The 72089-nt window shown below is 36.9% G+C and overlaps 5 protein-coding genes and 1 long non-coding RNA gene across 6 annotated transcripts; 4 read left to right on the top strand and 2 right to left on the bottom strand.

Moving 5' to 3' along the window:
- The first annotated feature begins 25168 nt into the window (after window positions 1–25168).
- Window positions 25169–26045, top strand: LOC150029606 (uncharacterized). Its single transcript, XR_016520844.1, has 3 exons — window positions 25169–25327; window positions 25427–25511; window positions 25798–26045. It is a non-coding gene; the product is annotated as an uncharacterized LOC150029606 (long non-coding RNA).
- Window positions 26046–27145: 1100 nt separating this feature from the next.
- On the bottom strand, window positions 27146–29346 carry LOC137813974 (uncharacterized). The gene is made up of 3 exons (XM_068616481.2): window positions 28879–29346; window positions 27895–28159; window positions 27146–27578 (listed from the first exon to the last, which is right to left on the bottom strand). Exons 1-3 carry the CDS (start codon window positions 29114–29116, stop codon window positions 27344–27346), a joined length of 738 nt encoding a protein of 245 aa, XP_068472582.1. The 5' UTR covers window positions 29117–29346; the 3' UTR covers window positions 27146–27343.
- A 1113-nt stretch (window positions 29347–30459) lies between these two features.
- LYC (lycopene cyclase) lies at window positions 30460–32428 on the top strand. The gene has a single exon (XM_068616480.1). It carries the CDS (start codon window positions 30799–30801, stop codon window positions 32320–32322), a length of 1524 nt encoding a protein of 507 aa, XP_068472581.1. The 5' UTR covers window positions 30460–30798; the 3' UTR covers window positions 32323–32428.
- A 1159-nt stretch (window positions 32429–33587) lies between these two features.
- Window positions 33588–37193, bottom strand: P5CR (pyrroline-5- carboxylate (P5C) reductase). The gene is made up of 7 exons (XM_068616479.1): window positions 36835–37193; window positions 36704–36752; window positions 36535–36626; window positions 35989–36061; window positions 35186–35306; window positions 34691–34796; window positions 33588–33941 (listed from the first exon to the last, which is right to left on the bottom strand). The coding sequence occupies exons 1-7, from the start codon at window positions 37033–37035 to the stop codon at window positions 33759–33761; spliced, it is 825 nt and encodes a 274-aa protein (XP_068472580.1). The 5' UTR covers window positions 37036–37193; the 3' UTR covers window positions 33588–33758.
- An 18108-nt stretch (window positions 37194–55301) lies between these two features.
- On the top strand, window positions 55302–56621 carry LOC137815928 (uncharacterized). Its single transcript, XM_068619036.1, has 4 exons — window positions 55302–55314; window positions 55423–55498; window positions 55588–55872; window positions 56189–56621. Exons 1-4 carry the CDS (start codon window positions 55302–55304, stop codon window positions 56421–56423), a joined length of 609 nt encoding a protein of 202 aa, XP_068475137.1. The 3' UTR covers window positions 56424–56621.
- A 970-nt stretch (window positions 56622–57591) lies between these two features.
- LOC137815927 (uncharacterized) lies at window positions 57592–58464 on the top strand. Its single transcript, XM_068619034.2, has 3 exons — window positions 57592–57657; window positions 57903–57976; window positions 58248–58464. Exons 1-3 carry the CDS (start codon window positions 57592–57594, stop codon window positions 58342–58344), a joined length of 237 nt encoding a protein of 78 aa, XP_068475135.1. The 3' UTR covers window positions 58345–58464.
- Window positions 58465–72089: the final 13625 nt, after the last annotated feature.

Genomic DNA, 72089 nt, shown 5'->3' with positions numbered 1-72089 from the left:
CTGGCCCAGGCGACTCCACCTACCACCGGAGGAGCCCCCGTTCCCCCTCCAGACTTCAAAAAACTCTACCCCTGGGCCAACTCGACCCTGTTGAGGGAAACGTCTTCCGTGAACACTGCTGGGGCAGTTTTGCGACTGACTAAGGGGGATGAACCTAACCAAACGTTTCACAAGGAGCACGATGAGAAGATGATAGTGCTACCTTGCCCCCCCGATCTGCCCGTTTGTGCTGATGATAAGGCGAGTGCTGACGGGCCCTTCTGCTTCGTTTACACAACACTATTCAAGAAGGTGAAACTGAAGTTTCCCTATACTCGATTCGAGAGGGAACTCCTCACCGAGCTCAACATTGCCGCCGCCCAGCTTCACCCCAACAGTTGGCGTTTGTGCGAGCATTTCAAGTGATGTGCGACCACCTGGGGCTGCCCGCATCCGTAGACGTGTTTTTGTTTCTCTTCGAAGCCAAGCACCCGGGAGACTGCCTATGGGTTAGCTTAAATGGGATCGCTGGGAGGTCGATCTTCTCCATCTTCCAGCAGTCCTATAAAGATTGGAAAGGGAAGTTCGTCCAAGTGCGCCCCAATGACAAGGACGCCTCCCTACTCGACGACTTCCCCTTGTACTGGGTGGACAAGGGGAAGAAAGAGTCCAAGAGCTGCTTCAGGAGACCCAGAAGTCCTGACAGCATGGGTGCATTGGATAGAGACCTCTGTCTCTTTTGGAAGAGTGTGGCGGAGGCCAACATCACCTTCCTTACCACCACCCTGATTTGCTTCGAATTCTACGAGGACCAGCTCGAAATTCGAATAGGTTAGAACATTTAACCTGTTGTTTCAATACTGCTTTGCCAACTGTTTCTGGGCGTCTTGTGCGTTGCGCGCAAGACTTTGGTTTTATTTTTCTGCACTCTTTATCCGCTTTGCTGTTTCATACTGCCTTGTGCATTGACTTTTTTCTCTGAACTAACTCCTGTATTTTCGCTTTATGCAGATAACATGTTGGGCCAAGGCAAGCTCGCGGAATTGAGGGCGCTCGCCCGAACCCACGGGTTGGCGACGGGCTCTCAAACAGTGCCCAACTCGGTGGTGGAGAAAGCCATCGCCCACGGACGATCGCCACCTAAGGGCCCGACTCCCTCTGATGTCCAACCCGCCACCCAACGTAAAAAACTCGTCCTCAGAAGGCCCAAGAGGAAAGCTCCTCAAGTGATCCACGAAGAGGAAGAGGAGGACGACGAGGCCACTGAAGATGGCCTTGTCACGAAGAGGAAGAGGGTGGCACCTTCTTCACCACCTGCATCACCCCCTCTTCCTACGTCAACGCCACCATCCACGCCTGCTCCTCCTCCATCATCGCCGCCCCCACAAGCTCCTGTTTCACCAGTCCAAGCGATCCCGCTGGCCACTGCACCTCCACTGGCCACTGCGCCCCCACAAGCGGTTGAGGCCCAAGAACCAAATTTCATGGAGGACCCCCCGAGCGCCTCCACACCATTCGTATCAGCTGGAGGGGGTCCCCCTTCAAATGCCTCAGTTGCAGAGGTTGCTCCAATTGGGGATGAGGTTGCTCATACCTCTCCGATTCTGATCACTGAATCCCCGATGTCGTCGCCACGCCGAGAAGTGCCTACTGAAGAACCTGCTAAGGAAGGTGGCGACGAGAACCAACAACAGGCTCCCGCAGCAAACCTCCCTCTCGAGGTTACACGGATGTGGGAGCCTCTATCTGCTAAGCTGAAGACGATAGCAGATGACATCCCCGCCGTCATAACCAGAGCCGTGGAGGGCTCCACCAGGAAACTCCAGGACGACCTCTTCAACCTCAGAACTGAAAACAGCACCATGAGGGTCGAGGTGGAGAAGTTGTCCTTCAACCTGACGCTCGCAGAAATTGAACACTCCCGAGTGGAGGACGCAATGAGCACCGAGCTCAGGCTGGCACGCAAGGAGGCCACTGACCTCCGCCACAAGGTGCAACAACTTGCTCAAGAAAAGATCGAACTGGAGAGCAAGATTGTGCCTTACCGGGTCAGGGTGGCTGACCTGGAGGCTCTCATAAAGGCCGACGCCGTCAAGGTGAAGAAGCTAGAGCAAAGGTCAGCCGAGCGGGAGAAACTCCTTGGACAGGTGGAAAAGGCGAGGGACGACGCCATAGCTGATCTCGCCGAGGCCAACAAAGAGAAGGGAAAGATAGCTGCTGAATTGGGCCAAGTGCAAGCGGAATCCAAGGAGGTTGTTGAAGACCTTCTCCAAGCTCAAGAAACCAACGAACAACTCAAAAAGCAACTTGAAGAGCTGGAGCAACAGAATAAGGGGCTGAAAGAACAAGCTGAAGAACTCGAGAAACAGATTGAAGGGCTCAAGAAGCAAATTGAAGATCTCAATCTGAGTTCCGCCCAAATTCTGGCTGTCGGATTCGAGGCTGCACGGGAACAGTTCGCCTGCTTGTTCCCTGATCTGGATCTCAGCATGGTGTCGCTGAATAATGAAGTGGTGGATGGAAAAGTGGTGCCCGCCGAAGACTGATCAATCTAATCCATCTACTACTTTTACACTTTCCCTTGTATATCCCTTGTAACAAACTTTATGTCCTTTCGTACATATGTTTTGAACTGATATTCACTGTTAATGACAAAGTCTATGTTTTTCCTCTTATAACTTCTTCACCTGCTTTAACTTTTCTTGCGTACTTTACTTCAAAGAAGAGACTTAGCGAAACTGCAGGCACGATCTTTGACTTAACTGCTTAAAACCACTTCAACTTCAAGCAACAATCACTTTGACAACTCGTAATCTTAAGGCAATTAACCTTATCGTAAAAATATTCCTCAAGCAACAAACTTTGACTCAGCTACTGGCTTAAACACTGCTTCAGCCGATCTGCTCCATCAAAACGGGTCTTTTAACTTTCTCGCCACTGTTTGAACTTTTCCTGGTCGCCAGAGACTCTTGGCGATCAGCTTCTTTCTGGCTTCACGCCTTGGCCATTGTTCTTTGATTTGGGGGTAGAGGCGCCTTTCGGATCCTCCTCTACCTTCCTGAACTTCAGGACCACAGGCCGGGTGGCTAGGCGCTCTCTTCGAACCTCCTTTAGCCACCTTCCAAACTTCGTCCACCCTTAACACCATACCTGAACTCGTTCGAGACGAGAAGGATTTTATCTTGCCTTAACTTGCTCATCGGCGAGAAGGTCTTTTAACTCGCCTGAATTCGCTCATAGGCGAGAAGGTCTTTTACTCGCCTGAACTCGCTCATAGGCGAGAAGGTCTTTTACTTGCCTGAACTCGCTCATAGGCGAGAAGGTCTTTTACTTGCCTGAACTCGCTCATAGGCGAGAAGGTCTTTTACTTGCCTCTACATTGCCCCAGGGGTTACATCTTCTCGCCCCCAGAAACACTGAGGACTTTTTACTGGTGCCTCTACATTGCCCCAGGGGTTACATCTTCTCGCCCCCAGAAACACTGAGGACTTTTCACTGGTGCCTCTACATTGCCCCAGGGGTTACATCTTCTCGCTCCCAGAAACACTGAGGACTTTTCACTCTTCCTTGCCTGCACTCGCTCAACGACGAGGAGGTCTTTAACTTGCCTCAGGACGCGCGAGGGCGTTGAGGTCTTTTAACTGGTGCCTCCGATCGTCGAAAAACGATGAGGACTTAAAAACTTTAACTGATGCCTCCAATCGCCGAAAAACGATGAGGACTTAAAAACTTTAACTGATGCCTCCAATCGCCGAAAAACGATGAGGACTTAAAAAACTTTAACTGATGCCTCCAATCGCCGAAAAACGATGAGGACTTAAAAAACTTTAACTGATGCCTCCAATCGCCGAAAAACGATGAGGACTTAAAACTTTTTAGAAAGCATGCAATATATCTTTAACTCGCCTTGAGTCGCATATAAGTGACAATGTCTTTCTTCAAAACTTTCTAAAAACAACAGGCACGCAATCTAAAACAACTTGTACTTTGAAAACTCTTCTTTTATTGGGTGGCCTCGTTAAAAACCCTCCTTAGGGAAAAAAGAGTGCCCCCTTCAAACTGTTTTAACAGAGACATTGTAATGTAACTCGTGTTTATCTTTACTTACAAAGTTCTCAACTGTAATACAACTTCAAGTGCGTGGCGTTCCAAGTGCGAGGAATCTCCCCTCCTTCCAATGTCTCTAAGCGGTAGGCGCCGTTCCCGAGTGCCTCGATTATTCTGAACGGTCCAGTCCACTTGGGCGACAGTTTATTCTCCATCTCGTACTGGTGGGCCTTTCTCATCACCAGGTCGCCTTCTCTAAACTGCCTTGGCATCACCCTCGAGTTGTACCTTCGTTCAACCCTTCTCTTCACCACTTCAGCCTTCAATCTCGCCTCTTCCCTGACCTCCTCCAGTAGATCCAGGTTCAGCCTTCTCTCTTCATTCGAGTCTTCCTCTACGAAGTTCTGGAATCTCGGCGAGCTCTCCTGAATCTCTACTGGAATCATCGCATCACACCCATAGACCAAGCTGAACGGGGTCTCGTGGGTTCCTGACTGCTCGGTGGTGTGGTATGCCCAGACTATACGGGGCACTTCCTCAGCCCAGCTTCCCTTGGCTTTCTCTAGCCTTCTCTTCAATCCTCTCAGCAACACCCGATTAGCCGACTCCACCTGGCCATTTGTCTGAGGGTGCTCGACGGATGTAAACACTTGTTGAATTCCCACCCCTTCGCAAAGCTTCTTCAAAAAATGGCTTGCAAACTGAGTCCCATTGTCCGACACCAGGCGCTTAGGCACTCCAAACCGGCACACAATGTTTTTCCACACGAAACCTTCGATCTTGTGTGCGGTGATCTGGGCCACTGGTTGTGCTTCGATCCACTTGGTGAAATATTCAATCGCCACCACCAAGTACTTTATCTGCCTGATCGCCAGCGGGAAAGGCCCCAGGATGTCGATTCCCCAGGTATGAAACGGCCAAGGGCTATAGATCAACTTCAACTCCTCGGGAGGCGCCTTATGCCAATCGGCGTGCTGCTGGCATTGTTTGCAGCATTGGGCATACTTCTTGCAATCTTCTCTCATCGATGGCCAGTAGTAACCTGCACGGAGAGTCCTCGCGGCCAGAGCTCGACCCCCGACGTGGCTTCCGCATATACCTTCGTGGAGCTCTGCCATGATTCTCGTGCACTTCTCGCCATGTACACATTCCAGGAGTGGGTGAGTGAACCCAAACCTGTACAGATCGCCATCAATCAACGTGTACTTGCTAGAATTTTTCTTTACCTTCCTAGCCTCTGTCGGATCCAGTGGGAGAAGGCCATCTGCCAGGCACCGCTTGTACTGTGTTATCCAGGTGTCTGGCTCATGGATAGCGCAAACCTGCGTCATGTTCACCTTCTCACCTCGACATGCTCTAATTCTCGGCGATCTCAGCGTTTCTTGCGTCAGAGACTTATGACTTCTCGCTGCTTTCTCCGTCGACTTGCTTATCTGAAGAACCAAGTGATCTGCTACAAATGCTCTTGGCGTCCTCAGAGTTTCTTGAATCACCGTCCTCTGTCTACCCCCCTTGCCTGAGTTGGCGAGCTTGGCTAGCAAGTCAGCTCGGGCATTCTGCTCTCTGGGCACATGCACTACTTCAAAGGAGGCAAAGGAACTCTTCAACTCCTGCACATACTCCAAGTAAGCCGCCATTTGTGGATCTTTAGCCTGGAACTCGCCTGTTACTTGCCCCGTGACTAGCAGCAAGTCACTCTTAGCCATCAGTACCCTGGCTCCCATCTCTTTGGCCAGCAAAATCCCGGCGATCAGCGCTTCATATTCTGCTTGATTGTTACTGGCTTTGAAGGCAAACCTCAGAGATTGTTCGATCAGCACGCCGTTGGGTCCTTCCAAAATGACTCCAGCACCGCTACCCTGCTGGTTCGACGATCCATCCACCGAGATTACCCAACGGAAATCATCCCCTTCAACTCGCGTTGCCTCAGATGAGAGCTCGACCACGAAATCTGCAAAGATTTGCCCCTTGATCGGGCCTCGGGGCTCATATTTAATATCAAACTCTGACAATTCCACTGCCCACTTCACCATCCTTCCCGCAACGTCAGGCTTCTTCAGGACCTTCTCGATGGGCAGGTCAGTCATCACCAGTATTGTGAAGCTATGGAAGTAGTGGCGCAACCTCCTCGCCGCAAATACCACAGCCAACACAGCCTTTTCTAGGGCCTGATATCTTGTCTCGGGGCCCTGCAACACCTTACTCACAAAATAAATAGGCTTCTGAGCTTGATCTTGATCCTGGGCGAGCACCGCACTCACCGCCCTCTCAGTTACAGCAAAATACAACCTGAGAGGGGTTCCCACCAGCGGTTTGCACAGAACCGGCGGGCTCGCCAGATACTCCTTCAGCTTGACGAAAGCTTCCTCGCACTCTTTCGTCCAAACAAACTTATTATTGCGCCTCAGGCACTGAAAATAGGGATGGCCCTTTTCTCCGCTAGCTGACACGAAGCGAGACAGGGCTGCCATCCGACCTGTTAGCTGCTGGACTTCTTTCACCGTAGCTGGGCTCCTCATCGCCAAGATGGCGGCACACTTATCAGGGTTGGCCTCTATGCCTCTTTCAGTCAAGAGGAAACCCAAAAACTTTCCCGCCTCCACGCCGAAAATGCATTTCTCTGGATTAAGCTTTAATCTGAACTTGGCGATCGTCGTGAACAATTCTTCCAAGTCTGCAACGTGCTTGCTCTTTTCCGGCGAGGTCACGACCATGTCATCGACGTACGCTTGCACGTTCCTTCCCAGCATTGGTGCAAGTACACGATCCATCAGCCTCTGGTACGTGGCCCCGGCGTTCTTCAGCCCAAACGGCATCACCTTATAGCAATAGCACGATCTCTCCGTCATGATGGCTGTCTTCTCTTCATCCATGGGATGCATCTTGATCTGATTATATCCCGAGAAGGCATCCAGGAAACTCAGCAACTTACACCCTGCAGCACTATCGACCAGGGCGTCTATGCTTGGTAAAGGATACGAATCCTTTGGGCAAGCTTTGTTCAGGTCGGTGAAATCGACGCACATGCGCCATTTCCCGTTACTCTTCTTCACCAGCACGACATTTGCTAGCCATTCAGGGTACTGGACTTCCCTGATGTGGCCTGCAGCGAGGAGTTTCTGTGTTTCGTCCCTGATCGCCTGCCTCCTCTCCTCGTTGAACTTTCTTCTTCTTTGTCGCACTGGTCTCACCAAATTATCCATCGCCAGATGATGGCACAAGAAGTCGGGGTCGATCCCGGGCATGTCCGAAGCGGACCATGCAAATGCGTCCAGATGCCGCTCAATCACCTTGGCAATCTGGTCCTGGAGCTCAACCTCCAGGGATCTTCCCAGCTTGAAGATCTTTCCCCCGATTTCCCTCTCGAGCCACTGCTCGACGGGTTTTGGTCTGGTTTCTCTGGCGATCACCGCCCTGGCGATTCCCAGTTCTCTCGCTTCCTCAGGGCGATTCCTTGCCTCTTCCTCTTCCAGACCGGCATTCCCATCCCCTAGCTCAGCATCCACCATCTCCACGTCCCTTCCGGTGGTCTCTTATGTTACCGTCGATCTGGGCTTCACACCAGGAGGCGAGGTGGTTGTTACGTAACTCACCGACCTCTTGTTTTTCAGGCTATTCTCATAGCACTTCTTTGCTTCCTTCTGATCGGATTTGATGGTGATAACCACCCCTTCCATGGACGGCAACTTCACCTTCATGTGCCGGGTCGATGGTATGGCACCTATCCTGTTGAGGGTGGGCCTCCCCAACAGGATGTTGTATGCTGAAGGAGCGTTTACAACGAGGTACTTGATTTTCTCCGTTCTTGAACCCGCCACATCTGTAAACGTTGTCCTCAGTTCTATGTACCCCCTGACCTCCACTTGGTCACCAGCGAACCCATACAAACACCCTCCATAGGGCCTCAGCTGGTCAAGGGGCAGCTCTAGCTGCGTGAAAGTCGGCCAAAACATCACATCTGCCGAGCTTCCTTGGTCCACCAGCACCCTGTGGACCTTTCTTCCTGCTGTTATCAGCGAAATTACTATGGGATCGTTGTCATGAGGCACAACATCCCGGAGATCTTGCTTGGTGAATGTGATATCCACTTCCGGCGAGTGGTCTTCAAACATATCCACCGTCATCACAGACCTTGCATACTTCTTCCTCTGTGATGCGGTGCATCCACCTCCTGAGAAACCCCCTGCAATGGTATGGATTTCTCCGTGTGTGGGCATCTCGTGCTGCTGAGCTTCAGCACCTGCTGGTTGGGAGCTCGACGCGCCCCCCGTCCTTCTGTCCAGCAAATAATCATTTAGGAACCCGCTCTTTACCAAATCGTCGAGCTGGTATCCTAATGCTAAGCACGAGTCCACTGTATGGCCAAAGCCCTGGTGAAACTCACACCAGGCGTCTGGTTTTGGTCCCAGCACCTTGTCGCCCACCTTTTTTGGCGCTTTCAACCTCGCGGATATATTGGGAATGGCGATCAGATCCGCCAATCCCATGACAAACTTGTGCTTAGGCGGGCGATTGTATTCCCGGCGTGCTGGTTGCTGGCGTCCTTGGCCCCTACCCTTGTTCTTCCTTGGATCATAAGGATGGCGAGTCCTCTGATCCCTCCTGGCCGCCGCTGTCTCCAGCACCCTCTGCGGCTGGATCCTCGTCTGGGCGCGTGGCCTGGCAGAAGCCACGCTTCCCCTCTTCTCGGCGACTTCGCTCTCGTCGGTGATGTGGGCCACCGCAAGTCGCCTAACCTCAGCAAACGTGGCGGGGTGTGCCCTGATCAACGCCTCGCAGAATGGTCCCGGCAACACGCCCTTCTTGAATGCATAGACCAGCATTTCCTCATCCTTGGCCGGCGATCTGACCATCTGCGCCCCAAAGCGATTCAAGTAGTCTCTGAGGGACTCTCCCTGATATTGCCTTATATCGAACAGATCATAAGACACCCTGGGCGGCGCCTTATTCACAATGTACTGCTCGACGAAAATCTTCGAGAACTGTTGAGAACTGGTTATGTGACCGTTAGGCAGGCTCACAAACCATTCCAGCGCCGTTCCCTGGAGCGTGCTCACGAACATCTTGCAGTACACGGCGTTTGATCCCCCTGACAGCATCATCTGCGTATGGAACGTGGTGAGATGAGCCTCAGGATCCTCCACGCCGGTGAAAACAGCCTTAACAGGGACCACACTCGCAGGGATAGGCGTGTCAGTAATCGCCTGAACAAAAGGCATAGGAAAAACACGAGGTGGCGACGACGGCGCAACCTCTTCAGCAGAAGAACGCCCTTGCTGCTCCTGAAGAGCTTGACGCAGCTCCTCAGTCACCTTGCTGAGCTCCTCATTCCTGGCGCGAGAGGCGACCAGGTCCTCATGCATTCTCGCCTGTTCTATGCGCGAGGCTTCCACAGTTGCCTGCAACGAACGCATCATCTCTGCCATTTGTGCCATGGTCATGGCGGCGGCGCCTTCAGCAGCGACGGGCGCAACTGGACTTGAACGATTGCTTCTCATTTTTCTCATGAAACTCAGCGAATCACAGAATGCAGCGAACGACACTTACTTCAGCTACGATCGACTCAGCGATCAATCGGAAAAACTGTGCGAAACTCCGCAAGAAAACTCAAAAACACCGCAAACCTTCCAACAAACTTACAACTCCACCAGAAACCACCGCTTTTCTCGCGGATAACCAGACGATCGAAAGAACTCAACTCCACTGAACAAATCACGCGTAAACAGCAGGAAAACCTCACTTCACCGATCGACAACCCAAACAAACGGTATAAAACACGAATCCACCGAACAAATCTCAAACAAACAGCGAACGATGGTTGCACCAGCACACAACCACGCAGAAAACTTCGAAAACCTCCAAGAACTCACGCTGTGGATGGGAGCAAGTTTTACACGGTCCCACGGTGGGCGCCTGATGATCCTGCCTGTTGACCAGAACGCTGGAAACTGCCTCGTCAAAGGATCGACGTGTGCACCGCTTCAAGCTTCCGTTCTTCTTCGAGATCCACCTCAAGAACCTGCAAAAGAACAGAGCGGCGCCGCTGCGGCCGATCGCACTCCAACGCCCAAGTCAGTGACAGCACCACCAAATACTAAGAGCAAGAACACTCAAGAAATCTCAAGGAACCGTGCAATGTTCTCTCTCACAGTAAGCTCTAGAACTCGCAAGCGTAAAGAGTGTAATCTGAACGTGCGTACCTCAGAAAGTTTGTTGAGAACTCTTATATACCTGGTCACTTTCTCTCTCCTGGCAGTTACAGACCTGGACACGTGGCTCGCATCCGGTCGTACACGTGCCACCATCTGGAGCCTCCTTGACTTGGGCGCTGCTTCTGACTCTCCTTTTGGCTAAGTTACTTATGCATGGTTCTGCCCAGTGCATAGCTAACTTGAGAGTGCGATCTCTACTGGAACGGGCAAGTTAGGGTGCTCTCGTACACCTTCCCTGTGGTCTCGCCGGCCGCCTTCGTAATCTGCACCACCTTCACCTTCAGCGATGTGCTTTGTTCTGGCGATCTCCAATCACTTGGTCGCCTGAGTTCACATCTGGCGACTTCTTCTTCAACTGGGCGATCGCCTGGTATGTTGAAGATCGGAGCACGCCAACTTAATAACTGGCGATTACACGAACCACCCGACTTCCTTCCCTTCTGCCACTCTGGCGCCTTATCCACACGCCTACTCTGTAGCTTGGTGCCACGTCATCACTTCCGACTTCCAGGGCGGTACAGTCACTATCAAACCTGATCACCCAAATCATCATCGAAGACATAAATAGGAAGGAGTGCACTGCTGCAAAGGCCAAAACTTTGTCTGCCAAAGCAAATGTGGTAGAAGACAAACCAACTCCAAAAAGGTACGAGAAAAAATTTGATCATAAAAAGAAATATAATAAATTCTCTCGTCCCAATGGAACTAACCCCACTTTCAAGAAAAAGGGTAATTGCTTTGTCTGTGAAAAGCCAGGTCATCATGCACCTCAGTGCAGACATAGGGTCAAAGATGACTATCCTCCTAAAGCCAGGTCATCTGACAAGATTGTTATGACAAAATACAATGTTTTTGTGGGAAAGGGATATTGTGATCAAGGCTTTTTTGTATTGAACATTTATGAAATTATGAATGAATCTGAATCTTCTGCTTATATTGGTGACTCGTATGATATATGACATGGTAGATTAGGACATGTGAATTCTTTGTATGTTATGAAATTGCAACGACTAGGATTAATCAACATGCATGACAAACAAAATAGTAAATGTGATGTATGCGTAGAATCTAAAATAACAAAGAAAACATGTTACTCTGTAGAACGTCAAACTGAAATTCTTGGTTTAATTCATATTGACCTTCCTGATTTAAAACAAACCATGTCTAGAGGTGGTAAAAATTATTTTGTAACTTTTATAGATGATTTTTCTAGATACACCAAAGTGTATTTAATTAAACATAAGGATGAAGCGTTTGACATGTTCTTAACTTATAAAGCGGAAGTAGAAAATCAATTGGATAAGAAAATTAAAAGAATTATATCAGATAGAGGTGGTGAATATGTTTTATTTAATGATTATTATGAAAAAGAAGGTATTATTCATGAAGTAACCCCACCGTATTCACCTGAGTCTAATGGAGTAGCTGAAAGGAAAAATAGGACTCTTAAAGAAATGATGAATGTCATGCTTATTAGTTCTAATACTCCTGATAATTTATTGGGTGAATCTCTGCTTACTGCGTATTTTTTGCAAAATAGGATACAACATAGGAAAACTGGTAAAACACCCTATGAGTGAGGATGTTAGGAGAAGTAAAAGACAGAGAAAGGAAACATCTTTTGGAGATGACTTTTATACTTATCTAGTTGAGAATGATCCAATAAGTTTTTTTGAAGCTATCAGTGCTCCTGATGCTAAACATTGGGATAAGACCATTAAAATTGATCTTGATTCAATTAAGAAAAATAATACGTGGACCTTAGTTGTAAGTGGATCTTTAAGAAGAAGTACCATCCTGATGGATCCATAGAGAAATATAAGGCAAGATTAGTTGCTAAAGGTTTTACTAAAAAACATAACATAGATTACTTTGATACTTTTGCACCTGTTACTAGGATTTCCTCTATCAGTGTGTTGCTAGCCTTAGCATCTATCCATAAGTAGGTAATTCACCAAATGTATGTTAAAATAGCTTTTTTGAATGGTGAATTAGAAGAGGAAATTTATATGACTCAACCTAAAGGATGTGTAGTTCCAGGTCAAAAGGAAAAAGTATGCAAACTTTTAAAATCTTTGTATGGTTTGAAACAAACACCAAAACAATGGCATGAAAAACTTGATAATGTTTTACTTTGTGAAGGTTTTTCTACCAATGATGTTGATAAATGTGTGTATTCTAGATCTGAAAATGGTGAATATGTCATTATATGTTTGTATATGGATGACATTAATTTTTGGTACATGCAATGATATAGTTTTTCAAACAAAATTGTTTCTTGGATCTAAGTTTGAGATGAAAGACATGGGTGAAGCAAGTGTGATTCTAGGAGTTAAAATCATAAGGAAGGGAGATAGTATATTACTATCCCAAGAAAAATACACTGAGAAACTTCTTAAGAAGTGGTTACTATGACTTTAAGTCAGTGAGTACCCCTTATGATGCTAACTCTAAATTAAAGAAGAACATCAGAGAATCTATTTAAAAAAACTCAGTATGCCCAGATAATTGGGAGCTTATTGCATTTAATGAGCTTGATAGACTAGATATTTCTTATGCAGTAGGTAGACTGAGTAGATACCCTCAATGTCCTAGTCAGGATCATTGGGATGCACTTGCGAGACTCATAAAATATTTGAGAGGTTCAATGGATTATGCCATTGAATATAGTGGATTTCCCGCTGTGCTAGAAGGGTACAGTGATGCTAACTGGATCTCTGATTCAGATGAGACAAAATCCACTAGTGGTTATGTATTTACACTTGGGGGTGGTGCAGTTACATGGAGGTCAGCCAGACAAACTATTATTGCAAGATTAACAATGGAATTTGAGTTTGTTTCTCTAGAAATGGTTGGTAGTGAAGCTAAGTGGTTGAAAAACTTCTTAGCAAACATTCCTTTAGGAATGAAACCAACCCCATCAATATCAATGCATTGTGATTGTCAATCGGCAATAGCTATAGCTATAAATAAAAGCTACAATGGAAAGAATAAACATATAAATTGAGACATAATTTGGTGAAACAGCTGTTAAAGAGTGGAACGATTTCTATTGATTATGTCAAGTCAGAACGAAATTTGGCAGATCCTCTGACAAAACCCCTAGGTTGAAAAATGATTTTAGAAACATCATGAGGAATGGGACTTATACCACTTGCAAACAAACAAGTGATGGAAACCCAACCTTTGTGATTGAAGATCCCATGAATAAGGTTCATATGGGTAAAAACAAGTCACTTGTTAGTCCTGCTAGCACTAATATTGATTTTAAATCAATATTGTCCATTCCTTTGGTGTGTGTGAAAGTGCTAGATACTGCATTATCGAGAGGATAAACTTTGTGGTTAAAATTCTGAGGTAAAAGAGTTTTAACAATTTACAAAGTTTTAATGATTTTCATATCCCTTATGGGTGGTGTATGATTTGCAGCATACACTTGATGAAATCACCTATATGAGTGTCAACTGGGGCCACTTGCATGAGATCTTGGCAAGATCTCTATAGCACTCATGAATACCGGGCACGCGCATGGCCTAGTAGTGCAACACATCGATAACAACAAGTAATATGGGGGTGTATTGTGATTGATAAACCTCTAACACAACTAAGTGTCTTGGTTCATATAGCTTGCTATACCAACTACACTATGTGTTACGTTCATCAATCTAAGATTGGTTGGTATAGATTGTTATACCAGATCTGATGCATTACATCTTAGATGAACCCAATTTTTTTTTCTTTGTTTATCTTTATCTTTTGCAATATGTGGGGGATTGTTGTAAAACATAAAGTAGATATTGCAAAGAAACAGAAAGTAGATATTGCAAACCCACGGTGTTTGGTCTTGCGGAAGCTTTTGGAGAAAGTTGATTGAAGATGTCAAATGCAGTTATGAACGTACAACAACAAAATAAATTAGGTGCAATAGCAAATTGAAATCAGTTATGGGGATGGAAAAAATCTTTGATTCCTCTCCCTATGTAAAGAGGGGTTCCATCCTCTTCAAGATCACATCTCTCTCATTCACTCTCTTCATCTTCTTCACCCACCATAGTCAAGCTTCTTATTTCTCCTCTCATTTTTTCCACTTTCTCTCTCCTCATTTACTTTATTTTATTTTAATTTTATATTGGGTTCCATTGGGTATTACTCTTTTAAGAGTAACTTGCTAGTTTTGATCCTCAAAAATTACTGGGAAGATTTTGTTGTATCCTGGGGGACTTGCGCAATACACCGCGGATAATTCCTTACGGACAGTGATTACTCACGCCTCGGGAAATCAATTTTGTTCGTGTTTTAAAGCCCTACACATTTCATCAATCTTCTCAAAGTACAAAGGTTTTATCGAAAGTGAAAAGGTAGATGTTCTCCATCATCTTTTAAGTAGAAGTTCACTACACCAAAAAATAGATTTAGCTGTAAAAGAAAAAAGTGAGGGTCATAATGTGGACACTAAATAACATCAACCAAACCTTCGCTATTAAAAAAAATATAAAACGTTAGAAAGCGTAGGTTATACTCACGTAAACTTAAAAAAAATTAAAAAAATGGGTTGCGTTGGTCAAACGTCACTCCTGAAAATACAAATAATAATAAAAATTTAAAAATTTGAAGGTTAAGCCCACACTATCCATTTTAAAATTAATTTTAAATAATAATAAAATTGTGAAGGTTGAACCTAGACAAATAATTAATTTTTATTTATTTCAAAACTGCTCAGGTATGTGGAGAAAAAAGGGTGCGTGGAAAACGTTCGTACTCCACACAGTGTGTGGTGCGAGCTTGAGCAGTGCGTGAGAACCTTCAATAGCGATGGAGTAGTCAAGAGCGTGCGAATGTGAGAACGCGACCGTGGGAATGTGCGACCGTGAAACCGTGACCGTGAGTTTCACATTTCCTTCATTTTTCAGTCTCAATCCTTGGTTTTGCCCAATTTCTTTCTTTATGTGTATATTGTGTAATTTTATTTTACCCTAGGTTTGTAATTCACCATGGTAGAAACAACTTAATCCTTGGACCGAGAATTTTGGGTTCTAGAGGCTACGGAGGATTTTGTATAGGAAGAGGTTTGGTGTGGACTGTGAGGTCCACTCTTTGGGTGGAGCAAAAACCAGTGGCAAGGCTTTGAAACTAGTATGGAGCTTTGGTGAATTAGACACGTTGCAGCAATTAAAAAGAAGGCTTCCTAATATTTCGGCTGCTGCAGAATTGCTATTGCTTAGGGAACTGAAGGAGAAAGTGAGTGTTGTGGTTTAGGAGGTGTGATTGTGCAGGGGCTTAGTTGTAGGGGCTTAGAAGACAAGGTAGAGGCTGGTGTAGGTATTAGAGGGGTAGTATTTATTAAGCTGGTTTTTTTATGAGAGGATTATGGTGCCAACTTGATGGATATGTGAAGTTTTTTATATGTTGCCAATATTCTCTTTATAGGGGGTGCAAAGTTGCTTTTATATGCTACCATATTCTAGTGTTTTCTGATTGTAGTTCAGTAGCATCGATGATATTATTAGTTTTAATTTCTAATTCTGCCCCAACATTAATTATATTAACTGTAAGTTTATTCTTGAAGGCTTTAGTGGGAGCATATGGCAAAACAAAGGGTTCTATGAATGAGTTATTGAATAACAAAGAAGCCTTGGCATTTTCCCAAACAAGCAGAGGGATATCAGAAGGCCTGGAATGGTTGATGGAAGGATGTTGCAGTGTTTACCAAGGCAATAACTATCTTGGTGCAGTTGCTGCTTATGCTGGGTAATGAGTAGGGAGGTTATGGATGGACCAGAGTGTTGAACGGAACATTGGCTGGAGTTGTGAACTTGGACTATGGAGTTATGCACCTTGTAGGGGTTGGTATAGGTGGAACTTGTTGAAGGCCTGTGTTAAAGGTTAAATTGGTGCAGGTGCTGGTTTTGGCTGGGTGGTTAGGTTAGTGGCACTGGTTAGATTGGTGGAGGATGGCTCGTGAGAAGAGGTTGTGGAGGTAGGAAGCTGATAAGGTGATGTTGTTGTATGGTGTGGGCAACTAGATGGACCAGAATGCTAGTTCAGGAAGTTGCAGGGTCTTGCTGGTTAAGGGATTGAGGTTGGTTAAGAGACATAGAAGATTGAGGAATAACATATGCCTGGAGCCTATATTCATGCTACTAGTGGTATAGTACAAAGGAAAACTAAAAATCAAGTTCATTTGCGTGGTGGACCAGTTGGTTTATGATGGCAAATTCATGGAGCTCTTCTCAGAATCATGTGAAAAATGGTGCGGAAGCTATGGTTGTAAATGTGCAAGATCCTCCTAGGAGCTATGGTGATCTTGAAGGTGCATGATGTGTATGGAAGTAGGGAGGTTCGGCCAGCCCTATGGTAGGTGATGAAGGTGAAGATTAGATCCTAGAAACTAGGGAAAAGCAAAGTATGGCACAAAGTTGGCAGCATAACTTTACTCTCATTAATCTTCCAAATACATGAGCCAAGCCCTCTTATTTATAGTGTTTAGAGGGCTGGAAATTCAAAAGAAAGTGGAGGGAAATTGAAATGAGAAGCATTTGAATTTGGAGCCAATTCCTAGTCACAAGGGAAGTGTGACTTGGTTTCTATTTTTGGCACCTCCTAAATCTATACCTACACCTTCTTTTGTGTCACATGGAAGGTGTGACTTAGCTTTATACATTTGCACCTCTTATATTTATATCTACACCTCCCTTTATGGTCTACTAAAAATACTCAAAAGTAATTACAAAAGAAAGACATCCAATGATGCTTAGTTTGCCCATATCTTCTATTTGTTGGGCTTGAGTTGAAGCTTGAACTTGTATTTGGGCTTGGGCTTGGGCTTTTTCTATCATGGGCTTGGGCCTCTTCCATCATCTTACCATCAAGTTGATTACTCTTTTGTTGATTGTTGGTGTTAAGTAGATAACCAGTAGGTGCTATGTCTATTTTTTGGGTCCAGTACAGGTGGTATCTGTCTCATATCAGTTACAGCTATAACAATTCTTAGGGGTTTATGTTTTTGGTATTTATTGGTTTTGCTTTACCACAGGTCCGCAGCTAGTGTAGCTCCTGGTGTAGTATTGACTGATTATAATGCATATGGGTGGTTTACATGCCTTGCCTTTAGAAGGTCTTGACAAACGCTCACGGTTTAAGTGTGCCTAGAAGATGATCTTTTTTGGTCCGAATTTTATGTGGATTTTTTGAACACTTCTGCAAGTCTAACATTGATGCAATGTAGTGGTATGAAGGGTGCACGGTCTGCTGTTTGTTAGGAAAAGCTTTTTGGAGTTTATATTGTTAGAATGTATGGCTTTAAACTAGAGGGGGTGAATGATTTAAAGAGGGTTTTCGAAAACTTTTAAGTCTAGATTGAAATTACTTAAAGAAATACTTGATTAAGAAATCAGTTTGCCAAAACACAAAGCAAATAAGCACAACACTAGAAAAACAATCGGTTGTTTCACAGAAACAATCAGTTGTTTATACCAGTTCACAAATATAAAATTGAAATAAAGAGTTTAAGGATAGAGAGAATGCACACAGAGGTTTATACTGGTTCACTCTTAACCAAGAGCTACATCCAGTCTTCCCAGAAACCACTGGGGAATCCACTAAGCAATCAACCCTAGATTACTTACAACACCACCAAAGAAGTAACCTTGATCCCCTCAAGACACACACTTCCTTTGGATCAGCACAACACCACTAAGAATGTTGATCTTGACGACCTCAAGAACACACAACACTTCTCAGCTATACACACAGAGTTTCTTTCAAAGGTACAAAAGATTACACTTGTTACAGAACAGATCTGAAATCAATACAATATGAAAATCCTATATCACACTCTCTTTGATCCAAGCAATCTTAAAGCAATCTTTAACTCTTTCAAAAGCAAAATCAGTGAAAAACTCAAATCTATTTTTATTTGATTAAAACTTAGTTGTTTGTTACAAAATTTGAACAAACTATTTATTGCATTCAAAGCTTGTTCAAAGCATTTAAAACTGGAGCGTATTCAATTATAAAATCATCTAAAGCTCAGTCAAAGCACAAAACAGTTTTCTGTTATGGTCCCAAAACAAACAATCGGTTGTTTTCACAAATCAATCAGTTGTTTTGGTTTGACAGCAAGTCAACCATCAAAAACAATTTTCAACCTTTCTAAAAACACCTAAGTATAAAACAATCGGTTGTTTCGACAAAACAACAAGTTGTTTTTCACTTAGTTTGAAAAACATTTTTCAATTAAAAGGTTTGAGAATGCTGATGCTTTGGATTCAATCAAGAGTGGATTTACACATAAATTCTACTCCAGATCCTATCTAAAGACAGCTGAGCAACAACAAGCACATCCAGCCTTTCATCAACTTTCAAAGGGTTTGGATTCTTCAAAGCTTGAACACACTTGATTCAACAATCTCCCCCTATTTGATGAAGACAAATCCCTGGTTGCTTGTGTTGGATTTGATTGAATCTGAAGTAGTACCTGCAAAAATAGCATATATACAATCCAATGCTTCCTACAACAGCAAGTTAGATTTTCACATTTTGAAAGCAAATTTCCAGACAAACAATCAGTTGTTTACACGATACAATCGGTTGTTTCTATCAGCAGAAGCAGAAAATATCAGAGATTTCAGCAGTTTTAAACAGTTCCAGAGAAAGATACACAAGAACCAATCAATTCTCCCCCTATTTATCTTCACAAATAGACTCTAACAGGTATTTAAAACAGATTTAGGAAAGATTATGAAGGTCAAGGATACCTAACTCATTTCTTAGAAAGAAGAACCTCTCTTTTGGTAATGGTTTTGTGAAGATATCAGCTTCCTTGCAACTCTCAATTCAAATTTCTTGAGAATCTCTTTACAATACTTTGATTGGCATAGAAAGATTCCATCCTTTGTTTGCTTAACCTGCAATCCAAGAAAGAAAGACAATTCTCCCATCATAGACATTTCAAACTCATCTTTCATAGCAGCCACAAATTCTTCACACAAACTATCTTGTGTAGCACCAAAGATAATGTCATCAACATAGATTTGCACAAGGATAATTTCAGAATTTGACTTTTTGATGAAGGGAGTCTTGTCAATCATTCCCCTTTCATAGCCATGAGACAGCAAGAAGTTGCTAAGCCTTTCATACCACTGCTTTGGAGCTTGCTTCAGCCCATACAACGCCTTTTTCAGCTTGAAAACATGATTAGGATGTTGATGATCTTCAAAGCCCGGTGGTTGATCCACATACACTTCCTCATTGATGTAGCCATTCAAAAAGGCATTCTTGACATCCATTTGGAAAAGTTTAAAACCACTTATACATGAAAAAGCCAGCAGTAACCTCACAACCTCCAATCTTGCAACAGGAGCAAAGGTTTCACAATAATCAATGCCCTCCTCTTGATTGTAGCCTTTGGCAACTAGCCTTGCTTTGTTCCTTGTGATCACACCATCCTCATCCAGTTTGTTTCTGAATACCCACTTCGAACCTATGATGTTCATCTCAGCTGCTTTAGGGACAAGAAACCATACCTCATTCCTTGCAAACTGATTCAGCTCTTCATACATAGCTTCAACCCATTTTTCATCATTGAGAGCTTCATTAATTGACTTTGGTTCAATTTGAGAGACAAAAGCAGTGTGCCTGCAGAAGTTTGAGATGAAGCTACGTGTTGAGACACCTTCCTTTATCTGCCCAATGATGTTTTCCACTGATAGATCTCTAGGAATCCTCCATTCTTTGGGAAACTCACTCTGTTGCAGAATTTCAATCGGGTTTTTCTGCACTGATGTCCAGCTTCTCCAAACTGATGTTCTGCTCATCTTCTTCAGCACTGGTCTTCGGGATTTGAATGCTTTTGTGATCTACCTCATCAAAGACAACATAAACAGACTCTTCTACAGTCATTAGCCTCTTGTTGTAGATTCTGTATGTATGACTTGTTAAAGAATACCCTATGAAGATACCAAGATCAGCTTTTTCATCAAACTTCCCTAGGTTTTCCTTTCCATTGTTGAGAACAAAATAGCTGCAACCGAAAACTCTGAGATGATTGATGTTTGGCTTCCTTCCATTGAAGAGTTCATAAGGAGTCTTCTTCAGAATTGGCCTAATTAGCACTCTATTCATCACATAACAAGAAGTGCTAATTGCATCAGCCCAAAAATACTTAGGAAGAGAAAATTCACTTAGCATTGTTCTAGCTAGCTCTTCAAGGGACTTGTTCTTCCTCTCCACCACACCATTCTGTTGTGGAGTTCTTGGAGCAGAAAAATTATGCAGAATCCCCATCTTTTCACAGAACTTGCTGAACTTTTCATTTTGGAATTCACCTCCATGATCACTTCTTATTGAACCTATGTTGTTGTTCTTTGTGTTTTGCAAGCTTCTTGAATGCAGAAAAGGCATCACTTTTTGATTCCAAGAAGAGAGTCCAAGTGAACCTAGAAAAATCATCCACAATAACAAGAGAATAATAATTTCCACCAAGGCTCATGGTTCTTGAAGGTCCAAAAAGATCCATGTGAAGTAGCTCAAGAGGTTTTAAAGAAGAAACAACATTTTTTTATTTTAAAATAATTTTTCACTTGTTTCCCCTTTTGGCAAGCTTCACAAACATGATCCTTCTCAAACTTGAGCTTTGGTAGCCCAATCACAAGATCTCTTGAAATTAACTTGTTCAAGTGATTCATGTGAATGTGGGCAATTCTTCTATGCCAAAGCCAAGACTCATCTTGCTTGGATAGAAGACAACTAATTGAACATGGTGAAGAGATATCTAGAAGATAAACATTATTGATTCTCTTACCTATCAACATTACCTCTTTAGTGTTGGGGAGACAGATTTCACATGTGTTTGTTTTGAAGATAACCTGAAATCCCTTGTCACACAATTGACTAATGCTCAGCAGATTGTGCTTTAATCCTTCTACATAGAGAACATCATGGATGACCAAGATATCTTTATCTCCTATGGATCCTCTCCCAAGAATCCTCCCCTTGTTGTTGTCCCCATAGGTAACGTGCCCTTCTTGCTTAAAGGAGATGCTTAGAAACTTTGATTTGTCCCCAGTCATGTGCTTGGAGCATCCACTATCCAAGTACCATTGTTGCATGCTCTCCTCCAAGTTTTCCTACAAAGAAGATTTCAAGTACAAAGATTTGGTCCCCTTATGATTGTGGGTCCATTTGGTTTACATTCATCATTTGAACCTTTACTACACTTAGGAATCCACTTCATAATGCCCCTAGGAACAACATATTTTTTGATTTTACAGAATCTGACAGAATGATCTCTTTCCATGCAATAGAAGCACGTAACAACCGGTTGTTTCGATGGTCCAATCAGTTGTTTTTCTGGCAGTTTTGAAAATGACTTTGAAAATCTATCTTGCTTGTTCTGTGGGTTAAAACCCAATCCAGCTTTTCCAAAAACAGAGTTTTGAGATGCCAAGACATTCTCAAAGTTGGATTGACCTTTAGAAAGCTTGTCCACAGTTTTAACAAGATAATGAACTTTCTTTTCAAGATTTTCGCAATTTTCACAAATAAGAGTATCACACTTGGAAGAGGAGTTTTCGTAAACAATTTCAAGGTTTTTGAAAATCTGTTTTTGAATTTTCCAATTCCTCTTCTAGTGTTTTGACTCTGTTTTCAAGCCAGCTATTCATTCTCTTTAACCGGTTGTTCAAGAGGGCCAATTAGTGGCTTCTTCATGTGTTTCTTGAAAGGCTTGAAGCAATTGACTGTAATTTTCAAAGTTTGAGGAGTTAGAGGAACTTACACTACTTGAGTCATCTTCCTTTTTGGCCATGAAGCAGAGGTTGAGGCTTTTTCTGTTTTGCCTTCTTTTCCTTCGTGCTTGACTTCTTGACCTTACTTCCTTTGATTCATTGATGTTCCCATGAGTAGCTTTGAGTGTGTCCCACATCTCTTTAGCAGTTTTGCATTTTGATATCCTGAAAAACTCCTTAGTATCTAATGCAGAAGCTATTATGTTTTGAGCAGTACAATCAAGCTTGGCCATCTTACATTCTTCATTGGTCCATTGGGACCAAGATTTTGCAATAAAAGAACCATTCTTTTTAAGCTTTGGAATGAAAGGGTCATTCTCGATTGAATCCCAAATTCCTTGATCAATAGATTCCACAAAGATTTTCATTCTATCTTCCCAATACTTGTAATTTAATCCAAAGAATAAAGGTGGTTTGTAGATTGAAGCACCTTCCTCAAAAGATAGTTTTCCAGCCATATAAAAGATTTAGGATCGAAAACTTGAATAACTTTCAAGAAGTTAGCTTTGATACCAATTGTTAGAATGTATGACTTTAAACTAGAGGGGGGGGTGAATGGTTTAAAGAGAGTTTTCGCAAACTTTTAAGTCTAGAATGAAATTACTTCAAGAAATACTTGATTAAGAAATCAGTTTGCCAAAACACAAAGCAAATAAGCACAACACCAAAAAAACAATCGGTTGTTTATACCAGTTCACAAATATAAAACTGAAATTAAAGAGTTTAAGGATAGAGAGAATGCACACAGAGGTTTATAATGGTTCACTCTTAACCAAAAGCTACATCCAGTCTTCCCAGAAACCACTGGGGAATCCACTAAGCAATCAACCCTAGATTACTTACAACACCACCAAAGAAGTGACCTTGATCCCCTCAAGACAAACACTTCCTTTGGCTCAGCACAACACCACTAAGAATGCTGATCTTGACAACCTCATACAACACTTTTCAGCTATACACACATAGTTTCTTTCAAAGGTACAAAGGATTACACTTGTTACAAAACATATCTTAAATCAATACAAGATGAAAATCCTATATCACACTCTCTTTGATCCAAGCAATCTCAAAGCAATCTCTAACTCTTTCAAAAGAAAAATCAGTGAAAAACTCAAATCTGTTTTTCTTTGATTAAAACTTAGTTGTTTGTTACAAAATTTGAACAAACTATTTATTGCATTCAAAGCTTGGTCAAAGCTTTTAAAACTGGAGCGTATTCAGTTATAAAATCATTTAAAGCTCAGTCAAAGCACAAAACAATTTTCTGTTATGGTCCCAAAACAAACAATCGGTTGTTTTCACAAATCAATCAGTTGTTTTGGTTTGACAGCAAGTCAACCATCAAAAACAATTTTCAACCTTTCTAAAAACACCTAAGTATAAAACAATCGGTTGTTTCGACAAAACAACAAGTTGTTTTTCACTTAGTTTGAAAAACATTTTTCAATTAAAAGGTTTGAGAATGCTGATGCTTTGGATTCAATCAAGAGTGGATTTACACATAAATTCTACTCCAGATCCTATCTAAAGACAGCTGAGCAACAACAAGCACATCCAGCCTTTCATCAACTTTCAAAGGGTTTGGATTCTTCAAAGCTTGAACACACTTGATTCAACATATATGTTCATACAAATTTATTTTCTCTCGAAATCTTATTCCACTCAACATTTTTCTTTCTGAACTAGCAAGTTTTCAAGACTTCATTTGATGCATTGTGACAGCGAAGGATAATATTATATATGCACTTTTTATTTTCCTCACTTTAAAAGTAGTTCAGTTTCATTTCTTATATTTCTCTCTCTATATATTCAGACTCGCATTATTAAAACACAGATTAATTTTTCATATTTCTTCTCTCTTCTTCCTCCTTCCCTTTTCTATATATGCATTGTAAATAATATTTTGCATGTAAGAGCCATGTCAACAACAAAGTTAAAGAAAGACGAAATTTGTACCTTCTATTACATTTTCACTCCAAAGACCTAAAAGATGTTACATGCTGCTAATTCCAAATCTCCAAACCTTTCCATCTTTATTAAAAGGACAAGATACCTTAATACCAATTCCATTCATTTCACACTTAAAAACATTATTATTTTATAATATAATATAATTTTTTACTTTTAAAGTATGAAAGAAACTTTATTCATTCCAAAAACACTCTCACCAATCAAATCCTAACATTATGTCTAAATTATTGACATATTCTGCCCACAGAAAACTTAATCATAAAGACAAATGAAAGAATTCTTACCCGTAGTTGTAAGGAATATATTCTTCACAAAATTGGATTGTCATCTAAGTGGGTTTGATACGCAAATAAGTATAAAATGTTTGACAAAGTAAGCATATATTAGGCATTTATGTGCCTTTATTCTTCTATAACGTGCTCTTGACTGCTTTTTTTTTTTTTGTCCTTTGAGCTAAGCAAAGGATCTAAATTCTGAATCGGAAAAAAATAAATAATAAAAGGGCTACTTTTATTTTGTTTTCTAAGATAAATCTTATTTGTCTATCAATCTAGACTCAACGTATTTCTGTGTGTTTTTTTTTCTAATAGGAATCCAATTAGGAACAGAAAGACGCAGTGAAAACTGAAAAGATCGGAGTTATTAGTATTGAAAGCGGCGTTTCAAAACATTCACTCCGCAAAGTTCACAAAAGGCCTTGTGAACGATTAGACAAACCCACCTACAAAATATAAAGGTTCTTCAATCTAAATTATAAATACATAAGTAAAGATTTAATTTAAAATAAAATTGGTGATTTTTATAATAATTATGTTAAAATTCATGAAAAAAATGATATCCTCAACACTCTCCATTTAGAGATTATTGTCCAAATTCGAACTGCAACAGTTTTGTTTTGATTACAGTTAATTGATTAGTTTGTGGACATTGGAAGATATTAAAAGATTATCCATCAAATTGAAAAGATTGATGTAAGAAAAATTGAATTCACAGTCACACAAGGAATAAAATTTCTTATCAAAATTCTTGTACAATTTAATCAACCTTCCTTTTCCTCAATACTAATTGACACTTGAAAAAACTAAATAATAAGTTATATGATACTGTCCTTTCACACAGATAGTTCTCTCTTCCCCATAATATATATATATAAACAATGTCAGTTGTGGAAGTATATAAACATATTGATGAGTATAAAGATTAGCATTATACAGTTCACTCAATAATGACACTTGCATTGATTCAAGTGCTTACTGAGGATTGTTTAGAAAATCAACTTTTAATTCTCCAAAATGCAGAAGCCAGAGACTCAGGGAAACCAACCTCCCCTAGGTTCCTCTACACACAGCACAACTCTAACAAATATGCACAAACACAACCTACTTAATTTGAAGATCTTACATAACTCACTTTCATTTTCCTATGATTCAGGATACCCAACTGAGAATCCCCCAGCCAGAAGAAAGTTGTTCTCTGCTTCCAAGAAGAAAGGTAACAGGGGCTTCATCGAGGGATGGTAAGCATCTAATGAATTGCAGAATGATTACCTTAATATACTCATAATACGTATGCTATCCTGCATGAAAAGCATGGCATATAACGATATGTACTATAATCTATAACTGTTTAATTAAGAAATGAGTCAATAGATATGTGCTAAAGTTTCCATAAACTATTCACGAGAGTACTAGACTATGACTTGGAGTTGGATCAGAAGAGCATAATATATCAGAAAGCTTATGAACAAATTTATTCGCCTAATATCTCTTTTTTTCCTGTTGAAATTCTTATTGACGATGCAGCCTCTGTGCTCTGTGTTGCTGCTGGCTTTGTGAAGAATGCTTCTGAACTACAAATCTGGCTAGAGAACTATATTGGCATGTTAGCAAGGGCTGTAACTGCTTCTTTCCTAGTTTGTTAGTGTTTGACTTTTAGTGACTTTCATCGTATATGTGTTTGCTTTACCTTGTAATCACATTGTTGTAATATGCTTCATCTATGTATTATTACTGATCATCTATTCTTAATAAACAAGAGTCTTTGTCTTTCATTTCTGTTACGGAGTTAATATTTTAGTCCTTGTTGGTATTTGAAGTATGCCATTTGTTTGTGACCTGATCAGTAGTTTTAGATTTACCTAGAATGATGGAATAATGAGATGCTTGATTGATTATTGCCATTTGATATGATAAAAATGGGGTTCCAAAGATTGTTCCCAACTTGAAGGATCAACAGAAGACTTAAATTTATACCCATAGCAACCAAAATAAGCATTTGTCTAAGCATATGGTAAGGGTTTCCCCGTATGTATGGATCATACAAGAATGCTTAGAAATTACTTCTGCAGGTTAGCTTCTCTGCAATATATATCTTGTGTTCAAAAGGAATAGATAGCATACCACTTTGACTAAAGGATATAAATTAATGTTTAAACTATAGGAATTAATATTTACACATTCGATGAAAATTTCATACAATAATATGTTAATATATAAATCAAAAAACTTGTTTTAAGACTTTGAAAACTACATAAATAAAGCAAATATGTTAACCCGCCCATGTTATCATATTCAACTTAACGTCTTTCATGACTTGGTAATCTTCCTCCCATATTCCTATACTCAGATAAGTGTAGTGAAATCAATCCGAAAAAAATGAAGGGGGTTGATTGATTTTGAAAATAAAAAATGGATGAAAGAAAAGAAACTGCGTATAAAAAAGAATTATCAATGAAAGGAATTATACAGAGGTACTACCAATAAAATGATTAAGTTAACATCTTCAAGATTCTCAATATCAATAAAATAGTTTATAAGATGTCAACAGAACCAGAACTTTTTAGGGGTTTCAAGATTTGAAGTATTAAACATAAAACAGATACTCATTTGAGGGTTGTATTCCATTTGAAATTGTAATTGTAAGTTGGAGTAGAAATTGAACATATTCCTTCAAAAGTAGTAATTGTTGATGAGGATTTATAGATAGAAACATTGAGAGTTGTATTACGCATAGAGCTAAACTTTTGTGTAACGAAAACATAGTTACTATGAATATTGTATATTATTACAATCTTTATATTCCATATATTCTTTTACTTACCTTATTTTAGTTTAGTTTACGATAACATTCTATCAAAAGTATCTCAACGTATGAACAAGGAATTATTCTGTAGATTAATCTACAGAAATAAATTTCTTGTGGCATAGAGAACATGCAGTTCTATTCGTACACAGCCAAGTTTGGCACCACGACCAAAAAACAAAGAAACTCAAAGATGAGTATAAGAAATACAAATACCATAGTCATTCTGTACAAAGGTTCATCTCCTGAAACAAGGCAATACACACACTACGACACATAATCCCTTCCCGCCCATCTCTCCTCGTACTTTCCAAATGAGTAGGTAGATGATGGTATCCCAGACAAGTGAAAGGGATCAGGCTCAATACCATAATCTGTGAGTGGTCTATGCTCAAGAATATCATCATGATTTTTCACAAAATCTGGTATCTCAATCTCTCCTTTCTTTACATCATCCCAGAGGTACTGAAGCCGGCTTACATACTTGATCTTCCAATATAATCTATACCAAGAACAAAAATTACCAAAAGCAAAATAGGATTAGTGTAAAAAGTGATAGTGGGTCAACCAATGTAACTGATAAAAATCATAGCTGTTGCAAGACAACTATGACCCTACTCGCACAAGCTAAGTAAAATTAATTAATTTTTTCTTCTAAAGCTCTAGTGCAAAAGTTAATTTTAACTGAAAAAAAGTTATTCATTTTACTTTTAATTTTGTTCTCCTATAAGTTTATCCAAACACAACCTAAATTATACTCCTAAATAGAATGCTTTTGAATGTTCGTTTGTGTTAAGAATCAATAGACGATTAGTTACCCTCCACTCAAGAAAAAGCGGCCAACAGCAGCGATGACTAGCCGGGACCGAAGGCCAGGGTGGATGAAATACACAGTTTGAAGCCTGTCCTTGAAATCAGCAGGAAGTTCTTCATAAATCCACCTTAAGATCGTTATGCCAGGGGAATTATCCTCTTTCTGAACGGTGGTGTGCACGTAAACAATACAGAATGGCTCATCCGGCAACTCACTGCAGATCTTGTGAAACACATATCTTTTCAGTCGCTCTGCACTCACAACAGTTGCTGCACACCATTTAAAAGCACTTCAGTGCCAAATCAATGGAATACAAATGGAATAGAAGTAATTCAAAGTTCAAAACAGCTTCTCCAAAAGATACAATAGGAATTTACATCACTAGAGCTTTAACTTTCTTTTTCTCGAAAGCAACGTATCCCAATAGCCACAAACAGTGAAAACAATCCCAAAGAGAGTAGAATACAAATTAAGGTGCAACTCCTCTCCCACACGTTCTGCTCTATTCACACATCTAGGAATCAAACCCTTTCAATATGCTTAAAGGCCTAAACTACTAGCACTTGAGCCACACCTTGTGAGTCCCAGAGCTTTAATTTAATTCTTAACTTTCTTTCTCTTTTCCATTTTTTCTTATTGTTTGAGACATAGAGTTGTATTTTTATCCTCCCATACAGAGCCACACAACCTCACGTCGGAGCAAAGATCAGAAATACATAAATAGAAGATCAAACGAAAACAATAGTGAAGTTTACATGTAAAAGAAGAGTACAAAAGAAAGTGAATCCCAGTGTTTTTCAGAAAAAAATACAGAAACTAGTTTGATCAGCATCTAGAGGTTACACATCAAATCTCACTAGCGAGACAAACTACTAGAACAGAAAGAGACATAATATTCTAACATAAAGCACATCTTAACCACCAAAGAAACCCTAAAAAGTAAAAACACATTAATTAAGTTGAGTTGATTGAGGAAACAGTAAAATACCTGGGAAGTACTTGCCGACGATGCGGAGAATGCGATTGGAGTTTTTATCGGTGCCTTGGAGGCGGAGGAATTGCAACTGATCGAGATCGGAGAAATCTTCGTCGGGGAAGAGATTTTGAGAACAGTCGTACCAATTATCTTCTTCTTGCTGCTGTTGATGTTCGAGGAAGGGTCGCGCATCGATTCCGAGGTCCGACGCCAAAACCACCACCGAGAAATCCTCCGACGAATCACCCATTGCCGCCCCTAATCCGTGTAATTGGTTATTGCTTGTGTGTTGCTTTACTAACAGAGTTTGTCTCTACCATTTGATATTTGATTGGAAACAAAATTGAAAAAAAAAAAAATATATATATATATATATAAAGAATTAATAATATACTTTTTCTTCGATTTGATTTACACTGTATAAAAACTGATTTGCGATTCTCAGAGAAGAAAAATAAAACACTGATTTACGTAATGGGTAGAAGTGGATCTCAGTAAGTTAAGTTTTACTTAAAGTAAATTGTGTTCAAAATTTTCCTATCAACATTTTTTTAAATTCTTGCCAAAAATACATTTATTAAAACTTTACTTATATTACAAAATTATTTTAGTAGAAATTACGTAATTACCGATATGTATTTTTATTAAATAAAAAATTGCTTTTGTTTAATAAAAAAAATTATTTGATGCAAATTTTAAAAAATCGATTATGAGAAAATACATCTCTTTTATATAATTGTATAATACTAAATTTTATAGAATTTCAAAAGCTCAATTTATTTTCAATTTCAAGACTAGAATGTGGTGAATTTATAGGCCTAATTTAGTTTTTTTTTTTCAAGTCTAACTTAATTTCAATTGTGCTAATTATTTTAAGTTTAAATCCATTTTTTTGGTTTTTATGGTGTTGTAAATATACAATTTTAGTTTTTATAAAAATTTAATTACACATTTACTCCTTATACTTTCTAACATTAATTCATTTTGGTTCATTATTAATATTTTTTTTATGATTTTTAATTGAATTTGTTGAGGTGTATATTGCTATTTACCTAAAATATTAATAGTGATGTTTAATAACAATTTTTGTCATATTGCTATTGAAAAGTTGACTAATCATGAAATGCACTTGGTTCACTTGGACAAGTTAAGTATTGGATACACTAATTAAGTAATATTAAGAAACATAAACACTAATATACAGATATGAAGAGTACATCGTATAGTTTCTTCGTTTAAAAAAAATCTTAAAACTATCTATTCTGAAACATTATTAGGAAAAGTCTTGGATTATAGTATTGTTGATGAAAAATAAAATTGAGTAAAAACTTCTGTTAAATGTGATTAAAAAATATTGAGTAATTAGTTATGAAATTAATTACACATGTGCTTTTAATTTTTTTTTTAAATTAAGCTTTGATTCACTATTATTAGTAATATCCGTTTATTTGCGTATAAAAGATTAACATTTACGAATGATAAGTATTAATATTAAAGTCTTGAGAAAAGTGCAGAGTGTATAATTACGACGTTGACAAGCGAACCAATTGGGTTGTGGCATATATAGGAGCAAGGTATGGACCGAATTGTGGCCATTGGATAATCCAACACAACCAATTCCAATTTTTTCATTTTATTTTCCGTAACAAAACAAAACACCACTTAGGATTGTCTCAGACGAGGAGTGTCTGGTGGCCACACGAGCTTTACCATTACCAAAGCGGCAAAACCAATTTCAATGTTTCATTTTCTTCCCTTTCTTTTCTCCACTGTTAGCATAAATATCAAGTGCTGCTTGTTTTAATTATTACTGTAATTCCATTTTGTGCCTTCACTGTTGGTGTGGCTGTGCAAAATTGTCTCATTTAGTGTGACCCAGATGGTGTTTTGAGTATTGGTTTGTAGATTCGTTGAGTATTTTGACAAATTTATATGATTGCTATGGATACTTTGCTCAAAACACCTAACAAGCTCGAGTTTTTGCACCCACTTCACGGTTATTCAGAGAAATTAAGCAGTTCAGGCTCCTCTAGGGTGCAAAATCAGGATTTTAGATTTGGTTCTAAGAAATCGCTTGTGAGATGGGGTAAATGTGGTGGTTTGCGGGCTAGTTGTAGTGCCCTTTTGGAGCTTGTTCCTGAATTCAAGAAGGAGAATCTGGATTTTGAACTTCCTCTGTATGATTCGTCAAAGGGGGCTGTGGTGGACCTTGCTGTTGTGGGAGGGGGGCCTGCGGGGCTTGCAGTTGCGCAGCAGGTTTCTGAGGCAGGGCTTTCAGTTTGTGCTATTGATCCAAACCCTAGGTTGATTTGGCCCAATAATTATGGGGTTTGGGTGGATGAGTTTGAGGCCATGGATTTGCTGGACTGCCTTGACACCACCTGGTCTGGCGCAGTTGTCTACATCGACGATAAAACAAAGAAGGATCTTGATAGGCCTTATGGTAGAGTGAATAGGAAGCTGCTGAAGTCGAAGATGATGCAGAAATGTATCTCAAATGGTGTCAAGTTTCACCAGGCCAAAGTTATCAAGATTATTCACGAGGATACCAAATCTTTGCTGATTTGTAATGATGGTGTCACTGTTCAGGCCACAGTTGTTCTTGATGCCACTGGCTTTTCAAGATGCTTGGTTCAGTATGATAAACCGTACAACCCGGGTTACCAAGTTGCTTATGGGATTCTGGCTGAGGTTGATGAACACCCGTATGATGTAGATAAAATGCTTTTCATGGACTGGAGAGATTCTCATCTGGACAATGACAAGGAGCTGAAGCAGAGAAATAGTAGGATACCCACCTTTCTGTATGCAATGCCCTTTTCATCCACTAAGATATTTCTTGAAGAAACATCCCTTGTAGCACGGCCTGGATTACGAATGGAAGATATACAGGAAAGAATGGTTGCCAGGTTGAAACATTTGGGTATTAGAGTGAAAAGTATAGAAGAAGATGAGCACTGTGTGATTCCCATGGGTGGCCCCCTCCCAGTTCTTCCCCAAAGAGTTGTTGGCATTGGCGGTACCGCTGGGATGGTGCATCCTTCAACTGGGTATATGGTTGCAAGGACCCTGGCTGCAGCTCCTATTGTTGCTAATGCTATTGTTCAGAGCCTGGGCTCTGATAGAGGACTTTCCGGAGGAGATATATCTGCACAAGTGTGGAAAGATTTATGGCCCATCCAAAGGCGGCGACAAAGGGAGTTCTTCTGTTTTGGTATGGACATCTTACTCAAGCTTGATTTACCTGGCACAAGGAGATTTTTTGATGCGTTTTTCGATCTGGAACCGCATTACTGGCATGGATTCTTATCATCAAGACTGTTTCTTCCTGAGCTCTTATTTTTTGGACTGTCTTTATTTTCTTATGCTTCTAATACATCTAGGATAGAGATTATGGCGAAGGGAACACTTCCCTTGGCAAACATGATCAGCAACTTGGTAAAAGATACAGAATAAGATTACTTCTTTTTAATCTGTTGTATGCTATGGTTTGTGCTTCCACATGTAGTTTCCTACTCACATTATAGATTTCCAATAATGTATAATGGTGTATATTTATTTATTCTTTGCTCACTGTAATTCCCTTTTGAGGAAAAAGTTCCCTAACTTTCTCTGTTTTAGGCTTTATCATTGTTTAGACTTGGCGTATTTCAGTTTGACTTCCTGGTTGCGAAGGAAATAAGCAGAATACACCTCATGCATGAAATTTAAGCCTCCACCTCTAGACTTCCTTTAATCCGAGCAGAATAATTTGTTAGTAAACTCACTAGCAACATGGCAGCGATGTATTATATAAATGTTACAGAGATTGACATACACAGTGCTCTAAACTTTTATGTTGCACTAGATGAAAGCGAAATTTGAACAAGAACTAGGCACTAGTACTGTAACCAGAAAGGCGTGGATAGCCCAAGGAGATCTGAAATGGTTATTGGTTAAAAGATTTTAAACATTTTACTGATACCATGTTAAATTAAATTCAAAGTAAATTTGGATCTATTCTTATACACTCGTTTGAAGGCAATTTCATTTCTTATGTCTTTCAGCTATCCAAATCCTGGTCTTGCGTGTGATCATTAGTAATATGATTACATAATGCAAATTTCGTTCAAGAGCTTATTTGAGAAAAAAAATTATATCATTTTCTTTTTATGGCAGGCACAGAAATTATTATTATTCTATGAAAGTTCTTTAGCTAGATTAGCTAATGATCAACCTTTTTGGCTAAAATAAAGTTAATACATGAATTTAACCTATTAGCTTATTATATTTTTTTCAGACCACTTGAAATTATGTTTGACATTGTAACATGTTTATGTTAAATTATATTTGAAATATTACACTATTTAAACCATTTATTTTTAATTTATTGTAAAAAACTTAACTTTGAAAAAATGAGACCACAAAATATGAAAAAAAAACTAAAACTATAATTATATTTTTGTATGTTTGTGTATAAATATATACAGACCTTTTCATGTCATTTTATATCCGCAAGCTTATTTAACAAACAATTTTACCAATTACTCCTAATTCAAAAAATAAACTTTAAACAACTTTCAATTAAATTATTTAAGATTTGAACTTTTGGTTAAATTATCATCTATATTCACCAAACAAAACAAATTGTATTCGAGGTAACATTTAGTTTCATGTTAAGCAGTAGAAAAAATTCGGAAAGATTTGAAATAATATGTATAGAGACGAATGCAACTCCTATCTTCGAGGCCAAGTGTTTTATTTTAACTTTTAACATCAAACGTTGACAAGCAACGTATACATTATGCTAGCCCGAAATGACTCCTAAGGCAAAGTTCAAATAAACTGAAAATTCTGTAAAAATTGGATCTTAGCCTAAAAAGGTTTATAAGGTATAATACTAATCTCTAAATTCAAGAAAGCTCTCGGCTGCGCTTAGCAGCAGCAACAACAGCATTCATCAGTGTTCCACGGAACCCTCCGTTTTCTAACTCATGAATGCCCGCAATTGTTGTCCCACCTGGAGAAGTAACGTCATCCTTAAGTTGCCCCGGGTGCTTCCCAGTCTGTGACACCATTGATGCAGCTCCCAATACCTGCAAAACACACAAATAAACGAGTCAAGCAAACAACTTTAGATATGAGATTTCAAATATTGGTAATGTAATGTTCAGTAGAATACTTGCCTCCATAATGTATCCTAATTTATTTATCTTTTGTTCTGTTTGCAATACGAGTACATGCCTATGCGCAGGCACTATGTGTTGTTCAATTAAAACCAGTATAAATAATTATGGCCAGGCAGGCGTAAGGATAGGTCAACTCAATTTGGATGCACTAGTGGAGGAGCAGGCTTTTCTATAAATCTGGTAGACTAATTTGCTCCACCTGTCCAGTAATAAGCACTGCAACATAGAGGAGGGTAGCTTGTATCCAATTTGTAAAGTAAACACTGTCCAGTAAACAGCAACATAGAGTGCACTTGGTATATTACTTGAATCCAATTTGTGATTCGTAGTTGGAGACCTTTATCAAGTATAGACCGAATATACACAGTAAAGCTAACAATAACACTGAAAGACCACCAATCTTCAACTTATCTAATAATAACATGCCATAGAAAATTTAACTATTTCTTGATAATCTGAAATTGAAAACAGACTAATAGTTGCAACATATTTGACACGTCTTAAATATTACTTTCTTTATTATATGTGGATTTTGAGAAAAATATTAATATAAAGACAACACAAAAGCATGCATCATATAAATTATATACATTCGGAGAAATGAAGTACGAACTTATTTTATTAAATGGTCGAAGGATAGCATTCAGTTCACTTACAGTTTGAGAAGCTAGACTTAATGAAAGATCACGTGGTAGACCAGCTGCTACTCCTCCGTCAGCCAAAGCTTCTATTGCTAAATAAATGTACGCAGGACCACTACCACTGCACAATTTAGGAAAACAAATAAAACAAGTTTTAGTAAGTACATCAAATTTTAATCTATAGCTGTCAAAGAACTCGGAAGCGACACCAAGACAAAATCTGAAAAATAGGAGCAAGGCTCACAAATCACTTGAACAGGTGGAATTGATTTACAATGGTAATGGGATTCGAAGTAGAAACATAATATTAAGGAGAAAATGTAAATAGCTTAAAATTGCACGGGAATAGCATACCTACATTTTAACCCCTCCTTATCCTCTAACCTCGCACTAGTATCATCACTTACCTCAAAAGAAACATGTTTATCAAAGATGAAATGAAACTTCTTGTTGATTTCTCAGACAATATCCAAATACTAATCAGTGATTTTAGAAATGAGATCTACATACCTCAGACCAGTTATTCCATCAAAATACTTTTCTTCAGCTTTCCAAATTTTTCCAATTGACCCAAATAATTTAGCTACAATACTTCCATCTTCCTCTGTTGCGGCTGCCCCCAAGCTCATCACTGTCATAGTTCGATTTTAGTTATCTATTCATTCAAGTCTGTAATTCTCAACAATGCAAATTAATGCAGAAGAAATGCAATAAGGAACATCCATTGTCTTTTAGAATAACATACAAGGCACAAAATTACCATAATATGTAACAGAACAGAAGGCATTCTTGACCTCGTAATTTATCCATAATTGAGATTATTTACCCATGTAATTTATGCATCAACCAATATGAATATTAAAGGCCAGCCAGTTCTAAATGTAGTTACATTATAAGCTGTAGAGTCCACAAAACAGGGCATTAGCATCACAAAACAAGCCTTTAATTAGATTATTCTAATACCACAAGGGTAATCAAAATATCCCATCAGCTAGACCAAACAGTCACAGACTAGAAAGAAAAATTATGTGTTTTTCACGAAGTTATTTTAGTACTGAGAAGTTTAAATTCTAGATTATCAATTAACTGAGTTAATTCCACCAGCATTTTCAAGTTGCAAAGAAAATTTGAATTTTCTATAAAAACTCTTGAACAGAGAGCAATTAAGCAGTAACTAACAATTTAGAATTCAGAGATATACCAAATTATACAAATAATTCATGCAGCATACATTCTCCACATTCTGCATATAAAAGTAACTGAGGATCAAAACACAATATGCTTTTAAAAGTAGAGGGAAAAAGGGATAATACCGGATGCTGCCTCGCCAACTGCAGCAGGTGTATTAGGCATCACTCTTATAAATCTGTCGCTCCCAGCCCATTCCTACATTTTATGAAATAGCCGTTTTCCATAAAATTATACAACCTGATTAAATTTTGAGAAAGGCTACTTGCACAAGCCCATGTGAAGTACGTTTTCTTTGGGAAAGTATTTTTAGTTTTCATTCCTCTTTTAACTTTTGAATACAAAAATATCACCTTGTTTTCTTATTTTCGAAACTTGATACAATAAAAGTTTGAACCAACCTTTTATTCTATTACGAGTTTAATTATGATGCACTCTAAAATGTAAAAGTCAATAAACTTACAGCGGAGAGGATGGATTTGTGATTTGATCAGTGAAAAAATCCTTTACAGTATCAGTGCATTTAAATTAAATAATTTTCTGTTTTGGTTTTTTGTTAGTACAAAACAATCATAAAATAAAAACATGTTCAGTTCCCACTTAATTTACAGTATACTCAACGAAGTAAACGAAAGCAAAAAGGAAGAAAAAAAATACACTGCATTCGTAACCTGAAGATCTTTCAACTTGACGCCAGCGGCCACCGAAACCAAAAGCTTGTTCTTCGTGATTACAGGCGTCAATTTGGACACCACGTCTTTCACTGCAACAACACACACAGCAGTAAATGAAATCCCAAGTCGAATACGCATGATGAGCGCGGAGACAGCGCAACAATACCTAATTGAGGTTTGACCGATAGAACGACGACGTTGCTTTCGCGAACGACCTGCGAGTGTAAGGGAAAAGGAGTGAAAACGGCGTGACGTTTGTTTCAGAGATAAAAGAAAAGGAGAGGGAACGGTATATACGTCTTCGTTCGATGAGAGGACGCTGACGCCGAATGATTCGAAGGCGTCGCGGCGCGCGGGATTGGAGTGTGCGGCGGTGCGAATGCGAGAAGGCGGCAGGACGCCGGAACGGACGACACCGCGGGCAATGGACTCGGCCATTTTTCCAGCGCCGATGAAACCGAGAGTGTAGGTATCGGCCGGAATGGAAGCGATTTCCATTTTGGGTTACGTGGCAGAGAAATCAGTTTGGATCTGAAACTGAATTGGGGAAACAGAGAAAGAAGAGAAGTGAAGCAGTCACACTCACACAGATTGGTTTGGTTTGGCCACTTACATATTCAACTTGGCATCATATTAAACAAAGTTCCTACTACCATACTCTTTATTTGTCAATATTTATTTAAATACAATAAATATCAACAAATATCTTTTCTTATAGTCTTTTTTTCAGGGGATAGAAAAATGGATTGTCAATGCCATTTTAGTGCATAGTCAAAGATTTTTATACTCTTTTATTTTGTTACTTTTTAGAATTTGTAAAGATTTTTATAAAAAAAATAATATTTTATAGTAGTTTTTTTTATCTTGGTTTAATTATAAAAAAGGTGAATATGTCACACGTGTGTCATCTCTAATCCATTCAGTAGTTAGCGAATTTAAATTAACAATATCAATGTAAAATTCTAAATGTGATTGGAGAATATTATGTTTTATCTTTTTAGAAAATCATCGAAGATGTTAATAAAATCTATGAATAATTTTTTTTATTTAAATTTAATTTCTACTTAACATTTAACTTTTATTATTACAATTTAAAAAAATTATTAAACACTCCCTCTAGTCTTTTATATAGGAAACAAAGAAATATTTTGAAGTAAATAAATCATAAGATCAACTCTATGTTACTCATTATTAAATAAATAAGTGTTCGAATATTTTAATTTTTATTCACACTAATTCATTTGACGTTTGAGAGAATTTCTTGTAGAGAAGGCACGTGAGAGGTCTAGAGTAGTAGATCCTAGATCATTAATTTGCATCTTGGGTGGTAAAGGAAGAGTTAGGAATGTCTATATGGATATTTATAAAAAAAAAATAATGGATAGAGAGTCAACCTTTAAATCTTAATAGAATTATATTACGTATGTATTTGAGGGGTAACACAAAGCTGGTGTTTGTAATATAAACTATTTTTAAGTATTGTTATATTACTATTGTATATTGATTTCTCATGCAATTGTATTTTTTAGATCACGGGATCTAATTATGTAAATTATTCTTATAAGATTTAAATTGACTAAACTGGTGCTTTAATTTGATAGTCAAAGATAAATTAATCTTTGATTGACATATATAATGATGATTTGTTTGATTCAAAAGGGTACAAAGCCAATTAAGTTGGATTCTTTGATGGATTTTGAATTAGTAGTTGAGATATCAATTAATAAATAAGTATATCAATTAATAAATTTGCCTTTGGAATGCTTAAACGAATTAAGATTTTGAATATATATATATATATATATATATGTGTGTGTGAATTGTATTAGGTTGAAAATAAAGTTTAAATTTTGTAATTATAATTTATTGTGCATAAATTACATTAAAAGTTAGGGCATAAAAAGATGTGGTTGCATTCATAAAGATATGACACACACTACAGATAAATTGCATCAAAAGTTCTTCCACTGAGGTGTAGCTACACAGGAGCATGAGAGATACTAAGTGTATCTTGTTCTAAGGCATTGCAATCCTATTAAAGGATGTTTTTATAATGAATTAGAAAAATTTGTATGCATAAAAGTTGTAATCATAAATATTATCTAATAAATGTTCTTGGTTTGAATAAAAAAATATGTCTAACTTAATTTATGATATTTTAGTGAACAAATGTCAAATTGTCAAAATTACATTAAAGATAAAATATTTGCCTAATATTCATAATCTTAAAACATTTATTTTAGAATAAAGTTATAAAAGTAAGTATTGTTTTCACTTTGATATATTAAGAGTTTATTTAGCCCAACATAAGTTACTTAATGTTATCTTATAAATAAAGGTATATCAAACACTATTATGAAAAACTCAAAAAAAAAAAGCAAACTTACTTTTAGATAAGAAAATAATAAATCAAATTAAAAAATTTAATAAATATAGTTTATTTGCAACTTGAGCGGAGGTGTTTTTAGGCACAAATTCAATTCTACCTTGTGTGGTTTTTAGAATGTCTTATTTTTATTTTTAATTTTTTTTTAGACCTAAATATCTCTGAAGGTGTCAAAGCATTCTCTCTCAAATTCATTATGGCCCTTCTCTTTCTTTCAAATTCGTAATGCACCTTTATGTATTGTCACTTGTTGCAAATTAGGCATGTACGCGTGCACAACATCGGTATTTTATTAAAAAAAACTACAATAATTCTTATAAGTATATGTGAATATGAATGAATAATACGTAAATGATGATCTTTTAATTTTTTTTTATACATTCTTTAAAAAAAATAAAAAAAAAATTAAAAATTAAATATTATTATATAAGAAATAAACATCAACATATACAAATAAATAAATAAACTAAACATACTATTTTTTTAAAAGCTTTTATGTTAGGCATCATTGTGCAACTTGACATCTCAATTATGCTGACACCTCAAGTAACAACAATCATTTGTCATCACATGAAAAAAGTATTATTAAAAAAGAAAAATAAATAAATAAAGAAAATACAAAAATATGGGAGGACTAGACCAAAACTCATATATTAACAAAAACGATACATAGGTAGATTATACCTATTCATAAAGAATTTTAAGAACAGACTAGATGGTAGCCTATTATACCAATGAAAAGATTCTCTATGAATAAATCCTAAATTAGTACACGCATTCCCTTCACGAAAAATATGAGTAACCTTAAACGTGATTTTCTTACCGTAATTAAGACAAGTATTCCATCGATTACGAAGCATCCAAGGAACATTGGTCCTAGCCGCAAACACGGCACAAACAAAGCAGAATCACATTCTAGCTAGAAATTAGTAAGCCCCATCTTTTGAGCTTCCTTCATAGCATGTATAACCTCATAAAACTCAGCAACCAGAGAAGTCTGAACTTCAAGAAACATAGAGAAAGTTCCAATAAATTCCCCCCATACTCCCACGAAAAATACCTCCGCAAGTAGTAAGACCATGATATCCCCTAGCAGCCCCATCAATGTTAATTTTAACCCAGCCTAGTGAAGGAAACTCCCATCTAACAAGAAGAGGATGAAAAACTTTACCAGTACGAGTATTAATACCAAAAAACTTGATCACATTGAAATTCAACATATCATTGAAGCTTTAGACGAATTACCCATTATACGAGTTAAATATTTAATAACTGAAATTGTCGTAGAAACCTCAATCTTATCCTGAAAACAGGCATAATTCCTCATACGTCATATCATCCAAATAGAAAAAGTTATCACATCAAGTTTAATCAATTTAATCAAAAGACTACCATCACTCTTAATAAAAGAGAGAAGATCATCCTTATTAGAGAAATGAGAAGTAGGAAAAATTTGTCGAACCCAACTCCAAATATGCAAAGCATTAGAACATTCAAAAAATAAATGTTGAATAGATTCCTCGTTCTCTTCACAAAGCGTACACATAGAACAAATATGCAAACATTTATTTTGAATATGTTGATATGTAGGAAGTCACCCATGAAAAACTTTTCAAAGGACCAAAGTTTTGGAAGGCGGAAGATATGAAGACCAAATAAGTTTACCCCAACCACATGGAACTCCTGGATCCAAGAAAAAAGTCCTAGCTGATTTAAGAGTAAAACGACCAGACTCATTTAGAATCCAATTAGGAATATCCTGTTCCACCCTAACCATGATATGACTAAAAAGATGAGGCATTTGCTGTAAAGACAATGGAATATTCCAATCATCACCTACCAAAAACTGGGAGACTGTACCCGGAATACTAGCACCATCAGATAATCCTACAATATTTGTTAAAGAAGAAGTACCACACCATTTATCATTCCAGAAATTAATAAGAGAACTTGTACTAACAGTCCAATAAGTATAATCAAGTATAGTAGAATAAAACTGCTTAATTACAGGCCAAAGAGATGAGGATCTATAAACCATTCGAAACTCGTATTTTGATTTAAGAACCATGGCTTTCAAGAGCAAAGACCAAGTGTTGTTATAAGCAAAATTCCAAGCAAGCTTAAGAAGATATGCATTATATTCATGGTGAAGGTTAATAATCTTCAAACCTTCATTCTCAAGGGGAGAACAAATCGTAGCCCAATTAACAATAGTTATACATTTTTTCAGAATATCACCAGTCCAGATAAAATTTCAACACCACTACTCAACTTACTTAAGAAGAGAGATAGACCATTTATACAAATTAAAACTATAAGCTAGAAGACCCATAACCACCGTATTGGCCAACTGGACACGACCTATCATGCTAAGAGATTTACCTTTCCAAGAAGCAAGCTTTAATTTGACTTTATTATCTAAAGGTTGAAGAAAACGACCCCTTGGAACGCCAACAAAAATAGGCACTCCTAAATAAGTGAAAGGCAAACAACCATGACTACAAGAAAAATAAGTTGAATTTTGGTGACAAATCTTACAAAATTATCCATGGTGAAAAAATTACTCTTAGAATTATTAACATATTGACCCGAGAAATCACCATATGTTTTAAGAAAAATACTCAAATTTCCAAGAGACTTATTATCTGCCATGTAGAAAACAAAAATGTCATCCACATATAAAATATGAGAGGGAGTGAGAAAACCTTGCGGACTAGCCATATGTAGTATCTTCTTATCATTCACAAGCTTTGAGAGACCTCTACTAAGAACTTCCACTGCAAGACAGAAAAGTAGAGGAGACAAAGGATCACCTTGTCTAACACGTCTACTACAAGGAAAAAAACCCACCAAACTGCCATTTATTTGGATAGAAAACATAGCTAAATGGAGAATATTACTAATCAAACCGACAAACAAGGGGTGAAAACTAAAGCGTGACAAAACTAATAGTAAAAGCCTCCAACTCAGAGTGTCAAAGGCTTGTGAATATCAACTTTATTAGCCACATTACCTCCGTGAACCTTTTTAGAAAGCAAGTTAATAAAGCAATACCAATACAATCATGAATCTGTTTGCCCTGCACAAACCCATACCGATTAGGAGAAATAATTCTGACAGCCACAAGAGCAAGCCGATAAGCCAAAATCTTGGAAATAATCTTAATTTTAAAATTGACAACAACAATTGGCATGTAATCTTTAATGGATTCAACACCCTGAATCTTAGGAATAAGAAATACCACATTATTGTTCATTCCAGAGAGAACCAAGTTTTGTTTAAGAAACTGTTGAACAACATTGCAAACATTTGTCCCAATAATTTCCCTACAAGAATGATAGAAAACACCACCAAAACCATCAGGACCAGGATCACTATTACCATTATGGTTAAAAGCAACATTCTTGATTTCCAAAAAAATTAGGACATTTAATCAACATCGTATTCTCCTCAGAGGAAACCAACTCAGGAATATAAGTCCCGATAAAATCTTCCATATTATATGTATCCTGATCAAGAGAAATAGACTCAGCATAAAGAGTTTTATAAAAGTCCAAAATATGTTCCTCAATGAGTTCAGGATCCTCCATAACCACATTGTCAATCTGTAGACGATGAATCCCACTAGAATTATTTCTCCTTTTGACCACAACATGGAAAAAAGCAGTATTTTTATCCTCGTCTTTAAACCAAAGCATCTTAGCCCTTTCTTTCCAAAACAAATACTAACAGTGAAGATCCTGATCAAGCTCCACCTTAGTGATCTTTTCTTGACTGAGAAGCCTATCAATATCAGACATACTAGCAGTCTCTAAGGTTTGTTGAATACCAAGGAGGAGACTCTGCTTAAGAAGAACAACATTGTGAACATTACTAAAAGAATTTTTATTCCAATCATGAAGCTCAATTTTCAAACTTTTTAACTTATGTTGCAAAATAAACATAGGACACCCAACAACCTTATTATCCCAAGAATCATGAATAAGCTTCAGACGTGATTTATCCTGAAGCCACATAGAAAAGAAACGAAAATTGCTAACCTTCCTCAAAGAATTACTAGCAAGTATAGGGGAATGATCAAAACAATTTTTAACAAGAACCTGATAAGTACAAGAATCCCATGCATCCAGACACACTCCGTTACATAACGCTCTACCCAATTTTCTATGAATTCTATGCAACCTTCTCCTTCCATTACATCAAGTATAACATGTTCCAGTAAAAGGCATACAAGAAAGATCATTAAAGTTAATCCAATCAAGGAATTCATTACAAGAAACTTGATTAAGAGTCACCCCCCCCTTTACAGTCATCTACCAAGAGCACAACATTAAAATCTCCCATAATACACCAAGGCCCTATGAAGGAACTAAGATGCCTCCACAAAAACCGTCTAGCCACGTATGTGATAGCACCATAAACACATGCAAAGCTAAAACATTTATCATGAAAATGACAAGTTACAGAAATAAATTGTTCATTTACCAAGAAATTTTGGACCAGATTAGGAACCGACAAACACCAAAGCTTAGCAACTTTATTAAGAATAGGAGACGTAGCCACCAAATGCATATTAACAGGTTTGAAAAGGAATTCAAAAGCATCAGTATACGACACCATAGGTTCAACAAGAAAAACCAGAAGGGGTTTATGTAGTTTAAGTAAACTAATCAACATCTCCACATTTTGGTGATTTCCCAGTCCTCTAATATTCTAGAAAAATGAAGAGACATTCATTGCGACGATGTGGAAAGGACTGTCTTAACAGTTTTTTTGGATTTATCAGTCCCCTTAGGTGGTGTCCCTGGTTTTCTTTTGGTGCAAATTATTTCCTCCCCAATATCACTAGCATCCTTCTCCATCTCATTAGGATCAACCCAAAATTTTGAAACAAAATTTGTAGTTTCCAAACCATTACGAGAGGAAAAATGATTTTGCAAGACCAACGATAATGCTTTAACATCCCCAAGAGGTTTACCCTTCCGAGGGAAGGTATGAGGTGACGAGGGTGGTACAATTACAATAGCAGAGACCTCCACATGATGACCATCAATTAGATTTGTAGTTGGTATTGTAGAATTTGCAGGAGATTTAACCCTCTGAGGAGAGGTAAGAACAACCACAGGAGTAGAGACCTCCATGTGATGATCATCAATAGAAGTCGTAACAAAATAAGGATCACCTCCCACATCTGTGGAGTCCAAACCCTCGAGAGAGGAAAAATAATTTTGCAGGACCAACGATAGGGATGGTACAGTCACAATTGCAGAGATCTCTTCGTGATGACCATCAATTGGAGTATTGATTGGTGTTGTAGAATTTGCAGGTGATTTAGCTCTCCGAGGAGAGGTGAGACGCAACATGGATGGAACTGCCACAAGAGCCCGAACCTCCACATGATGATCCTCAATAAACTCATGAGACTCTGAACCCTTCGCTTGCATAATAGCAAGTAACATTCCCTGATCTGGGAAATCCGAAGTGTGAGGGGACAACCCCTGCCTGGATTCATGATCTGAGGCATCCTCAAGAGAAGACATATAAAAAAAATCATCCTCCATTATGCCTGGTTTATAAGAAGTAATGTGGCCCAAGGGGGACCCTGCATTAGCCCTGCCAGGAACTTCAATGTGGGGCCTACCACGAGCTTCAGTTCCGAAACTTTCTTTCGATACTCTTTACGTTGTTTAGGAGTCGTGGTCCTCCCCTGATTTCATTCATTAGAAGTTATCTTCTCATAAGGTTTATGTTGAGGCCCAGGAACACAACCCTGAGCATGAATCACCCGACACTGAGCAAGCTCATGCCCTATCATCTTACAATGAGAGCATAAATATAACATTAATTCAATCATTTAAATAAAATTGAATTAACCAAATATGCGTCCATTAAAGACAATTGAATCTCATTAATGAAAACGTGTCCACTAATTTATTCAATACCTTACTCGTCTTTGTGCATATCTACTCATGGACATACATTGTCATGATAAATGTAACACGCGACATATGTGTTTGTCTTTGATTCAACAATGACAAATTCATAATAGTTGCCTATGTGATATTGTTTTATGACATTCAATGTAACCTCTTTTGTGGTGAAAGACATGCATTTGAAAGTTCACATTCAATGTGATGATCAATTGTCTAATGGAATATGTTGTGAAGAAGATGCCTTAAAAACATCTTCCTCTCACGCTACAAACTCATAGTTCTTCTCATCTTCACTTGAATCGTCTATAATGTCTCTATAGCTAATGGTTGGTTATGGCCACATGAAGTTCCACCAACACACCACATGTCCATCTGGTATGACAAAAAAAAAATTAACTTCTAAAAATATAAGTATGTAAACAAATAAACCACTACAAAAAATATGTTTATTAGGATGAACCAAAACCGGACGCTAACCATAAAAAACGGACGCAACAGTGTAACTATCGTGGGCTTAACGTTAATGGAAATTTTGAAGCTAATGTGCTCGACGTAAAAATATTGGCGAGTGAGGGCGACGCATTGGTGTCTTTTCTGCGTAGGTCAAGCCTACAAGGAGGTGACACAATTTTTAAACTAGTGTGGGTTTGGCCTATGTGTTGTCCACACAAAATGATATTTATTTAAAGGAGCGCGGGCTTAGCCTTCGAGAGATCCACACATTTTTAAAGAAGCGTAGGCTTAGCCTACAAGTTTGCCACACAAAGAAGCGTGGGCTTAACCTACACTTTCATAAGCTCAAATAAAAGACAATCATTTTGGTTATAATTAAAAAATATATTTTTTTATTAAAATAAATCAATTTTAAAATTACATTAACTAATGTGGTAAACAATAGTCTACAACCAATAACCTAAGTTTTTTTTTTAAATTGAAAAGGTTATTCATTTCCAATAACATTATAGAATCAAACTTATCACGGCTAAAAAAATCATCAAAACTAATAAATTCTCACCATCCAGAATGCTTTGAACATAATTCTTCTCATTTCACACACTGAATTGTTATTTTTTCACTTTTTAATACACAACCCACAACCATTTCCTACATAATTGCTTTGACATATATTATATACACGTAAAAGTGTATATAATATTGACCTTTCTTATTAACATGATATTAATACAAGGAAAAGGAAAAACAAGTTGTAGTAATACACAAATAACTGTGATTTTGCATCCATAAAAGCAGTAGCCACATAAACCAATATTAACATACCGAAGGAGAAAATTTGCCCTGTATTGTCTCATCCATGGGCTACATAATGCATCGATTGCAACAATCCTGGTTTTCCATCTTCCAAGAGTGTTTACTTCCCTTTCATCCACATAATCACCAGAAAATCGAATGATGATGCGTACCTAAATATTCTGAAAACACTATCACCATTAGATTATGAAGAAAGCAACCAGCAATTAAAGCAATGAGTAAAGTAGGTAAACAGCTGAAAAACATATTAAGTGACATCATATCCGAATAAGTATTCTTTTAAATTTCCTCGTCATATGCATACTGTATAATCATCATCACAAATTCAAAGTAAAATGTCCAATATTTATGAATTTGTGGATAGGCTTATGGAGCAAAGCAATGGAAGCTACTTGGCTTGACACTGTAGAGAACTTGCAGTTTCAATTTTCATCACAACACTACCAAGAAGATAAAAGGGCTTTACCACGAGAGGAATCTTAAAAGTAATTTTTGAAGGAGCTGAAGTCCTTATTTGTTTAGGAGAGTCAACAATCACTTCAAATTTGTACCAGTTAACCTGGAAGCACAAACAAGATATATAAAATTTAGCACAATGAAAAATATCAATTATATTCAACTTTTAAGTTTAATTATTAACCCAATTATAAGATCAACAACCTGAAGTTTAAGGAAAGAAAGAGGTATATTGTTGGATATTAAAAATTAAGGAGAAATAGATTAAATTTTGAAATAATTATATTATTATATTTTAAAATTAAAAAATGCAAAGTTAGTACAATTTTAAGATTGAGATATTTGATTGAACTTTTACTAAACAAAACAAAATGATAGAAGAAAGGTAAATAAGTCAAATTTTGTATCCTAGAAAAAAAATCATGATATAAGTTAGATTCTAAATAGCTAAACCACGCTGCTTTGAGGTCACTAATACCCTAATCACATTTTGATAGATAATTTTTGGAGTGCATGACATGTGGACATGGATACTCCATCTTTTATATGTCATTTATTTGTGTTTACAGTGTACTAATATCACAAATTGCATGAATATTTTTTTTACAGTAAACTTTTATAGGTTTTTACTAAAAATAGTGATTAATTGATATTGAGAATAGATGGATTTTCACACACTCTCTCAAATCATTCTCTTAATATATACATAAATTTTTATCTATATAATCTTACTATATTTTCTAAATTGTATATAGTTTGTGCTAAATTGTATATAGTTTGTGCTTACACAGAGTACTTGCCATATGAGATTTAGTACAATCTGGGAGAATAAAAAATTGACTAAAAAAGATGTTGAAATAAGGGTGTAAATACTGCAGATTGATTGTATGGTAAATATACAATAATTGGATAATAAATCTATATTTGTTTTTAGGAAATCCTAAAGTTAGGGAATTGGAATTAGGAATTTATTTGGTAGATTTGCTTCAGATTTAAAGTCTTTATATCTTAAGATTTATTTCCTGTATTTGAGGACATTTAATGCATATTTTTTTCATTAGGTATTAGAGTTCTAGCCCTTATCTATGTTTGTATCACTTATAACCTTCAAGATGATGCAATTAAGGTTTAGAGTTTAGGGTTTAATTATGCACTTATTATAACCGTCTTTATTGTTGTTCTCTCCGTACTGTCTAATCCAAAATCACTTTTGTAGAATATATTTGTAACGCATGCACCTAATGATTTAGTTAACTACAGTCTAATAGGAAGGTCTTAGATATTGAGAGAACCACAAACCCAAAAGCTAACTTAAGAGGCCATAGACTCCAGGACAGTCCAACAATATGTTGTCATGAACACTCCATGAAGATCTCTCGCACCAAACTCACAAGTCGTGAACATATCTGACCTTTTTTTATTCTCTTCATTTTTCAAGTGACTAAGGTTTTGTTGGGATTGGGAGTAGAAAGTTGAGGATGTGAGAGGGTGAGAATGTGAGAAGAAAGTGTGAAAAAAGTGAGTATGTTTGGATTAGGGTATGTTAGGGTGAATGTGTGAAAAAAGTTTATTGAGATACGTGAGTGATGTAATGGTTGTAAAAGTATTTTAAATTATTTTGAATAGTGTAAATTGTAAGATTACAAATTTACCCTTATATATAAAAAAAGAATAAATAATTATTAATTTTGTGCATATTTTAGTTAATTAAAATAATTTAAAGTTTCATTTATAAATAAAAGAAAAAAAAATGTAAAATTCAAAGAAATAATTACATATAATTTTAAATGTAAGTATAATTTTATTATTTTTCATTTTATTAATTTAAATTAATTTTGTTACTTAAGTTAATTTATTTAGATAATTTTAATATTATTTATGATTCTTTAAATTATGTTATGTCTTATACACAAAATTATTTTTAATAATAATTTCCATTATTAATATTATTGTATGAGAAAGTAAGGGCACCATGGTCTTTTCATCTCATTTCACTCTCCTTTCTCTTCAATTATGAGAGGATTCTAAATAGGAAAATGATAGTTTGACAACTTTTGGAGTTGTATACAATCCTTAATGTGATAGGTTTAGAAATAAATATATATAGTAAATGGTAAATTTGTAATTAAATAATATAAAAAAATATTAAATTAATAGTATTGGAAGTTGTAATGTGGTTGTATAAAAAATTGGAATTGTGCATATATCATTGCCCTTCTAAATACCCTCAACTTTCATTCACTCTAACACACTAAGTGCTGCAAGCTCTTCTCTAGCCTGGACAACAACTTCTATGACAGTGTCACCGTACTCATGAGCAGTGGGAAACAATTAGTTTTATACCAGTCATTTCGTGATCATGTGAGTATTGAGAACTATATCCCAAAATTGGCTTAATTATAAATCCTACATCACACACATGAACATCCGATGAAAGGTATGACCTATTACACCAAACTTACTATCATTTGAAGCGCAAGGAGACAATAATAGTATGTTTCTATATGTGATCCAAACCCTGATTCTGTGAGCAAAAAATTTCTAGAGATTTCATCTGTTAATATATTTAATTTTCTATTTTAAATTATTGGGCTTTGTTTGTTTGACCCAACTTTCCTTTTCTGTTTCAGCTAGGTCTTAATCTTTTTCTTATATATACACCATGTATTTTACTCTCTAATATACAAGTGAATAAAAGTTTTTTTTATATTTATTTTTCTCTACAATCAGGGTTCATCAAAACCTATCTTTCTTCATTACGATTACGTGCGATTACGTACGCTGCATTAAAGCATCACATAAGACAAGGAATATTCATCTTCATTTACTGCAATATGGTATCAGAGCTCTTCGATTGAAGAGTTCTGCTGCGCTTCTCTCTGATTTTTATTTCCCTCTTTGCTGTTCTTAGTTATTTTTTTTTATTTATTTTTTCTGTTCTCACTTTCAAAATCTTGATTGGTTTTAAAAATCTTTTAGGCAATGTTTAATGAAAACTCTAGTCTTCATAGTTTAATAGTAGTCACACTATTACATGCAATTTTTGTGGTAAATATGGTCATACTGAGGCTGTTTGTTTTCGCAAAGTGGGTTTTCCTTCTGGTAATGTTAAAACCTCAAAGTTTTCTTTTACTAGAAAAGTTTTCACTTTTTGTAATCGTCTTGGCCACACTGTTGACACCTGTTATAAAAAGCATGGGTTCCCTCTTGGCTACAAATTCACCAATTGGACATCCCAAGCCAATAATATGATTACTACTGACACTTTTTCTGAGCTTTTTCCTAAAGAAGAGAATGTAAAGGGGATTCAACTTACATCACAACAGTGCCAATTCCTTACCAACATTTTGCGTCAGCAAAACCTTGAGGATCTTGCCCCTCACACTCAAATTAATCAAGTCGACACCATCTCTACGAATGAAATCCCCAATACTGAGCATTCTTCAACAGGTAAGTTTCTCTCTTCACTATCTTCTATGAAAGAATCTTGGATTATTGATTCTGGTGCCACTGATCATGTTTGTCACAATTTGAATGTTTTTACTACTTATACTAAAATTAAACCTGTCTTAATTAGTCTTCCAAATGGCCAAACTGTTTATGCCACATATTCTGGTTTAGTACGATTTTTTGATCAGTTTTATTTGTCTGATGTGTTATACGTGCCTCATTTTCAATTAAACTTAATATATGTTTCTAAACTCACACACCAACTTAAATGTACTTTAACTTTCACTTCAACCCACTGCATTATACAAGACAATCTCACTCAAGAGAGGACTGGTACAGTTAAAGCCACCGCTGGCTTGTACCTTGTCACTACCTTGCCTGCTTCTAGTCATTCTAAACCGCATTGTTTTGCTCCTTTTATTAATTGTAATATCACAGACAAAACACTATGGCATTATAGACTAGGACAATACTCTTTTATTACTGCTGATACTCATCATGTATGTGACACTTGTAGTCGTGCAAAACAGAGAAAACTTCCTTTCACTTTAAGTAATACTGTTACCTCTGCTATTTTTGATCTTGTACACTTTGATATTTGGGGACCATGTTCCATAATTTCTATGCAAGGTTTTCGTTATTTCTTGACTATTGTTGATGATTACTCGCGTTATACTTGGGTTATTCTGCTGCATAACAAACATGAAGTGCGTCAACACATCATTAACTTCACTGTTTTCGTTCAAAATCATTTCAAAACTAATATCAAAACGATTCGTACTAACAATGGTGTTGAGTTTGCTATGTCAAATTTTTATGCTTCAAAGGGAATTATACATAAAAAATCTTGTGTTGAAACACCACAACAAAATGACATTGTAGAACGTAAACATCAACACATACTAAATGTAACCCGGGCTTTACTTTTTCAAGCAAATCTTCTTCCTATTTTTTGGGAATTTGCTGTAAATCATGTTGTTTTCTTAATAAATGTTATTTCTACTCCATTACTTGATAACATCACTCCTCATGAAAAGTTGTTTGGAAAACCATATGACATTTCCTTTCTAAAAGTGTTTGGTTGTCTCTGTTATGCTAGTACCATTACTGCACATAGGAAAAAATTAGATGATAGATCTATCAAAGGTATTTTTCTTGGCTTCCCGCAAAATACAAAAGGTTATATTATCTTAAATTTAAAGTTTCATAGCATAGAGATATCAAGACATGTAATCTTTCATGAAAACCACTTTCCATATAAATTGGACAGTGGCTTGCCTAAGGACCCTAACACTTTATCTCTCCCTATTTCTAATGCATATAATTCTGCTTTTGATTTTTTTTTTCTGATATTGCACCTCCTGTCGAGCCATGTGCCTCTACTCCTGCACCCAATACTGTTCCTCCACCAGCCTCATTATCCTATGATCTTCCAACAAATAGTGTCTCTGCTCCTGCATCCAACATTGCACCTCCATCAGAATAATCACCGCCTGCATCTCCAGGAAGCATCTCACCCCAATTTCCAAGAAGATCAGCTCGTCCTCACCGACAACCTGCCTATCTTGCAGATTTCCACACTGCAACCAACACTGTAAGTAGTAGATATCCTATTCATAATTACTTGTCTTACAATTCCTTATCTTCCAATTTTAGAAATGTTATTTCCTCTATCAATTCTCATCCTGAACCTCAGACATATAACGAAGCCTCCAAACATGCTTCTTGGCAATCTGCCATGCAAGATTAGCTTCAAACTCTTACTGCTAACAATACTTGGCAACTTACCCCTCTCCCTCCAGGAAAGAAAACTATTGGTTGTAAATGGGTATATAAAATCAAATACCATTCTGATGGCATTGTTGAGCGCCACAAAGCTAGAGTTGTTGCCAAAGGGTTTACCCAACTTGAAGGACTTGATTTCTTAGACACTTTTGCACCTGTTGCTAAACTCACTACCCTCCGCCTTCTGCTTGCTATTGCCACTACCAAAAATTGGATTTTAAAACAACTTGATGTCAATAATGCATTTCTTCATGGTGATCTCCATGAAGAGATATACATGACCCCCCCACCTGGCCTCTCTCTTCCTTCTCCCCAGCATGTTTGCAAGCTTCAACGGTCTTTGTATGGCCTTCGTCAAGCTGGTCGCCAATGGTACGCCAAACTTTCTACTTTTCTTTTATCAAATAATTACTCTATTTCTGTTGCTGATCACTCTCTTTTTCTTAAATATAATAATGATAAACTCACTGTTATTCTTGTTTATGTTGATGACTTGCTCTTAACTGGTGATGACACGGAGGAAATCAATACAATTACTGCATCCCTTCACCATCACTTCAAGATAAAAAATTTAGGTAATCTCACTTACTTTTTGGGACTGGAAATTGCTCGCAATAGTACTGGTCTTCATTTAAGTCAACGCAAGTATACTCTTGATCTCCTTCAAGAAACTGGCATGCTTGACTCTGCACCTGTGGCCACTCCTATGACTCACCTCCCGTCTCTCTCCCGACCAAGGCTCACCTCTCGATGCTGATGCCACTTCTCAATACAGAAGACTCCTTGGACGTCTAATTTACTTAACCAACACGCGACCAGACATCGCCTTCGCTGTCCACAATTTAAGCCAATTAATATCTGCACCCACAACTCAACATCAGCAAGTTGTCTCACGTCTTTTGCGTTACCTCAAGAGCACCCCTGGTGAAGGACTATATTTTTCTCACACTAGTTCACTTCACCTTTGTGGTTTTAGTGACTCTGACTGGGCAACATGTCCTACCACACGCAAATCTGTCACTGGATATTCCATCTACTTAGGAGACTCCCTAATATCATGAAAATCAAAGAAGCATTCAACTATCTCCCGCAGCTCCTCTGAAGCCGAGTATAGAGCCCTTGCCACCACCACATGTGAGTTACAATGGTTGTCTTACCTCCTTCAGGATTTACATCTTCCTCTCTCCCAGCCTGCAACCCTGTACTGTGACAACAAATCTGCCCTTCAAATAGCTTCCAATCAAGTTTTTCATGAACAAACCAAGCATATCGAAATTGATTGTCACCTAGTTCGTGAAAAACTTAACTCTGGTCTCCTCAAACTACTACCCATTACTTCTACAATGCAAGTTGCTGACATATTCACCAAGCCCCTTGCTTCCGCACAATTCTCTACTCTCAAATCCAAGCTAGGCCTGACAAATATCTACTCCCCAGCTTGAAGGGGGTGTTAATATATTTAATTTTCTATTTTAAATTATTGGGCTTTGTTTGTTTGACCCAACTTTTCTTTTCTGTTTCAGCTAGGTCTTAATCTTTTTCTTATATATATACCATGTATTTTACTCTCTAATATACAAGTAAATAAAAGTTTCTTTTATATTTATTTTTCTCTACAATTAGGGTTCATCAAAACCTCTCTTTCTTCATTACGATTAAGTGCGATTACGTACGTTACATTAAAGCATCACATCAGATAAGGAATATTCATCCATCTTCATTTATTGCAATATCATCGCTGTAGAACCAATCATGATAGATAATCTTGAAGAATGCAGTGCATGATTCTAAAGTATTTCCTACCAAAAATTGTTCTTAAACAACTCCAACAATGAAATACATTTTTAAGCCCATTGCTAAGGACATTAATATTTTCAAGATTAATAAATTCTTACCATTGCCAACTCTTCCTCGTGTTTTGGAATAAAAGCGGTATCAACTTTGCCATATCTAAAATCCTGCAATAAGATGAAAATATGACATATATTAGATTTAGTCATTTAAATTCTGACTTCTCACCAACAGAAAATATCGCTAAAGAATACGCTACCAAAAGTACACAAAAGACACACTCGCCTCTATGTCAAGGATAAGTTTATGATAATCAATTGTTGTGGGAACTCCTGTATCAAGACCGAAATTGTTACTTTAACTTTACAAAGTGAAGGGTTTAAAAAAAATATCAAGAAAATTAGGTTAGTTATAATTTTTTTTATTTTTTTTTATCAGCAGGTTAGTTATAAATCTTACATCACACACAAGACCATTTTGATGTGAGGCATGACCTACAACACCAAACTGACTAGCAGCTAGTGCGTAAAAGGAACTAGACTGTAATAGTATTTCGGTATCCAACCTAAACCCAGATTCTGCAAGCAAAAACTGCTAAAGCCAAATTTATAGCAAGAGGTGTGCCTTCGTTTTAAAATAGAAGTGTTTAAAGTTGGAGATCTTTGTAACAGAGTTAGTTCAATGGATATGATTTATTGGATCAGAAAACTGCACCTCCTGCAATCTGTTTCAAACAACAAAAGACGAGGATTTGGTTTTTTAAAACAAACTTCTTTGTTCTTTTTGCAAGTACATTTACCAAGGAGCAAATGAAAAGTATTAAGATTGTTTCAGCCTTTTCAGGCTTCAGGCGAGCAATGGACCTACAGCAAGTACAGGTGGTTAAAACAAAATTGAAATTGTTTTAAAAAAATATCAAGATTATCATCAGATTCTTTTTAAAACTGAAGTGTATTAAATTGGCGATATCTGTGACCAAGTTCAATGGATATGATCCTTTGGGTTAGAAAACTGCACCTGCAATTTGTTTCAAACTACAAAGGAAGAGGACCTAGTTCTTTAATGGTCCAAAGGAAAAGTATTTGATTGTATCGGGTCTCTTCTGGATTCAGGCATGCAACTAACTAACACCAAGTATAGGTATTTGACAGAATAATCACAATCAGAAAAATCAAATTAATTTATCTGTGATAATTGTGTCATCAAGAGCCCTTTTCATGCGTTCAATGGCTTTTTCTCTATTTGGAGCCCAAACAATCAGTTACAAACAGTTCACAAAGTCAAGACAAGAGTAAGAGTTTGAAACAAAAACCACACTTTATATATAGTTTGGGGTATCACATCTAGCCTATTGAAACTCGCATCTAGAACATAAACTGAAAAACCTACTGGGAACACTAGAAACTCTAAAAAATATTTCCCTCATTTCAAAAAATTCTAAATGGCCTCATTCATAGAATATTTGGGTTCACAACTTACCCACCAACTTACTAAAAACACACAAGAGCAACCCAAAGTTACAAATCCCTACTGCATAGTAAGAATGTCTCCGCCCACATCAAGATACTGCTGCAATAGTTATTACTACATGGTTCTGCAGCACTTTATGCAACTAAAAAAAAACATATAAACACCAAAAAGCTTTCCCTAACAAACAGCAGACCGTGCACCCTTCATATCACTACACTGCATCAATGTTACATCAATGTTAGACTCACAGAAGTGTTCAAAAAAATCCACATAAAAGTCCTTGCAATCGGACAAAAAAAATCATCTTCTAGGCACAATTAAACCACCCATATACATTATAATCAGCCAATACTACACCAGGAGCTACACTAGCTGTGGGATACGTTGCTTTCGAGAAAAAGAAAATTAAAGCTCTAGTGAGGTAAATTCCTATTGTATCCTTTTGGAGAAGCTGTTTTGAACTTTGAATTACTTCTATTCCATTTGTATTCCATTGATTTGGCACTGAAGTGCTTTTAAATGGTGTGCAGCAACTGTTGTGAGTGCAGAGCGACTGAAGAGATATGTGTTTCACAAGATCTGCAGTGAGTTGCCGGATGAGCCATTCTGTATTGTTTACGTGCACACCACCGTTCAGAAAGAGGATAATTCCCCTGGCATAACGATCTTAAGGTGGATTTATGAAGAACTTCCTGCTGATTTCAAGGACAGGCTTCAAACTGTGTATTTCATCCACCCTGGCCTTCGGTCCCGGCTAGTCATCGCTGCTGTTGGCCGCTTTTTCTTGAGTGGAGGGTAACTAATCGTCTATTGATTCTTAACACAAACGAACATTCAAAAGCATTCTATTTAGGAGTATAATTTAGGTTGTGTTTGGATAAACTTATAGGAGAACAAAATTAAAAGTAAAATGAATAACTTTTTTTCAGTTAAAATTAACTTTTGCACTAGAGCTTTAGAAGAAAAAATTAATTAATTTTACTTAGCTTGTGCGAGTAGGGTCATAGTTGTCTTGCAACAGCTATGATTTTTATCAGTTACATTGGTTGACCCACTATCACTTTTTACACTAATCCTATTTTGCTTTTGGTAATTTTTGTTCTTGGTATAGATTATATTGGAAGATCAAGTATGTAAGCCGGCTTCAGTACCTCTGGGATGATGTAAAGAAAGGAGAGATTGAGATACCAGATTTTGTGAAAAATCATGATGATATTCTTGAGCATAGACCACTCACAGATTATGGTATTGAGCCTGATCCCTTTCACTTGTCTGGGATACCATCATCTACCTACTCATTTGGAAAGTACGAGGAGAGATGGGCGGGAAGGGATTATGTGTCGTAGTGTGTGTATTGCCTTGTTTCAGGAGATGAACCTTTGTACAGAATGACTATGGTATTTGTATTTCTTATACTCATCTTTGAGTTTCTTTGTTTTTTGGTCGTGGTGCCAAACTTGGCTGTGTACGAATAGAACTGCATGTTCTCTATGCCACAAGAAATTTATTTCTGTAGATTAATCTACAGAATAATTCCTTGTTCATACGTTGAGATACTTTTGATAGAATGTTATCGTAAACTAAACTAAAATAAGGTAAGTAAAAGAATATATGGAATATAAAGATTGTAATAATATACAATATTCATAGTAACTATGTTTTCGTTACACAAAAGTTTAGCTCTATGCGTAATACAACTCTCAATGTTTCTATCTATAAATCCTCATCAACAATTACTACTTTTGAAGGAATATGTTCAATTTCTACTCCAACTTACAATTACAATTTCAAATGGAATACAACCCTCAAATGAGTATCTGTTTTATGTTTAATACTTCAAATCTTGAAACCCCTAAAAAGTTCTGGTTCTGTTGACATCTTATAAACTATTTTATTGATATTGAGAATCTTGAAGATGTTAACTTAATCATTTTATTGGTAGTACCTCTGTATAATTCCTTTCATTGATAATTCTTTTTTATACGCAGTTTCTTTTCTTTCATCCATTTTTTATTTTCAAAATCAATCAACCCCCTTCATTTTTTTCGGATTGATTTCACTACACTTATCTGAGTATAGGAATATGGGAGGAAGATTACCAAGTCATGAAAGACGTTAAGTTGAATATGATAACATGGGCGGGTTAACATATTTGCTTTATTTATGTAGTTTTCAAAGTCTTAAAACAAGTTTTTTGATTTATATATTAACATATTATTGTATGAAATTTTCATCGAATGTGTAAATATTAATTCCTATAGTTTAAACATTAATTTATATCCTTTAGTCAAAGTGGTATGCTATCTATTCCTTTTGAACACAAGATATATATTGCAGAGAAGCTAACCTGCAGAAGTAATTTCTAAGCATTCTTGTATGATCCATACATACGGGGAAACCCTTACCATATGCTTAGACAAATGCTTATTTTGGTTGCTATGGGTATAAATTTAAGTCTTCTGTTGATCCTTCAAGTTGGGAACAATCTTTGGAACCCCATTTTTATCATATCAAATGGCAATAATCAATCAAGCATCTCATTATTCCATCATTCTAGGTAAATCTAAAACTACTGATCAGGTCACAAACAAATGGCATACTTCAAATACCAACAAGGACTAAAATATTAACTCCGTAACAGAAATGAAAGACAAAGACTCTTGTTTATTAAGAATAGATGATCAGTAATAATACATAGATGAAGCATATTACAACAATGTGATTACAAGGTAAAGCAAACACATATACGATGAAAGTCACTAAAAGTCAAACACTAACAAACTAGGAAAGAAGCAGTTACAGCCCTTGCTAACATGCCAATATAGTTCTCTAGCCAGATTTGTAGTTCAGAAGCATTCTTCACAAAGCCAGCAGCAACACAGAGCACAGAGGCTGCATCGTCAATAAGAATTTCAACAGGAAAAAAAGAGATATTAGGCGAATAAATTTGTTCATAAGCTTTCTGATATATTATGCTCTTCTGATCCAACTCCAAGTCATAGTCTAGTACTCTCGTGAATAGTTTATGGAAACTTTAGCACATATCTATTGACTCATTTCTTAATTAAACAGTTATAGATTATAGTACATATCGTTATATGCCATGCTTTTCATGCAGGATAGCATACGTATTATGAGTATATTAAGGTAATCATTCTGCAATTCATTAGATGCTTACCATCCCTCGATGAAGCCCCTGTTACCTTTCTTCTTGGAAGCAGAGAACAACTTTCTTCTGGCTGGGGGATTCTCAGTTGGGTATCCTGAATCATAGGAAAATGAAAGTGAGTTATGTAAGATCTTCAAATTAAGTAGGTTGTGTTTGTGCATATTTGTTAGAGTTGTGCTGTGTGTAGAGGAACCTAGGGGAGGTTGGTTTCCCTGAGTCTCTGGCTTCTGCATTTTGGAGAATTAAAAGTTGATTTTCTAAACAATCCTCAGTAAGCACTTGAATCAATGCAAGTGTCATTATTGAGTGAACTGTATAATGCTAATCTTTATACTCATCAATATGTTTATATACTTCCACAACTGACATTGTTTATATATATATATTATGGGGAAGAGAGAACTATCTGTGTGAAAGGACAGTATCATATAACTTATTATTTAGTTTTTTCAAGTGTCAATTAGTATTGAGGAAAAGGAAGGTTGATTAAATTGTACAAGAATTTTGATAAGAAATTTTATTCCTTGTGTGACTGTGAATTCAATTTTTCTTACATCAATCTTTTCAATTTGATGGATAATCTTTTAATATCTTCCAATGTCCACAAACTAATCAATTAACTGTAATCAAAACAAAACTGTTGCAGTTCGAATTTGGACAATAATCTCTAAATGGAGAGTGTTGAGGATATCATTTTTTTCATGAATTTTAACATAATTATTATAAAAATCACCAATTTTATTTTAAATTAAATCTTTACTTATGTATTTATAATTTAGATTGAAGAACCTTTATCTTTTGTAGGTGGGTTTGTCTAATCGTTCACAAGGCCTTTTGTGAACTTTGCGGAGTGAATGTTTTGAAACGCCGCTTTCAATACTAATAACTCCGAACTTTTCAGTTTTCACTGCGTCTTTCTGTTCCTAATTGGATTCCTATTAGAAAAAAAACACACAGAAACACGTTGAGTCTAGATTGATAGACAAATAAGATTTATCTTAGAAAACAAAATAAAAGTAGCCCTTTTATTATTTATTTTTTTCCGATTCTAAATTTAGATCCTTTGCTTAGCTCAAAGGACAAAAAAAAGCAGTGAAGAGCACGTTATAGAAGAATAAAGGAACATAAATGCCTAATATATGCTTACATTGTCAAACATTTTATACTTATTTGCGTATCAAACCCACTTAGATGACAATCCAATTTTGTGAAGAATATATTCCTTACAACTACGGGTTAGAATTCTTTCACTTTGTCTTTATGATTAAGTTTTCTGTGGGCAGAATATGTCAATAATTTAGACATAATGTTAGGATTTGATTGGTGAGAGTGTTTTTGGAATGAATGAAGTTTCTTTCATACTTTAAGAGTAAAAAATTATATTATATTATAAAATAATAATGTTTTTAAGTGTGAAATGAATGGAATTGGTATTAAGGTATCTTGTCCTTTTAATAAAGATGGAAAGGTTTGGAGTTTTGGAATTAGCAGCATGTAACATCTTTTAGGCCTTTGGAGTGAAAATGTAAGAGAAGTACAAATTTCGTCTTTCTTTAACTTTGTTGTTGACATGACTCTTACATGCAAAATATTATTTACAATGCAAATATAGAAAAGGGAAGGAGGAACAAGAGAGAAGAAATATGAAAAATTAATGTGTTTTAATAATGCGATAGTTTGAATATAGAAAGTAAAAGGAGAGATATATAAGAAATGAGACTGAACTACGTTTAAAGTGAGGAAAATAAAAAGTACATAATTAGGATTATCCTTTGCTGTCACAATGCATCAAATGAAGTCTTGAGAACTTGCTAGTTCAGAAAGAAAAATGCTGAGTGGAACAAGATTTCGTGAGCAAATAAATTTGTATGAAGAAATAAAGCGTAAAGTATTGATAAGAGAGTTTCTTAAGATTAAATGACAATACTCTCTGTATATTTGGTGACTTTGTTGAACACTGAATTGCAAGTAATTTAAATGAGACCCATATTATCATATTGCATAGTTGTTGGTGTAATAAAAGAGGAGACATCCATAAATTCAAATAACCATCTTAATCGAATTATTTTTAAAATGGTGGTTTCATAAGCTCTAATAGGAGTTTAAGACACAATAATTTACTTTAAAAAAATAAGACAATTCCTAATAATAAGCAAAACCAGTTGGTGGAATTATGATAATTGGAAAGAAATAAAATAAGTAAATAAGTTGAGGGAAGAGAAGGAAGGAAACAATAGACTTTAATTTAAAATTGGATGTATTAGATATAGAAAAAAAATGTGACGAACAATTGACCATTAAAATGTATTAGGTGAAGTAATAAAGTAATTAACATGTACAATACATAAGTAATATTAGGTGTAGTAATAATTATAAGATATCACAAACGCTTAACAAGAGTGTGATAAAGAGTGAGATATGATATGCCGATAAAACATCATCAAATCAGCATTATACTGAAATCAAGTATTTTAGTTTAAGCATTAAAAAAGACAAATTTGATAATATATTTTGATTGAGAAGGAAGATTGTCTCTAGGAGAGTAGACAACTTAAATATCTAAAAGTTAATAAAAAAAGTATTTGAATTTTTCATTAAATAAACCTAATAACGGTAGTTCCAACTTATTTCATCAATAACATTTATAGTAATAGACATATCATAATATAGAAGCGGAGAGCAACATACATCCACACTAAATATGTATTAAACAAATAATATAGAATAAAGATAATATATACTATAAGAAAATTATTAAATAACAGTTAATTAGTTAAAATCTCATAACTAATATCATATATCAATTTAAAAATTAATTTAATTTTTTTTATTAATAATAGAATTATTTTATATACTATTATTTTTTTAATTTATAAAACAATATCTAATTTTGTCAATATGATAACTAATTATTTGTTATCTCAAAAATTAGTTTCTGTTTCATGATTTTCTTATATTGATATAATAGAAGTCAAATGATTGAATCATTATCAAGAATTTTTCAAACCAAACTGAAAGAGTTTGTTTAAGAACATGAAGAGTTTTCTTCACTTTACACACTTCATCCGAATTATGACATACTATTGAGAAGAAATCATATAATCTTATTCTTGAATATAACTTTAAGAACACAATTAGCATTCATCCGAGAATGTCACCGAGAAATAGAAGCAACAATGAATGATGAATAATGGTTATTTTGGCAACACGAACACAATTTCTCTATCATTAGGAAAAACACTTAACAAAAAAAGTTTTTCATCAGAACAAAATCACCGAATTAATTTTGATCTTATACACTTGAGAAAAGTTAATATCATTTTTTTTTCTAGAGGAAGGAGGTAATATCTTGAGTATTAATTTTGTACAAAGTAGAAGGCTCCTCTACCATAATTTATGGCAAAAGGGATCAAACATAATCTCTTCAAACGAAGAAGGTCAAACAAATTATGAGAGAAACATAAATTGCTAAATGAGAGTACATTATACTAATTTTGTTAGATTGATTATATGATAAAGATGGTCATAAATATGAATAGAATGATTAATGACACTTTAATCTTCAATTACTATAGCCGTCTTGACAAGATGTCCTTTAGTTTTGATGATATTGAATAATTTCAAGTTTGTGATGAATTAATGATTTGGTCTAAGTTTGTTCATTAGAAAAATTCAATACCATCAAGTGAAAGAAAACTCAATCCTTTTCAAGATCATCAATTTTTCTACTCTATGAATGACTTACCATCATTATGAGAGAAGATGCAACATTTAGGACAAAAATTATAATAAGGTGAAAATTCAAGTTGAATTTGTTAGAGTGTCTTGAGTGATATCAATAGTTGACTCATACAATCCAATAAAACTTCTAACACAACGAATTACTTTTCCTATAGTTGTATGTTAAGTTTGGTGTTGTTAGTACTAGAAAGTGATTATCAATTTGAAAGATATTTTAAGCACAATAAGTTGAGTGGAAAAAAGATCTGTCAACTAAAAAAAGCTACCAATCCCTATTACAATTCTTACATAAGAACAAAATATTTGCATACAAGTCACAACAATTTTATTCAAAACGTTTAATAAAAGTCTCACTATGCAAAACCAATTAATGATCTTATGTAAAATTATGACGTAAATTGCATGAAATTTTGCTTCAAATATTAAAGTTTTAGGTCATTATACTATTTTGTCGTCAAAAGAGAGTGTGCTATTTTTTTTTAATTCTTCACTTTGTGAAGTTATTTCTTAGCAATGATATGCTTTTTTTTTTTTATATATAATCTCTATTGAGGGATTTTTCTTTGTATCTTAAACATCTTCTTTTGTTGTAGTCAAGAGTGACAATAATAAAATACTTGTTAAAAGTTAGGATGACTTAATAGTAAATATAATTGTGTTTTTTTTTTGTCTAAAAAGAAGAATAATACAACAACAAATAACTTTGTGTAGTCGTTATTGTTGGGTCTATTAGTGTCTAAGTTCAAGAAGGGAGGGGTGAATTGAGCTTATAAAATTTTCGCAAGATCACACAATTTTCAGTATACCAGAGACAAAAAGAACATATTGATTTTACATGAAACAGATTGATTCTTCAGAGCAGTCTAACACAATTTGACTTTGTTCAAATTAAAATTGTAATCAGTAGAGAGCTATAACAGAATCAGATTAATTTGATTTTATGAGTATGAAGAATACAGCTATGCCAAGAAATCAATCAACTTCATTCAACACAAGGTTTTAATGAGAATGAATCTTCATCAGGTTTTAATGAATAGACAATGTGTTTTTCAAATCAATTAAAACAGCATATACAACTACCTTGTTTGAGATTAGAAAGCTTTAACAAATCAGGAAGAACAGTTCTTATTTAAACCCAGAATTAACAGATTCAATTTCAAAAGAACAGATTTAGTTCTTGACAGAATTAAGCAAAACCAGAAATGAGTGCAGGGATGAGAAGAAAAGGCACACAAGTTTTTATACTGGTTCACTCATACAGAGCTACATCCAGTCTCACCTTACCCCAAGGTGGAATCCACTAAAAACATTACCAATTACTTACAAACACAACAGTTCTTGAACACTACAAGAACAACCCACACAATGCTGAAAAACCCTATTTCAGCACACCTTGCACTCCAAGAAACCCTATCAAGGAGTGACTAACACTTACACCTTTACAAAACAGAATAAAGGAAAGATTACACCTGAAAAGAAGATGCAAGAACTCAAAACCAGTAGTTCAATTTGCTGCAGAACTGCACCAGCACCTTCACCAAGATCAAAGGTTTCCTAGAACAAGCACACTTGAAAATCTCTTTGGAAAACCTTTAAAAAATCTTTCAATCCTTCTTCTCACATGGAAATTGTTTGATCTCTGTCAAAAACGTAATTTCTCAGCACACTCTCATGTGAGAGAGACTTTTCTTTATATAGAAAAGCAGTTTCTAACTTCTTTTCAAAAAATAGTTGAAAAGCAGTTATGAAAACAACATATTCATTTTTGAACTTAACAGATTTATTAGCTTTTCAAAAACCATTTAACCACATCATGTGCTTGATCTAGACTTGGTTAGGCACCTAGGATAGGTTATACAGCAAAAGGCAATCATACACACATACAAGCCTAATTACAAATGAATCTAAAAACCTATTACAATCTTCAAAGCACTCAAGCTATTTTCTTCATCAAACACATAACAAACTTTGGTAGGGAAGAAGCTTCCTCCAGCTTCAACAGTTATAAATTAAAAGTGATATGAAGAATACTTACAATGAATAAGTTTGTTTAGTCAAAATTATTTAAGAATTTTAAAGAAGAATTGAATATTAAAGAAGAATTGAATATAAGTTAGGTTAAGTAAACTAACATAATTTTTTCTCTCTCTTTTCTTCAACTATTACACTTCCACAAACTTTAGTTATATTTCACAAATTATTTGAGAAAATTTTCTTATAAATTATTTTTTACTAGTAAATGATCATTTATTTCAATACAATATACACATTATCATATAGCGAAAATATTTTAAAGCATTTTAAAACTCTATTTAACCATTCTTTTAGGGCTCATGTGCTCTGAAATTCTACACGTGGATGAAAAATAAAACAAGTAGAATCAAAGACTATTGAGACATAATTTATTTGATCAAATCATAATATAAAACTTATCATGATAAATGATAAAGTTAAATAATTAATCCACTACAAGAAAATCATTAAATAAAAACTAATTTTAGAGATTCAAATAATTAATTATTATATTGACTAAATTATAGATTTATAAACTAAAAAAATTATTGGTATCTAAATTAATTTATATCATTAATAAAAATTTATAAAATAATTTTTAAATTGGTATCTAACCATTAGTTAACAAGGTTTTAAATACTAATTGCTTTATATTTTAAATTAGTCTCTAATAGTCTTTTAAAGACTAATTTAAATTTAAAATATTAGTAAATAAAACCTTGGTAGCTAATTTACATACCAATTTAGAAACCGTTTTATAATTTTTTATTAATAATAGAAACCACTTTAGATATCAATAATATTTTACTCTCTAGTATATAATTTAGTTAATGTAGTGATTAATTATTTTTTATTTTTAAATTTGATTGCTATTTAATGATTTTGTGGTATGTAAAAATGTTGAGACGTTACATAAAATTTTAAAATTAGCCTAGTGAAGATGTGATTTAAATAAAGAAATTTATTGTTATTACAACGTGTTACATTAATTGATAATGAATTAGTAATAAAACAACTAGTTAACTTATTTATATTACTATTATATATTATTTTGGTATACTAAAAAAAGGATAATATCATTAATGTTTAGAATTTTTAATTTAGCATGAGGGTGCATTCATGATGGAATCGCCAAAGTCTAAAACATATAAGATAGAATATTCCTAATGATGTTAGCAAATATTAAAAATAAGTATTTATTTTTTATATTTTAGTTCTTCATTTCAAGTAAGCCTTATTCAATTTTTACATGTAAAAACAAAAAAAAGAAGGGTAAATTAAGTTTTTTTTTTTATATTTTAAATACAAATTTGACATATTTTAAAAATATAAAGAATGTGAACGCGTCATTTACTAAAAAACCATACATAATATATGCACGTCTATTTAAAAAGAGGGATGCAAATATCCTTTTATTAAAAACTAAAGAGATATTAAAATTATTTTACTAAAAATATAAAAAGATAAATATTTATTTTAAAACTAGAAAGTATGAGAACGTGGTTCTTTAAAATCTTAAAGAAAATTAAGGGTGTAATTTTCCTTGTAAGAGAATTACATTTATAGTATAATTTATCATATTACATGTGTTTCAGTGGTTACATTTTCACATCCAGAAGCTAATAATTAACCTAATAGTTTTCCATTAGTTGTGGTTTGATCACTTGTTGCTATAGGTTTATTTGGTTCTAATAGTGAGACTCATAATATTTTCATTTGTTGTGGTTATGTTATATGCAAAGTTTTATTTGTGATTCATTGCCCATTTGTTTTTACCAAGGTTGCTACCTAAAACACTTAGCCAATGGTAAAGGATTCTATCATGACGATTTCTTCCTCCACCTCCATACCTTATTCTCTCACTTTCATATATTTTTGAATTTTAAAAAATTGTCTCTCTATAATATTTCGGATTACATAATCTGAAAGTCATTTTTTAAATTTGTAATTAACTTCCAGATTACATAATCTGGAAGCTTTTTTCCAAATGCATGATTACTTTCTGGATTACATAATTCGGAAGTCTAATTTAGCTTCCAGATTATGTAATCCGAAAGTCATTTTTCAAATAAGTTTTCAGATTACATATTCCAGAAACTACTCTATGGGATGACACAAGAAGAATAAAAATATATTTTCATGTTGTGTATGGAGGTGGCAGAAGAAGATATGGAGGTGTAGGAAGAAACAGTCTTCCACCATATGTATTAATGGGTGCTAACTAGGCAAACCTTCAAAGTGCTATGGGCTACCTACAAATACTGCCCATGGGTGTTATAAAACCCAACTTATAAGCTCAAGGCGTTTTCTTCCTGCACCCCATTATTACTAACCACACTTCATACTAATAAAAAAAAAGATAAAACTACCTTCCTCACTGTATTGCGCCACTTTGAAAGGAAGAACAGAGAGAACTCGTTTAAAAAAAAAACTTATTTTAAAAATTATCATATATATCTTCTGAAAAGTTCGTTTTGAAAGACATTATATATGTTCCAAATCCTTGTTCTTAAAAGCTTGTTTCAAAAAATTTAATTTAGAAAATATATTATGAAACACATTTTTTTATTATTTAAATCCTATTATCAAAATTCTATTATGGAAATTTTATTTTAAAAGTTTTGAAAGCTTGTTTTAAAATATTTTCGAAATAGAGAATTCGAATTATGAAAATGGATAAAATAATTATTTTAAAATTTATGAAATGGAAGGAGAATAACCTAAACTAGGTTATCAAGCTTTGGGTTTCGTAATTCACTAGGTTTGTGTTATGTTGATTTTTTTTTTTTTTTTATCTTTTTCTTTTTTGGGTTCTCTATTTTTAACAGCGTTAAGATTAGTTATTAAACTTACATGTTGTGAGGATTGTTGAAAAAAAATATTATAGTACTAGCGCTTGATCTGATTATATAGCATAAACAGGACTATAAGTTTTTTTTTTTTTTTGATTATACAATTTATAATACATAGCTTGTCTCCATTCTTTTTCTCTCTTTTTCTAATTTTATTTGTTTATTTATTTTTTTAACTCGCGTACTATACATATAATTTTCTGTTGTTAAAGTTTTTCATTTCTATCTTTCTTAACTTGTAATATGGCTAACCTTTTAAATATCTGTTTTCATAGTTATTGTTTTATAAAATCTTAAAATAATTGAAATAAAAAAATGCACATGGTTATCTTAATCAGAGAAAATAAAATGTGTTTTATCCAATATCTTTCTTAATAGTTTTATTATTTTCAATTTTATTCTCACAAGTTTAATAAAAAAAATAATATTGAATTAATATACATTCTATTGATAATATATAAGTGTTTTACAAAGGTGCTCATCAGACAAGTATATCATCATTATAAAGATGCATATATACCATCAGAAGAGATCACATCTTCAAAAGTCTAAAGATTATAAAAAAATAATCATTTATGAAGATCACTCTTAAAAAAGCATTCATTAAAAGAACATACAAGGATCTATATTAGAACTTGCACAGTTTTGTTTAGTGAAACCAACAGGGAAACTCCTATGTTAAAGAGATTAGAAAGAGATAATAAGACAAACTACATTAACTCTAATTCCAAGTATACAACTATCAAGTAAAACAGTAAAATGTTTTTTTTATTGCCTACATTAAACTTTGTTACAAGTATATATAGTAAGTCTCACCCCTAATAACTATAGTTTTGTTATTAAATAAGAATAGTGCTGTCCTAACAAATACAGTGAGGGAAATCAAGAATTGGAAACTATTGAAACAACTCCTTTCTTCTCTCCATTGTTATAACATATACAAAGAGTGTGGTTTTTGCATTTTCTAAATATTAAAAGTGCTAAAGAGTGAAAAGGAAGTGATTAGAGGGTATCCTTACTGTAAAACCCAATTACAATTAGTGTTATTTAATATTAACTACTAAGATTTTAACTACGAATTATTTTAAATTTTAAATTAATTACTAATTTAATTAAAGAATAATTTAGAATTTAAAATAGTTATAATTTTGATAGTTAATGTTAAATATTAGTTCATAAATTATTTTATAATTTTTTATTATTATATAAAAACTACTTTAGATATTTAGTTTATAAAATAATATCTAACTTAGTGAATATAATGGCTAATTATTTATATATTGTACCGTCCCGTATCCGGGCGTTGACTAAGTCAAGGTCAAAGTCAACGGCTGGAGAGTCAAAGTCAACGCAAGGCGTCGCCTAGGTGGAGAGACGCCAAGTGCCAGCATCGCCAAGAGGAAGCGTCGCCAAGGCAAGGCGTCGCCCAGATGGAGGCATCGCCCAACTAGGGCGTCGCCAGATCAAACAGTGTAAAAACAAGGCAATCACAGTGTGGTTCCCCGATACCCATGGGTAGGAAAGACCATGGAGGGAGCGACGCTGCGGGAAGGCCTCAGGTCTTGATAACCCGGGGCAGTGATAAAGAGAAGGAAAAGGTGGCTTCAAGGCCATAGTAATAGTACCAGTGTAGGGCAGCTTGACTCGTGAAGTGCTCCTCCCGCCCCAGAGACGCCTGTGGGGCAGATACGACTCAAGAGGAAAGTCACGCCCAGGGCAACCGGGTGCAGAGTACAAAAGGAAGGCAGATACGCTCTCAAAGTAAGTGGCTAGATACTTGGGGGCATGAGTTGGCACCCAAAAAGTCACCCCTAGCGCAGTAGCACTCCCAAGCAGGAGGACTCACACGTAGAAACGTCCCCAGATGGGGAGAAACGCCCCCAGATGGGGTCACGGCGTCGTGAGGCCCTCTACGTGTACAACAGCCATGTCAGAATGGAAACACCCATTAGTCAGGTGCCAGGTAATTAAAAGTCATTCAATACAGTTTCCCTTTCGAGCATTCAGGTACTATAATGGCTCCCAAGCGTTTCAACGTCTTAAATGCGCTACGTTTTCTAATTAAACGCTTTAATGAGTGTGTTACGTTTGTGATTAAAAGCGCTTTAAGGCGCTTTAAATGCTTGGGTAGTTTAAATAGCGCGAAGAATGTTGGAAAAAGGGTTGGAACTTTCGGCAAATTTACCAGAGAACTCTCTAGTTGCTTGCTCGTGCTTGAAGGTTACGTACAAGTGACCGGGGAATATTTTTGCCTGAAGGAGACAACACACACACATATACACAGTTCTTTTACCACCTTCAGAGTGCCATACGCGGTGCTCAGACACGTAGGTGGACAGTTTTGGTGTTTCTTGCTGGTTGACTTGAGCGTCGGAGTGCACACGGCCGCTAGGGCGCCTCTTTGTCCTCTTTTTTTTGCAGGAATCCACAGGCAACCAGTGGGAAGGAGTGCCTAGCTGACAGTTGAGGTCGCGCACGAAGACGTCCCGGTCAACCGGACGGAACATTTGGCGCCCACCGTGGGGCCGATATAAAACATCAGTTCCATCACAAGTTCGAGAAAAGAAAATCTACCAAGTTACAGTAACGTTGAAGGAGGTTGGAGTGACAATGGCCCCCACCAGACGACGCACAGCACGGGCAGCCCCAGCAGAACTATCCATGCAACAGGTCCTGGAAATAATGAGGGGGCTGCAGCAGGACATGGTGGATTCGAAAATGGAGCAGGAACGCATGCAGGCAGACCTTGACGCCTCGCATGAGAGGAACGAAGAGCTCCACCGTGTGAATGAGGAGTTGCGCCAGGGCTTGAGAAACGATTGGAGGCGGCCTGGACATGACGAGATGGAGAACCATTCCCCACCAAGGGAGTTTTCCACTCCTTTCTCGCAGGAGATCCTAGACGCAGCGATCCCGAACACATTCGCGGGACCCAAGGTGATCTTCACCGGGATGGAGGACCCAGAGACGCACCTTGCTGCATTTCACACACAGATGGTCCTGATAGGCGGTTCTGATGCTGCCAAGTGCAAGCTCTTCATGAGCACCCTGACCGGGATGGCTATGGATTGGTTCATTAGCCTCCCAGAGGGTCATATCACATCTTTCCGCCAATTGTCGCGATTATTCAGAGAACAGTACTTAGCCAACAAGGCCCCGCCGCCAGTCTCCTACGATCTGTTTGATGTGAAGCAGTATCAGGGGGAGACCCTGAAGGAGTATATCAATCGCTTCGGGGCCCAGGTCGTGAAGGTTGGTACAACAGAGGAGCCTATGATCGTGTACGCATTTGTGAAAGGCGTATGCCCCGACCCCTTTGGAGAATCCATTATCCGCAACCGCCCTAGGACTTTCGCTGAACTACGGCGTAGGGCGGTAGAGCATATTGCTTCTGAAGGGGAGGTATGTGTGAAGCGCACCAGCGCCGTGCCCTCACGCCCGAGGGGACCGGCGCGAGCTCATCCCGTCAGGGTCAATGAGACCACGACGGGGAGAAAGAGGCCAGAGGCGAGACGCCCCTACGAGGCCAGAAAGCCCCAGCCCCGGGGTCTAGCAGGAGGCGATCGCCCCGCCAGAGAAAGAGCGAGACCGGCGAGGTACAACTTCGTGGTTGAGTTGAAGGATTTAATCGCCGTGCCTAACATAGCTGAGAGGCTGAGGCGACCGGCGAAGACCGACAAGGTGTTAGGGCCCCGTAAAGACTCTTGGTGCGAATTCCACGAGGCTTTCGGGCACCACATCGATAATTGCCTGTCGTTGGGCTACCAGCTAGATGAGCTGGTGAGGACTGGGTTTTTGAAGGACTATGTCGCAGATCCCACAACGACCGCCACCTTGCCGCCGCCGGCAGATGAACCAGCACACGAGATGCTTGTGCTTGGCGAGGTCCACACCATTGCTGGAGGTTTTTCCGGCGGAGGACCCACCGCCTCCCAGCGGAAGAAATACGCAAGGGGGGTGAATTCAATCGAAGAGAGGCTCTCGGTGGAGCCATGGGAGTCAGATATTGTGTTCACAAGAAAAGACCTCCGAGATGTGGTACCCCACAACAACGACCCCGTTGTCATCTCAGTCGTCACAGCCGGAAGGAAGGTGCACAGAGTGCTGGTAGACCAAGGAAGTTCGGCAGATGTCATGTTTTTGTCGACCTTTAATAAGTTACGGCTGTCCCCCGATCTGTTGAGTCCCTATACTGGGTGCTTGTATGGGTTCGGGGATAACCAGGTAGAAGTCCGGGGGTACCTGGAGTTGAGGACCACGTTCACAGAAGGAGAGGCCTCCTGTACCGAGAGCATCCGGTACCTCGTCGTGAACGCTAATTCTGCCTACAATATTTTGCTGGGCAGACCGGCGTTAAACCGTCTGAGCGCGGTGTCCTCCACCCATCACATGAAGATTAAACTGCCGGACCTCCAGGTGATAGTCATCAGGTCATACCAGGAGGAGGCAAGGAAATGCTATGAGAACAGCCTAAAAACGAAGAGAGGCGTGTTCATGGTGTATGAACGTCCGCCCGGCGCGGACACGACGATGGTTGAGGCGACGCCCGCTGGGCTGACGCCTGAAGAGGCCATAGCGGAGAGGGCGATGCCTGAAGCAGATGTCCCAATGGAGGAAGGCCCTGATGACGCGGCGCCCGTGGAAGAGGCGGCGCCCGTCGAAGATTATAGCAGGGAGCAGCCTGCGGCTAACGTCGTAGAAAGGGAGATTGGCGGCAAGACTTTCAAGTTAGGAAGTTCGCTAAGCCCAGAAGAACAGGAAGGGGTGGCAGAAGTGATTTCACGCCACCTGGATGCCTTTGCATGGTCCGCCTCGGATATGCCAGGCATCGACCCCGACTTCCTGTGTCACCACCTCAGCATGGACGCCACGGTCCGCCCCGTGCGTCAGAGAAGGAGAAAGTTCAATGAGGAACGACAACAGGTGGTGAAAGACGAAACGCAGAAGCTGCTGAGTGCTGGCCACATCAGGGAGATTCAATACCCTGAGTGGCTCGCCAACGTCGTCTTGGTGAAGAAGGCGAACGGAAAGTGGAGGATGTGTGTTGACTTCACGGACCTGAACAAGGCATGCCCAAAGGACTCGTATCCGCTGCCCAGCATCGACGCCTTGGTAGATAGTGCGTCCGGCAGCAAGGTGCTAAGTTTCCTGGACGCCTTTTCAGGGTACAACCAAATCAAGATACACCCAAGAGACGAGAGCAAGACTGCATTCATGACTGAGACATGCAGTTACTG

Source organism: Phaseolus vulgaris, chromosome 1 (assembly GCF_051622355.1).
Source record: "Phaseolus vulgaris cultivar YP4 chromosome 1, ASM5162235v1, whole genome shotgun sequence".
Lineage (NCBI taxonomy): Eukaryota > Viridiplantae > Streptophyta > Magnoliopsida > Fabales > Fabaceae > Phaseolus > Phaseolus vulgaris.
This window is presented reverse-complemented; position numbering and strand designations above follow the sequence as displayed.

Excerpts from the sequence above, each read along its gene's own strand:
- LOC137815927 (XM_068619034.2), top strand. The coding sequence starts at position 57,592 with ATGGCAATAATCAATCAAGCATCTCATTATTCCATCATTCTAGGTAAA. Across the intron at positions 57,658-57,902 it reads AATCTAAAACTACTGATCAG|TTCTCTAGCCAGATTTGTAG; the intron begins GTCACAAACAAA and ends ATGCCAATATAG. Across the intron at positions 57,977-58,247 it reads CAGAGCACAGAGGCTGCATC|ATGCTTACCATCCCTCGATG; the intron begins GTCAATAAGAAT and ends GCAATTCATTAG.
- P5CR (XM_068616479.1), bottom strand. The coding sequence starts at position 37,035 with ATGGAAATCGCTTCCATTCCGGCCGATACCTACACTCTCGGTTTCATC. Across the intron at positions 36,753-36,834 it reads TCCTCTCATCGAACGAAGAC|GTCGTTCGCGAAAGCAACGT; the intron begins GTATATACCGTT and ends TTACACTCGCAG. Across the intron at positions 36,062-36,534 it reads TCAAGTTGAAAGATCTTCAG|GAATGGGCTGGGAGCGACAG; the intron begins GTTACGAATGCA and ends CATAAAATGTAG.
- LOC137815928 (XM_068619036.1), top strand. Across the intron at positions 55,499-55,587 it reads AAAATTAAAGCTCTAGTGAG|TGCTTTTAAATGGTGTGCAG; the intron begins GTAAATTCCTAT and ends TTGGCACTGAAG. Across the intron at positions 55,873-56,188 it reads CGCTTTTTCTTGAGTGGAGG|ATTATATTGGAAGATCAAGT; the intron begins GTAACTAATCGT and ends TTCTTGGTATAG.
- LYC (XM_068616480.1), top strand. The coding sequence starts at position 30,799 with ATGATTGCTATGGATACTTTGCTCAAAACACCTAACAAGCTCGAGTTT.
- LOC137813974 (XM_068616481.2), bottom strand. The coding sequence starts at position 29,116 with ATGGGTGATTCGTCGGAGGATTTCTCGGTGGTGGTTTTGGCGTCGGAC. Across the intron at positions 28,160-28,878 it reads CGTCGGCAAGTACTTCCCAG|CAACTGTTGTGAGTGCAGAG; the intron begins GTATTTTACTGT and ends AATGGTGTGCAG. Across the intron at positions 27,579-27,894 it reads CGCTTTTTCTTGAGTGGAGG|ATTATATTGGAAGATCAAGT; the intron begins GTAACTAATCGT and ends TTCTTGGTATAG.